Source organism: Pinus tabuliformis, chromosome Q, assembly GCF_031772625.1.
Source record: "Pinus tabuliformis cultivar Carrire ecotype Pingquan chromosome Q, CPIR1, whole genome shotgun sequence".
Lineage (NCBI taxonomy): Eukaryota > Viridiplantae > Streptophyta > Pinopsida > Pinales > Pinaceae > Pinus > Pinus tabuliformis.
In genome coordinates, this window is record NC_142296.1 from 576,188,377 (window position 1) to 576,260,465 (window position 72,089).

The window sequence follows — 72,089 nt, forward strand, 5'->3', positions numbered from 1 at the left end:
TGTTGTTTCCATTGCACAAGAATGTATGCATTCGATTCATACCAAGCACTTAAATGCTACCATTATGAAGGTGGATCTTCAGAAGGCTTATGACTGTTTAGATTGGGGATACCTTAGACTGGTTCTGCATAAGATTGGTTTGCAGCCCAGAAGCGTGGCTTGGATTATGGCTTGTGTCACGAATATAAATTATGTGGTGATTATCAATGGATATCCTACACGTTTCTTCAGGGCTGGTCGGGGATTGAGACAGGGTTGCTCACTATCTCCTCTCTTATTTATCTTGGCTATGGATGGTCTGAGCTTGCAAATAAAAAAAGTGGTGATGGATGATCAGTTCCAGGCACTGGTAATAGGGAACAACATCAAGATATCACATGGTTTTTTCATCGATGATGTGCTCATCATGGGTATGTTGAATCGCCTCGCATGGCTGACTCTTTTTCACATTTTTAAATTTTTTGCTAAAGCTACTGGTTTATATATGAATTTGCAAAAATCTATTGTATATCATGATATGAGCAATATGGAGGTCATTGATTATATAAAAAACCTATTTGGAATTGAGGTGGAACTGATGCAATCTGGCATGAAGTACCTTGGATATCACATTAAACCAAGTTTCTACAGAAATATTGACTGGCAGTGGTTGGTAGACCGGTTCTACAAAAGAATTTCTGGGTGGGAATATCAGTGCTTGTCCCTGGGTGGATGCACTATCCTCACACAGGCCGTACTTACCCAGCTGGGGGTATATTGGGCTCACCTATTTCATATTCCACAAGCTACCATTAATAACATTAATCGTATTATTGCAAATTTCATTTGGGCGGGATGCAATGGATAACATAAATATCACTTGGAAAAAATGTCTCACATTTCTTGCCCAAAAAGAATGGGGGACTGGGGTATTATGAACCTTCGACTTTTTGGTTGTTCGCTGCTGATTAAATCCTTATGGCGGGGTATATTTGGATCTGGCATATGGAGTAGGGTGATTAGACATAAATACTTAAAGGACCACGATTTTATTTTCTGGTGCCAAAAGCATTGCATTGGCATCCTGCATGGTTCGGCTATATGGCATACCTTTCAAAAGGTTGGTATTTTTTTTTTACAATATCTGGCATGGACTATGGGGTCGGGCCACAAAATTCTCATTGGGGTGGATCATATTCTGGGAGCTGGCAGGGAGTTCAGCATATCTGAGATACTCACCGGGTGTTTTTATGGGAAAGGCATATACTTATGGAATCAATTAATTTGTACATGGTGGGATTGATCCCCTATTTGGAAAATTGCACAAGAACTAGGGCTGGTTGGACAATTGGAGATGGAATGGAACTAAATTTGTGTTGGATTGAAAGCATTGGGCATATATCCGGAGGCACAAAGTGATAGTTTGGTATGGTCGGGGAAAATGAAAGCCGGAAATATTATGGTTGCTGATATATATCTCTCTCTTAACGTAGGGGAGCCCGGTGTGGAAAATCCAATATTATACACCTTCTCGAAGACCAACATTCCTATTAAAATCATTTTCTTCTCCTGGTTAGTATACAACAACAAAGCGTAATTGGCATGGACCCAACTTATGTGCAATTTCCAAAAAGGAGGGGGAAAGCAATTTTCATTTGTTCCTCAAATGTCACCACATGATCCAAGTATGGGATAAATTGGCATTACACTTTGGTTTTCCTAATAATCAATTTCATAATATTGCAAATTGTATGGAGTGGTGGAGCAAACAGAAGCCCTCATGGAGGATTATCCCCCCCATATTTTTTTGGGCTATATGGAAATGGCGGAATAATCATATATTTGAGAATTCTGCTAAGGATTTCACTCTGGTATATGAGAATACCATATCACTATAAATAATGATTCCTGTACATGAGAACAAGTACAAAGAACAACACCAGAGGAGGAAAAGTCCACAAATGGTGTACCCGATTGGATTTTTCGATGGTGCGGCTCAAAAGAATGTTTGTGGATGTGGTTTCTGGATAGCCATGTCCAATGATTTACAATACAGAATCCACTGGAATGCCAGAATGGGCATGAATAATAAGGCAGAAGCTATGGCATTATGGGGCATTTTATGGTTCACCTTTTTCCTCAATATCCCCGATATTCATATATATGGGGATTCAAATATTATCATGGATCATGTAAATGGGAATGCACATATCAATCAATCAACACAACTTGGATGGCTAAGGAGAATTGATAATCTTTGGACGCATCTTGGGAACCCTCCTATCATACACACAGGTAAAGAATACAACCAGATTGTGGATGACCTCTCAAAGAAAGGGCTTCAAGGAAAGTTTGGAGAAATGCACATGGATATAATACTGGAGGGATACGTACTAAATGCTAAGGAGTTCCCTTGCCCTGGATAATCTGCGCATTTACATTCTGATCCTTTTATTATAATTTTGGCTCATATTTTTTGTATGTAACAAGTATAAAAAATGGCAACCTGCTGGCAAATTGGTTCATTCAATGATACATAAAGTAACAGGGATGATCTTGTTTGTTTCGAAGGTCAATATGATAGATGTATTTGTCTAGTACTCTCTCCTATCTCTGCTACTTGATGTATGCAGATCTTTTATGTTTATATACTGTCTATATGTATATTTGGTTATCTGGTTATCTTGATGGGGTTCGCATGAACACACAACCCAGATGGTTTTCTATGTTGATATGGGTTCATGAAGCTGATATAATGTACATGATCCATCTGATTATAAAAATATAGGCTTTTTTTCGTACTGAAGAAAAAAAAAAAAAAGAAAAAAAAAAAAGATGAATTATTATAGGAATGAAAAATCCAGCATTGTGCCTTGCTTATGAAAAACTAAGGCGAGTAATTTACTGATAGGTTGCTTTTTCTGTGCAAAAACATGTACACAACCTTTCATCGGCACGCTTCCATACCTTCTTCAGGTTTGACCTTCTGAACGGTGCCCCCCATTCAGCGAGATTAGCATTCGTCTAGTCATTGTATTTCGTTTACGTCGAGAAACATCAAATAAATTGTTTACTCGTTTAGAGAATTTATAGTTCTAATATGGTAAATATGTTGTAATGTAATGTTTTCATTTTGATTTAATAAAAATTATATAAAATTAAACAATTTATTTCCTTAGGGAATTTCTAGTTTTAGTATCGTAAATATGTTCTAATATAGTGTTTTGATTTTGATTTAATAAAAATAATATAAAATTAAAAACAAAAAAATTAAAAGTAAAAAACATAATTTATAAATATAAATATTTTGATGTGTTGTTTAACTTTTTTATTAGGTTAAAATAAAATTAAAATTAAATTAAATTAAAAGAATAAAAAATTTGAAAAAAAAACATTAAATTTAATAATTAAAATTAAATATAATTTTGAACTAAACTAATAGTAAAAAGAGATCCGATTGGTAGATTTAGAGTTAAATTAAATCTACACTATAATTTTAAACCAATATTATAAATGTTGTATGATAATTTATATGTGGTTCTTAAAAATAAAACAATAGTTGCATTTGAGTGCATGTTTATCCAACTGTCAATTGAGGAGGAAGGAAATATTCAAAAATAATATTTGATGTGGATGGTTTTGTTGAATAGCTTTTTGTACAGATAACTAAATGGGAAATAGAAGAAAATGTTAAAGAATAATTAAGTTGGAAATAGAAAACTTATTAATATTAACTAGCAATTGCACTGAAAGGTGCCATGGAATGTTGAAAGCTGAAGAAGCCAAGAATAAAAACATAGGGGAAAAAATTGAAGTGTCGTGCGTGTTGACTGCATGCTACCGAGCCCCTAGAGGTGGTAAATCCATGCTAACTATGAGATATTAAGAGGCCATACTAAACTTTAAATTAATAATCCTCCTTATTATGATTTCAACCACTTCTAAACAATTCATGTCTTATTTACCCAAAATCAAGAAATGACATAAGTGAGAAGATGACTTATGAACTTACACATGGTCTTGTGACATTGATCGGAAACTTGTAAAGTAGTTCACATAATCTAACCATAATTTCTTGCATTTCCTTCTAATCTTGGTATTGTAGAAATTGTTCAATTCAACAAAAAATGTAAATTTATACACCAATTGAATAATGTAAACAACAATAATTTCCTTTATTACAATGCCATGATTCAAAGGTCTAAGAGAATTTTCCAATGACTCTATGACTAAAACAATAAGAGCATGAACACAATAAAAATTAGTGTTCTTACGGGATTCAATCAAATTGTCATCAATGCACGAGATAAAAATTGAACCCAAACCCTTTTGAGTTTCAAGGATTGGCCCAAGATAACCAACAAAGAGATGAGATTGAAAATGTCAACCTTATATAAAAGTTTTCAATTTTGCACGTTACTATTAGCTTTCACACTTCAATTTGATTGATTCTAAAAGAGATAACTGATGAAACTTTAAAAGTATTTTATTGGTAGAAAAATGCAAAAGAAATGATATTTTAACCTAACCACAATGAGATTAAGGGCAACAGTTAATGGTGTCCCTTTCCATGACTAATAAAAAAGGGATAATACATTTCATGTATTCAACTTTCAATGCCAAAGACCTGATAAAAAAGATTAAAAATATATGTATTCATGTTATCTGTATTTCACGCTAAACCAAATAAAACAAAAGAGGAATTAAAGGGTAAAAGACAATATTTTGTTTCAAAAATAGATTTCAAGGCATAATTTGATGAAGGTTTGAAAAACTAATTCTCAACACCAAATATTACAACCATAGCATGGGATTAAATCTTGTGATTGATTTCTATATTCCCAAACAACAAATTAAAAGCACTCATTTTCATTAGACTAGACTTGCACACTAGAAGCATACAAAAATAATTGTAGATTGTGAGCTCATCAAATTGGATTACCATATTTTGAGGCATATGTGCCTTAATTTCACTTGAGGAAAAGAGCACAACAATATTAAAATAACTACATGAATGTTTTCAACTCACGAGATTAGGTGGAAAAAAGCACAACATGCATAGTAGAATCCCTACCATGGAATTTTCTTAATCCTTGTGGATTTGAGTGGCAAGAATTGTTGATGACTATGAAGATTGGAACAAGGGGATCAAAAACAGTGGAGGCATTTCTTTTCCACAAGAAAAGAGATGGGAATCTAGGTGGGATGACGAAAAAAACATTTCAAGTATTCAATTCTGCAGGGACGAATTTGAGAAACCTTGTTATCACTTAGATTTTTCAATTACCAATATGGAATTTTTTATCACTTAAACATTGCACATGGCAAAAAAAGTGCTCTAGTAAATGGATTATCCTGGTTTGTCATTTCAATTATTTGAGGGGTATTGAAAACTATAGCGATGGGGAGGAAGAGGTTCAGTGCAGATTATCAGCTTATTTTCCAGCTTCTGAAGGGGATTCTATTTATTGGTTTCATTTATGTTCTCATCATTCTCATAGTTTTATGTGGCTTAATGGTAGTAGACATGTTTTCATGTTTCTTTGCCTTCATGCCTTTTTCACGCGCCTTGTTGCAGATTGCACAGGCCTGCAAGCCTCTTTTACTTGCTTGTTACCTTCCACATTCCCCACTCCTCCTTTCAGCGTTCCTTTGCACCTCTTGGTGCAATTGCTAATTTGAAAACTAAATGTACCCATAACGTAACACAATCTCTTGGGAAAATCTTCATTGATCTCTGTCATCCATGCCTCTTACAAAAGCAATGAAATCCACAAGAATCCAATCATGAAGTATTCACAAGGTTAAAATGCCTTCATCACAGGTCTTTTTTAATCTCCAATTTGCTTAAACAATCTGGGTTGAAGGAATAGAAGAATTGGGAAGAGACCATCTTGAAAAATAAATCACCAAAAATGATAACTTGTATATACAAATCGATATTGATCTCCATTTAAATTTTAAAAAAATGTTAAAATCCATTTAGTGCATTTAAAACTAAGGTGAGGTGGTATGTTTTGATATTTATCACTAATTTGCTCTATTCTTTAGATTTTTTTACATAGCTGGAGGACAAGTTAATTTGAATGGAAAAATGATTTTCAAGTATATACATTGACTTTTTAATCTTGGGCATAAATAAAAAAGATAAGATGCAATGTTCCATGTAAAATTATTGTTATTTACAAGAAGTGCATACGACACTTGTTCTTTGATCATTTGGTCACCTATCAAAGGAGGTGGAATGGAACTACAAAATTTCCCACTTAAATCATGAAGCACTATCAAGCTTTCAGATACAAGAAACCGAAGTGAACTACTCCACACGCACCACAATACAAGAGAGAAGAATATATGGTGGGAGGAGCTAATTCAGATTGTGAAACATTTGATAACCCTTCTTTAAATTGGCTGTCTGGGAATGGAAGCTGCTCAAGGCAGTCAACATTCACAACATTGTAAAATTCCCTGTTAGTTTATTTTTATGACTTTTTTTCTCACTTTTACAATATAAACTTAATTTTTATTTTATTTTAGTTTATTGGGGTTATGTCACATTACACATCTGGCTGTAGGGAGAACCTCACTTTTCTCAGAGCAACAAAATTGTCACTCATACCCAAAAATAGGCTTTAGAAAAGAACATTCATGTAGATTTTATTTAAAAATATCGGCCCCATATTTTTATAACTTCCACAGGTGGTTACTCTCAAATCAATCTTAGGTGACAATGGTAAGCACAATGAAACATGTTGTCTACAGACTCCCCAGTTCACCAGCCTGAGTAATCACTTAGCTGCAAAGTTGCTTCTTCAACCAAGGATCATATAATCAAGAGAAGGAAGAATGACACAAAAACAATAATCAATTTTCATCCAGCACAACTCTAAACAATGGGAGACAGAATCTTAGCTAGTTATTTTGGGATTTTGGACTTGAAAATCTTTGTTGTGAAGCCTATTTAAACAAGTTATGATGTCAATGGTCAACCTGGTTTGTATAGTAGACATACCTAGTATGACAAAAGTTAAAGGTTAGCTACATAATGTTTTGGATGACATATAATGCTTTGTCTAAGTAGGCTCATTTTAAATGGTTGACTCGTGTTCGCATAACTATGACCATATATTCTCACATAAAAATCCATATGAGTGCATGCATTGAACTTCTTTGGTGATGAGCTATGCACTATCTTTTAGATAACTTGCTTCATTATTAGATAGCTTATGTTCTCTTTTTATTTGTACTTGTTCATTTATGTCCTACTAATAGCAAGATTCAGGGAGCAGACATTACAAGATCCAACCAAGTGGTGTCCTACCATTTACACATGAATTATCCTGGTTCATAACCAGGTTAGTAATTTGACAATTTGCGTCAAAGAAATAACACTATCAACTTTCATGGATAAGCCTCTATGATAAGTAAGGTCATTTTAATGTATTTAAACAATCATAATTTTAATGAACCGATGGAAGTCTAGACAAGAATGGAGCTACAAACCATTTCTTGGAGTCCAGTTGCTCATGAATCAAGTTGTACTATTATGGCCAAGTATCACTTATTTATTCTCCAAACCTTCATCATGTCTTCAACATATTTGTGCAAAATTACACCTAAGTTGTTTTTTGGAGTGGCCTCTACATTTTTTTAATCCTATGCATTAAATTTCTTTCTATAACAGTGATAACAACAAATTCGTCTCTAATATTTTTCAATATTTACTCCAATAAAATTTCAATCTTTACTTCAATAAAAGAAGCTATATCATTATATTGCAACAGTCCACATGAAAGAAAAGCCACAGAAAACCCATATCCTTTATTAGTGAATGCGACCCATTTTTCAAAAACCAACCATTAGCCGAAATACATTCTGCAGATTATAGAAGATAGACTACTTCAACAAGAAGTTCTAGAAAGAAGAATATTTTCTAATATGTAGAGATGTCTCCTAGAATAAAAAAACAAGACAAATAAGGTCTTCATCTCAAATTATTTACCTCTTTTGTTCTCCATTTCCATTTTCTTTATTTTCGAAGGTATAGTAAAACAAAAAGGGAAAAAGATGTCTTACCAAGCATCCTCAAGGTGTTGTAAACCAGGTGGGAGCTCAGGTGAGTGGCAATAAAAAATACATTAGCATCATAAAAGCAAGTGGCTCCCTCAAAAAATCTTTCAGTGTGCAATATAATTACACGTTGGGTGAGTATGGAGAACATTTTGTCATTGAGAAGCTTTACCCTATAAAAAGAACTAATCTCACAGTTCTGTAGGAAGAAGCTCATTTGGAAGTAAATATGCACATTGATCCATTTTTAGTAACCAAAAAGAAATTAAGAATCGCGTAAGATCTATGAGCTGCTTTCAATTTACTTTTGGGAACAATCCTAATCCAAATACCTCTTGTTTTTGGGAACAATCCTAATCCAAATACCTCTTGTTTTTGGCTCATGTCTTAAACTCATTGTGAACCCATATGTGGAATTGAGTAAACCGTTTAACAAAAATTATTTGTCACTATACAAAAAGATTTAGAGGGAAAATGTGAGGCATATTGTAGTCAAATCATAAATCACAAGAGATTTCTTCAAAGAGATTTGGGATCAATCTCCCCACAAACATACTACCATCCTACCATGTTAGAGCAACCAATTGTGTATTATACTATGATTCCTCATTGTTAAATGAGCTTTGGACTAGTTAATTAATATTTAGAAGAAATGATTTTCGATTACATAAAATTCCAGAGGAAGAACGCCAAGCGAGTTGGATGGAGGAGGACGAAATTTAAGGTCGTTGATTTGTCGGAGTGAACAACGTTTACACATAAAGTGCATGGAGTGAGAATGCCTTCGGCGTAAATAGAGGTTGTTGGTTATATATTAAAATTTAATTTTGAAATATTTTGTTGTTGGATAGAGTTAAAATCTTATTAAAAAGAATAACAGACATAACCAGAAATAGAAAAAATACATTAAAAAAATAAATTAGAAAAAATACATTAAAAAAAATAAATTATGTAAATTTGTGTTTTTTTTTTTTTTTCCGAAGAAAAAAGCCGAACTTTTCTATTAGTCAAAAATAAAAAAGCTACAAACGAATGAGTGAACATTCAGCAAAGATTGCTTGTGCCATAGAGATATTCAAATCTCCTCTGTGGTGTCTTTAAAACCATGACTTTTAACAAGAGACTAAAAAGTTCTCCTGACCGCGGCCTGTACAGCCATATCAAAAAATAATAGTCCAAACTGTCTCAAAGTATCTGGGCCTCCTTTTTATCAGGAAAACAGCCCAATGCATAATATCAAAAAACAAAAACAACTGTCTCTCCTGCTTTAGGAGCATTTTCAAGCATGTTCAGAACAGAAAAAGAGATATATTATGAGTATGGTGGAAGATCCGACACACGGATCTGATCCTGAAACTGCTCTGTTATCCTCCACGAACCCAGAATCTACTGTAAACCTGCTTTAGAATACCTGTCTGCCTCTTCATTTTTATCCCTGTAAATATGATCAATGGAGAAAACATTAAAATGAAGCTTTAGATTTTGGATTTCTTCTAACAGAGGCATCAACATATAATTTCTGCATCTAAATTTCCCATTGACCCAGTTTACAACATTTGCAGAGTCTCCAAAAATCTGAACTGTGAGGACATTTCTATGAATGAGCCAGCAAAGGAGAAGTTTTAGGGCTGATAATTCAGCGAAATTGTTAGTGCCCATCCCAAGACCAACTGAGGCTTTTAATGAATGTGAGGGACTTAGATGGATTATAATTCCGGCTCCAGTGGAGTTGTTTTGAGCTGCCCCATCAAAGAAGGCCCAGGGGATGCCTTCTCTGATGACGAATTCCTTTCGCTGATTTGAAGTTGAAGGACTCTCCGGTTCAGGAATGCTAGCTAATATGGCTGAGGCTTGAATTGCAATGACATTCGCTGGGGTGACTTTTTCTTTAAAAATGCATCCATTCCGGGCAATCCAAATACCCCAACAGACAATAGGAGGAAGGTTCCTCAGGTTTTTCTCAGGATAGTGGGACCACCAGAATTCCCACGCAGCAGATAGATCTTCCCCTTCCCATCTCGCGGTAATGTTCAAAAGTTTTTTTGTTTCCTCCCAGACTTGTCTAGTGAAAGTACAACTCAAAAATAGGTGAGGAATGGATTCAGATTCAACCAGACATAATGGGCATCTACTCGGCCCCTGCTTAAAGCGAGCTTGTAAAATTTCCCAAGTAGGGATCTTGTTTTTTAAGGCGCACCAGAGAAAGATTCTGGCCTTTTTGGGGCATTTCAGCTTAAACAGAGGCTTCGCCCACCAAACCGGGGGGTCCCATCCCTTTCTTTTCATCAGTAAGTTATAGCCGGCCTTTGGGGAGTAAAGACCAATCTCTACATGTGCCCAAACCAGTGAATCTGGAATGTCCTTTATCCTGACATTTGAACGATTTAGTTCCTGGATGAAACCCCACCACTCAGCTCTCCAAATGGGATCGATGTCCAAGTCCTCTTCTGATCTCCAAGCCTGTCCCCAGATGGACGATAACTCCATGTTTGCTATCTGATTTAAATTTTTGATTCCTTTTGCGTCAAGATGTGCAATCAGACCAGGAGATAATGCAAACAGGTCATTGCACCCTACCCATGGATCCTTGCAAATCTGCAGATTTTCTCCGTTCCCCACTTGCCATGCTAAGCCTTGTTCTATAATTTTAAACGCCTCAGTGGTTGCCTTCCAAATGACCGAGCAATTTCTTCCTTTTTTGTTTGGACTTCTGATCCAGTCTTCAAGCGGTACTGGATCAATGTATTTCCTTTTGACTACTCTAGTCCAAAGGTTCTCTGCCTTAACAATTCGCCAGCCTGATTTTGCCGCCAAAGATTGACTAAAATCCACGAGCTGCTTTACTCCCCACCCTCCCCACTCCTTTGGTCTAGCAAACTTATCCCAAGCTACCTAGGGAATCACAGAGTCTTCCTTAGAACCAGACCACAGAAATCTGCTACAAATCTGCTTGATTTTATGAATAATCCCTTTGGGGATCCATGTCAGTGCTGCCCAGAAGACCGGAATGGCTTGGAGAACTGAATTTACCAGAGTCAATCTACCGGCTCTTGATAACCACTTGAAGCTCCAGTGCGATATCCTTTGTTCAATTTTTGCCACTAACCAATGCCAATCCTGTTTTCGGTATGAAGACGGCTTTAACCAAAACCCAAGGTACTTGAAAGGCCGATCCATATGGCAGGTTTCAAAAGGCAAGTAGGATGTTATTGCAGTCTCCTCTTGCCTGTTGAAGCCTTCCATGATAAAATGAGACTTTCTGCGATTGATTTGAAGTCCTGTAGCTTTCAGAAACAAGTCAATGATGTCTTTAAGAACTTTTATTTCATTTATATTCCCATTTATGAATAACAATATATCATCAACAAATAGGAGATGAGTTATGAAAAGGTTAACAACAACCTCCAAACCTGTGAGTAAACCTGATCGCTTGGCTTTTAGTATCAGTCTACTGAGGCCTTCAGCAGCCAGGAGGAAGAGCAAGGGAGAAAGAGGGCATCCTTGTCTCAGTCCTCTCTGGCTTTTGAAAAAATGGGAGGCAGCCCCATTTATCAATACAGAAAAACTTACATTTGTAATGCACCCCATTATCCAATTTATAAACTCCACCTTGAATCCAAGGTGTGTCAATAATAACCTGAGATACGACCAGCTAATCCTTTCATAGGCTTTGGAAAGATCAATTTTTAACACTGCCCCTTTTTTCTTTGCTTGTCTGATGCTGTGGATGGTTTCCTGGACCACCCCTATTGCTTCATGAATTTGCCGACCATCCAGGAAACCAAATTGCTCATTTGAAATACACCCAGATAAAATAGGTTTCAGACGAACCGCAATGATTTTTGCAATTATCTTGTAAATGGTATTGCAAAGGGAGATGGGTCTGAAGTCTTCAAAAGAATCCGGATTCTCTTTTTTTGGAATGAGGGCAATCAAAGTAGAGTTAAAAGGGCCATAGATTTCTCCTTTCTTTCTAGATTCCTCCACCACCTCAGTAAGCTCATCACCAATAAGATAAAAAAAGTGAGTAAATAGCTCTATAGTCCAGCCATCCGGGCCCGGGATTTTATCTTTTGGCATTGCTTTTATAATACGCTCTACTTCCTCCTTATCCACTTCCCTATAGAGATTTTCAGCTTCCTCCCCTTCCACGAACCTAGGAAAAGCTTGGGCTGTTCTGATAATTTCGGCTAAAGAGATCCCCCCAAGATCAGAAAAGAGAGATTGAAAGTGGCTCTTACCCAAGGAGGAAACGGCTTCAAAAGAAGACACCTCCCTTCCTTCAGGATCTTTCATCTTCCATATAGTATTTGCATTTTTCCGGCCCTTTGCATAATTATGAAAAAATTTTGTATTTTCATCCCCAGCTTTCAACCAAATGGCCCTACTTTTCAGCCTCCACTCCTCTTCTTTGTCCAACAAAATCTTTGCTCTACTCTTTTCTAAAGCCAAAATTTTTTCTTTTGACTCCTGGGTTACATAAGCATCCGCTTCAGGATCTTCCAGCAAACTTAGAGCCTCCTCAATTTTAACCAACTCCTCATTTTGTTTTCTTCTTCTTGCTGAAGCCCATTCGATGGTTGCTCTCTTAAGCCTTTTTAAATTCTCCATAAAATGGCCTCCTTTATTATCCGGAGAATTTGGTCCCAGATGTCTCCAGGTATTCCTGAAAAGCTGTTGATAAGACTCCTCCTGAAGCCAAGAGGCATTGAATTTGAAAGGTGAGGCCGGCTTGGCAGGGGGCTTTGAGAATTCAAGGAATATGGGAAAATGATCCGAGTTTCCCCCTTCCCCCACCCATTGCCTGAACAGAGGAATATATGAAGCCAGCGGTTCATTAATGAGAAAACGATCCAATCTCTTTGCAATTCTCCCCTCTCCCGTTCTTCTGTTCCTCCAAGTCGGTTTAGCCTTTATAATATTTACATCAATCAATTTAAAAGTCTGAAGAGCTTTTGAGAAAAAATCTGTCAACGGGTCTTCCCTCGCAGAGGGCCCCCAAGCTTCTGCAATCCCCATGGAGAAATTTAAATCACCCCCTATTATCAGGTTTTTATTTGTTAACAGTTCTTTAGAGAAAAAGTCATTCCAAAAAGAGACCCTACCCTGACAGGGTCCATACACATTTATAAACAACAAAGGCTGATCAAAATCAGTAGAGAGAATCTCCATACCAAGAGCATGGGGCGATCCCCAGCAATTTTGAACCTTAAATCTTCCTTCCTTGAAACCAATGGCAAGACCTCCAGAGTGACCAGCAGCATCTAGTGCAATGAAAACCCAACCCGGAAAGAGGGATCGCAAAATGGTTTCAACTTCAGCACTTTTGCCCAGGGTTTCCTGGAGGAAAACTAAATCCGGGTTGTGACGAGTGATAAGATCTTTCAGAGCTAGTTTTTTGGGTTTACTAGCTAAACCCCTGCAATTCCAAGAAAGACAGATCATTTGATAACTGTCTCAGGGGTTTTTGCTGCTCTAAGTGCCCCAGGAATCGACATTTGTTTCCCGTCAGCCACATCAAATTTTGCCTTAACTTGGGCTTTTGAAAAAAGAGATTTCTGTCCTCTGCCTTTCTTAGAGGTTCCCTTAGACGTCTCAGGACTAAGACCACCCACCGTCTCCAGGATGTCATGGGTGAAAGAGGGTCTCTTCTTGTGAGATCTGAGGTTATAATGTCGGACAGCAGACGAACTACCCAACCCCTGACACTTCTTAGGAAGATCCTCACAGTTCAGAGTTAGAGAAGGAATAGCTTTTGATAGTGATTCAATGTTTTGTAGAGGATCATCAAGATTTGGAACCATAGGTACATCTGACGCTATATCACCGTTATAAGATTCAGAATTTACAGAGATAAATAATGGAGAAGACTGCATACCGGATGGGGCTTCCTCAGATGGGGCGACCAGAGCTGCCTAGGGCATTTCCAGGTGAGGCTAGACTTCTGCATCACGAGCCGGGATCTCCTCCTTCCGCGGCACGCCTTCTTCCGACAGGTGAAGAGGGTCTTCTTTCTGATGATCTACCTCCGTGCTGTTTGCCTTCATCTGAACCTCGGATTTCCCCAGCATTCCCTCCCATTCCTCTTCCTTGTACTGTGCCTTCCTTCTTCTTTTCCCCAGCGGGCAATCCCTCGCTAAATGCCCGTACTCATGACAGCAGTGGCATCTGAAGGGGAAAAGTTCATAATCTAAGATCTGCTCGTAAACATAGTCCTTATACTGCAGTGTAAACGATTCAGCAAGCCCTTCCGTCGGATTAAGCCTTACAAGGATCCTCGCCACCGCTCTTTCAAAAGTATGCAGGAAAGATCTATCAACATCCAGATACGTGCCCAAATGGTTCCCAATTGACTTAAAGACTGAGTCCACCCATAAGAACGGAGGGAGATTTGGTGCCCTGACCCATACAGGGATTTCGTCAACCTTCTCCTTTGAAGCATCGAACAGAGGAGACCATCTTTTAAAAAGGACAGGCCTATTTCCGAATGCCCAGTTTCTCCCCTCGACCCATTCCATAGCTTCCTTAGAATCGAATTTAACCATAAACCAACCCTTTACCAACGTGGCAGTCTTGAATGACTTTGCCGGGGTCTCCAACCACTGACTCTCTGCCCACTGCTTTAAAATTTTTCCAGAAACATACCTCCCTCTTGCTCTGCCCACAAGAGTACATTCTGCCACATCCAGAGCATCCTCGACCTGAACGTCCATACCTAGAACCAAGTTTGAGACCCGCTTCTTTTTCCACGATTTGGCCTTCTTTCTTTTTTCCCCTACCTTCTCTGGTGCCGGCTCCGATTCTCTACCGCCTGAGGCAGGGTTCGAACCTCCTTCATCCCTTTGATGGAAATTTCCATCATCCACGATTTTTTGAAACTCATTGCCTGATGGGGTTTCAATCAAACCCTCCACAGGACTGCCCGCTTCTCTTGATGCCGAAGAGCCGCCTACCTTCGCCTTCCCAGGAACTGAAGGGTATTCGGAAGCCCCCGAATTCGAAAGCTTGCAAAAACCCGCAAGATCCCCCTCCCCCTTGGAAAAAATCTGCAAAGATTCTTTTGTAAAGAGAGATCTGTTAACATCCGGCTGGCTGTTCCTATCTCCCGAACCTTTCCCAACACACTGAACACCCCCCACCATCCTCCATACCCCTTTATTTTGGGAAAAATTGATGATGTCCTCAAGGCCGCCCGACGAAACAAAATTTTTTGAAGGGGAAAAGGACTTACTGTTTGGCGAAGAACTAAACTTGCCTTTCAGCGAGCCCGGTCTTGCATGAGGGTTTATCTCCTCCGAAACCCTGCCTCCTTTTCCGAAACCGCTAGCGAGCTCCAAACTTTCTTCCAATAACCCTTTTGCCGGATTTGAACGCCACGGACCTCCTCCCGGGAATAATGCAGACGAATGGCTGACTGAATGCCCTAAGATCTCATTGATATTTTTCTCCGTGACCTCCTTTCCCCAGACAGTAAGAATGTCTTCCGGGGCTGGGTCAAGATCAACCGATTCGCTTTGTTTTACCATGGTTAAAACTCTCCGTAAAAATCTGAGACCGCCTTACAACCGTAAACCGAAGAGAAACTGCAGAAACCACTTCTGTTTTGACCGTTTCAAGAAAAACCGCAAGGGAAATACCGCCAGAGGGGTTTCACCACAGAGAAAATCGCATAAGAGTAATACCGAAACAGCCGTAACCACAAAACCCCGTTCTCCGGAATCAAAACTCTTGCAGTCCTAATCCCCAGCTGTCGCCCTCTCCAGTTGTCCGCCCAAACCGTCCTCGGTGTATACGCCAGCTACGCCAAACCCCGTACCGACAGAGCCTTCCCTGCGCCACCTGCATCACCTAGGCCTATGGCCTAGGGTTCCCGGATCAAACCCTTTGTAAATTTGTGTTATGTTCAGTAAACTGTTTAATTAAAGCACAAACTAATGTAAAAACAAAACAAACTCATTACACCTATTTTTTAAAAACTAATATAATATAATATGATATAAGATATATATTTATATTTATCACTTTTTTAACATAAATGTATTATAAAATGATTATTGTTTTTTAGTATTTAAAATAATAACTTTGTTTAATTTAAAATTGAGTAAAAATAATTTTAAATTAATAGACTTGTAAATATAAAAAAATGAATATTTCATAATATTACTGTAAATTAATTTAAAAATAGAAATAAATTTGATTTAAAAAATATTTTTTATCAAATTCAGATGTATACCTTTTGTAAAAATATATAATAAATTCTAAGATATAGAATTGTTAAACTTTTTTGGGATAGTAAATTATAATATACTTAAAAGTTGGATGTATCATTTGATGTGAAACTGATAAAAATTTATATATAGTGTGGGATAGTGAAAATAGAGAATCTATCACTTCAAGATAGTTTTGACAATTATAAAAAAATATTTAAAATCATTCCCAATCATAAATAAGGGTAGAGTAAGTTAAATATGTTATTAATGTTTATGATGATAAAATAAATTAAATAAGTAAAATCTTTTTTATGCAAGTTTATGTTATCATTCAAGTATATAAAAGCTTTTTTACATGATCAAATTTGTATCAATAAGTATAAATTGCTCTATGATTTGTGATATTATTATAATTTTGGATTTTTTTAATTGTAATTAATCATAATTAATTGTGTCTCATCGAAATTAACTATAGATAACTATATCCAACATTATTTTATAATTTAAATTATCATAATAAAAAATAATTCATCAAAATTAATGGTATTAGATTCTAAGTTTTCAAAACCTATGGTACTTTCTCATAATATTTTTTCATAATGAAACACTTTGTATATTTAGATTTAAGATGAATCTAGGCATGTTTATAATATTTTAATCATACAATATATTTAGATACAATTATTAATAATGATATTGATTTCCTTCTTGTAAAATCAGGTTAAATAAAATGAATAAAAATATCATATTTTATACATATATATATATATATATATATATATATATATATATATATATATATATATATATCGATTTACATCTACATATTATGATAGGCTTTCCTATTTACATTTTGAAAACCTTAAAATACAAGAGAACTTTTCAGTGACAATTTTGATTTTAAGTGCATAAACAAAGATTCCCCAAGAAATTTTAGGACTTCTAATGGACCGATCCTTCATTCCCGAAAAGACTCCACCCATCATAACTTTGTCTTAGAAATCCAAAGTTAAAACAAATATTTTGGGATTCCAAATGTTAAAGCAAAGGAAATCGTGAAGAGAAATATTAAAAATAACCTGAACAAAGGGCATGCTAAGGGATATCACAGTAACAAAACATGGGATTATTGAGGAGCTAGCTACCCAATTATTTCGTTTTGGGATTTTCTGTAACTTCTGATAACTAATTGATCAAAGCATGATTTAATGGGAAGAAAATCCATTGAATTTCCAGTGGAGAAGGATTTACAAGTGGTGAACACCCCATCGATGACCATATTTTGGCTGTTGATGTAGTGGGCATTATCGCTGCATAGAAACAGGGCATAATTTGCAACATTAAAGGCTTCTAGAGTGACAACCTTCAGCTCCATTGTCTTCACCAACATATATTTCATGGATCATTTGTCAAAAGAGGAGAAACTTTTCTTCATGGAGTCATGTTGACGATGTTGGAAATATGTCAACCAGGGGAGTCTCCTTGATTTGAAGTCCCAATTAGACCTCACACCATTTGTAATATGATCCTCATCCAATTTATTAGCCCAGTTTCCATGTATTGTTATAGATTTTCGTTGGCTCTGACTGTCAGCAACAGAGAGGAATGCAAATGTGCCTTAAAAAAGCGAGTGTACCTGATGAGTGTTTAGTTGTAAGTGTGTCAAGGTGCTTCTACTGCAGAGGGAGAAAATAAAGTGACCCTCTGAGAGAGAGGTAATAGTACCACCCTAGTAGAGACACATGCAACCAAGAAGGATTCGTCTGACACCCAGCATAATAGTTCATAAAGATGTGACGGTCAGTACAACTAATCAATAAGAAAAATATGTCTAATATCCAATGGAATAGTCCACAAGGATGTGACATCAATAACAACTGTTATAGCACATTCACAATATGATAAGTACCGAAATAGCCGAAATAGGTCAACTACTTTAAAACAAATGAAAGAAAACATGAATTACAAACATCCATAAAATAGTCTTAAAAATATTCATAATCCATGCATGAAGAACGTGTGGGCCATGAGGCTTCTGATATTAAGTGAAATTTCCAAGATACATGTATACAATGAACACAACTAGCTCCAATAGTGGAGCATTGGAGCCACTACTTGCTCCCAAAAAGAACTAGCTTGTCTCTCTAATGCCTTGCAAGACGAGCCAAGATGAAAAATCATTTTCTCATACAATGAAGGTGTATATATAACCAATGGAGTGATGCTTCACCTTCTTGTGACTCTTTGACTACCCTCATGAATGTTTGAATTCCTATGACTTTTCAACTTTTCAAGACTCTTCATATTTTGTACATGTCCTTTGGACTTCCACTTTACAATCCATTTTCAAATAAGAAATTACATAATCCACAAGAATGATGTGGCATATGATGACTCATGACATGACATGCATGGAAATGCTGACAAGGAGTTCTTGATGATATGGAAATGTCGAGCCATTCTTATTGCTCCTTTGTCTTGAACAATATATGTGCAATGCTTAATATTCATGAGAGATATCCTATGGTCTTTATATCCACCCTCCAAAGGGTTGTGAAACAAATGGAGCCTTCATGTGGTCCTGATCTTTGATATTCTGTTGTAATCTAGTGTTCCTTCATCTTCTCGCCTCATGATCATCTTATCTATTCATCTCCATATGTGTCTTTAACATTTCCTTCTTCTCCATCTCCTTATTCATCATCTTTCCATAGCATGATAGAGTTCTTGCATCTGTAATCCACTCCTGACAAGACGACATTAGTTTGATAAACTCCTAGTATAAGATGTTGCATGATGATCCATTGACTGAGTCAGAACTGGGTGGTAGGTTGAGGGAGAGGCTCAATGATTGCGTAATTATGCAACTCAAGCAGTCAAGGGTCAGGCTTGAGCATTGATATTATGCAATGTGCAGTTTAGGCTTGGACTGAGCAAAAATATTGCGTAGTTAGGGAGCTCAGGAAGTGAGACTAAGGGTTTGAACACTGATTTTTACCATTGTGCAGTTATGGAAGATAGAGGAGCCTAGGTGATTACATAATTGTGTAGTTCAAGATCTTAGGGATAAGACTTGAGTCTTGATATTGCATACTATTCAGTTCAAGCTGGACTGCGGAGGAAAATTGTGTCGTTTTGAGGCTAAGTGAGTTAGGCTGCGGGGTTTTGCATTGTTTCTATCAACTATGAAGCTATGGGAAGCAGATAAATCCTATTTATCGTGTAGTTGCATAGTTCAAGAGATCAAGGTTTGGGCTTGAGCTTAGAGATTGCACAGTGCACAGTTGGGGACAGGTTGGAAGGTTGAATAGTGCAATTTTGGAGGCCAAGGCATGGGCTTGAGCACTAAAAATACATAATGTGTAGTTGTGGATTGAAGTAATGAAACATTGCGCAATGCCAAGAGGTAGGGTTGGAGCTTGAGCGGTGGGTTTCACAATGAACAGTTCAGGATGGAAGGATGTGGCTAAGTTTCTGGGAATTTTATGAAATTTGGCCTAGTGTGGTATTGGTGAAACTCATGTGAATAGTGATAGGACTTGACTGTGATCACACACTTAGAGTGCTTGATGAAACAACATAGATCATACATAACATATTAACAACATACTTACCTCAGTGCGACAACCTTTATGATAACTTACAACAAGTGCGACACTAAAGATACACTTTGTGATGACTGTGATGGTAGTTGTGCGATAGTGCTTAAAACTTTTGAAATGAGTGCGACAAAGGTTTACATGGTAAGATAGAATCATTTACACAAGGAGAACCTCTTGAAATCACCAAAACAATCTTATGTACATTGTGCGATGCTTAACATGCAAAAAGATGACAAGTGCTAAAGTGTAAAAGATAGTTGCGATATGTGAAAGAAAGTGCAAGCAACACATTCTAGAGTGAAAGAAAGAAAAAGCTATAGAAGAAAACATGAAAATGACAATTGCGAAAACAAAAGGTGTGTGAAAGCGATAGATTGCAAAACTCACATAAATAGAAGTACAAATGCAGCTAGAAGTGAGAAACTATCGATGTCAGTACACACTAACTATCATCATGGATTGGACATCACATATGCATATTATTTATGAACAATTCTATGCTTTTTCAAGCTTGCATAAAAGAATCTAATCATGAATTTTTTGTGGACTAATCATGTGTGAGTAAGTACCCTCAAAACATCCAATCCAAGAAGGGTGCTCAAAAGCATCAACTAACAAAGAAGTGACATGGAATGATCGATCCCAAGATCCATAGTAGGCCCCAAAAGTCGCATGTAGGTAGAATTTTGGATGGTTTTTTCGTAGCGACAACACTTGGGGACACACTAGTAGAACTCCAGATTTTACGCCTTGGTCAATTCTTTGATACATGGTCTAGTTCTTTAGGAAGTAATGATTCATCATCGATATTACCATGTCTTCCCCACTTATCCTGTGCATAAACATAGTCCCCTTCATTCCTTTACTTGGTTAAACGCAAACATAAGATCAAAGATCACAAAATGTTTCAAATCAAGAGTATATCTTTTCATCTCTAGGGTTTCTCTACAACTAGTAGGCCTGAACAATACCCTGATAGAGTCATTACAACAACATAAACATTTCTCTGCTAGCAGCGAGCCTCGACAGAACCTCAACAGAGTTCCTTGCTTCACCACTCTGCTTAGGAAGCCTTTCTCTTCTTTCACCTTTATTTATATATTTAAATAGGATTGTGCATAGGCACTTATTCATTTTATGAGCGGAAGAGGGATCCCAACTTAATGATAGCAGAAGAGGTTGTCCCTTTAGAGAAGCATATATAATACCTGTGATGTTAGTTTTCTCATTTATATTTTCCCCTTCTCCTTCTCTACTTGATTGGATCAACCTGAAAAGATCAAAAAATAAAAACTCGAGTGTAGGGATGAGGTTTCCAGAATAGACATGGAGATCATGGTTTGACACAAGGCATTCCTAATGCGAGGATCATATTTTTCACCAGAACATCATTGACCAAAAGGTGTAACCAAGACAAGGAATAAGGACATAGAGCTAAACAAATGTTGCAGTGTCACAACGTCCTTTTCTATTTTTCCACATTGTCTTTCGAGCCCAAATAGGACACCCTTCATGCAAATTCTTATTGATAGAACAAAAGGAAAAGATACGACAAAAAAATAAATCAAAAACAAAGCACAAGACACTAGAATTAAACTATTCCTACTCCTAACCTAAACAGCTAGAAGGCCAGGGTCACATATAATGAAATTTCCAATGTAACAATCACAGTTGTTCTTGATATACATCCACAAAGATACGAGAAATTAAAACAGATATAACATGGTGTCCAACATAAAATAGAAGAACTTGTGTAACACCCCCTCCTCCTAGTTCTACCCAACCAACTGACCAGCTAGGGTAAACATACAACGAGAGAGGTCACTATAAGGGATTCAACCTCCTTGGTGACTTTAAGGAAATAGAATCGATAGAACATATCAAACAAATCCATCCACATCGACAACAACACCCTCAAAAGACATGTCAGTAACTCAGACATCCTATCCCTGGGTCCCAATGATCGTTTAAGTCTTTTAACCCCTGGTCACTCTCATGTTATAGGCATGATAGCTTCTAGAACCCAAATTCGCTCTCACATGCCTATGTGCCAACATCCCTAGACTCTTTTCAGTAGACCCGTTCCAACATCCCCAAGATTTGAGTCACTTTTCTAGCCCAGAGTCTTGACCTCTGCCCATAGCTTGTTACAACTTCCAGAATCCATCAAATACATGATGAAAAGATAAACAAATCAAAATTCAACCTCGAGACTAGGCTTGAGCATCCCTAACCAGGAATGACATTCTGTCAAAAACTTGGCATCAATACAACCTACAGCTCTAGGATACAAGGCAGAGCATGAATGAATGAAAGAACTTAATAAACATAACTAGAAGGATCGCCACCTTCTCCATTGAACTCTTATAGCATCAATTAGGTCTTACATCCATCCATTTAATAATTACAAGTAAATACATGAAATAACCATGACATGAACCAGTCATATAACCATGTTTACCAACATAAACCCATATAGATATCATAGATATGACATCCACTAAATCCACATATAAATAAGTGCAAAAGTAAAATAACTTCGATTTTATTAATCATAGGCAAATCTGACTAGGTTTGGGACTTTCACGTACCACCCGACCATAGACATGGTTGAACCAAATCTTTCTTTCATCCAGTCTCCCTTGTGCCATATTTCAAGCATGAATGTGGGATCTCATAGAAAAACCAATCCAAGAACATCCAAGGGAATCCAAAGGTTAAACCACCTCCACCCTCATCAAACCATGATCACACCAAAACCATTTCTTTGATCACAACCAAATCGAACATGGAATGCCATCCGAAATCCATCACTATCCTTGAGGAATTTTCAGTCTCCTTCTCTCTTAGGCTTTACCACAATCCAATCTCAAATCATTAGCCCCTAAACTAAGACTAGTCTCTCAGGATTTACCGTAATCCCAACCCATATCACTAGGCCCTAAACCAAGACTTCTCCCTCAGGCGTTACCATGTATCCCACCAAAACTAGTCAAGGAATTCATAGGCCTTTGGGAATGAACCTTGAAGACCACCTCAGCCCCGAATTTCAAAATCCATCTGACAAACCAAAGCTCAAAATTTGATATAAACATCCCAACATACCATGGCATCAGAAAAAGGTAAGGCTAGGTTGAAAACCACTGTCATAATCCAACAAAACCATGCCACCGACAACAAGAGCACCATACAACAACATTCAAATAAATACATGTCCAAACTAGCTAGGAAATCACACATGCAAAAGGTTACCTGCAAGTATTCCTGTTAAAGCCACATAATCCTTCTCTTCTTCCTTGATCCTTGCTTTCCTTACTTTCCCTTTGTTTGTTTTTCCTTCCTTGATCCAAATCTAGAATGCTTAAAAAAAACTCTAAGTGACCAAGATAGAGAGAGAGAATAATGAAAGAGCTCCAAACTTGAAATGACAAAAGGTTACCAACTGATCCTCAAAAGCCCTTTTATGAATTAGGCCTCTAATTTCTTCATTTTTCATTATTTTCCTTCATTTTCCTCCTCACATGTAGCTTGTGACCTTTCACCTTAATTTTCTCCTAATTTCCTTTATTTTCATAAATAAATGTGCCAAAAATTCCTTTTTTTCCTTTTAATACCTTTGCCTTAGCCATTGCCAATTTTCCTTAGAAAAGCCAGACATCCAGTGATTCCCACTAGGATATCTTTGCCAAACATTCATCTTAGAATAAGTGTCCCTTAACCGTGGTCTTATTTTGCCTTTATTAACTTTTATTACATGGAATTTTCACCAAGGTTTTTACAGAACCCTCCCCCTTGGGGAACACCATCCTCAGTGTTAAACTACACCATGACCTTAGAAAAACTGTTGAAAAGCAAACATACTGCCCATAGAGCTTCATAACTTAGCTCGTTGCAGTATACCAACATCAAACCAAAATGAATTTCCCTCAACTAGAAAACAATGAAGGATATAGGGCTCGCATTTGATCCGCTATCTCCCATGTAGCTTCTTCAAGCCCAAAGTGCTTCCATTGTACTTTAACATGCTATATGGCTCTGTTCCTGAGCATGAGATGCTTTCACTGCAATATGCATTGAGGCTCTGACTAGAACTCTCCTTCTTGCTCCACCTGAAATATAGACCAATAAATAACCTGATCAACATCCTTTATATACTTCTTAGGCAATGAAATATGGAAAAAATCATGGACTTTCACTGTTGGAGGAAGTGAAAGTCAATATGCTATTGGTCCAGTCCTCTCAAGGATCTCAAAAGGCTCACAATACCATGGTGCCAACTTGGCACATGAACCAATCTGCAAAGATATTTTCTAGTGCTTGATGTGCAAATACACATGTTCCCCAACCTGGAACTCCTTGAATACTCTATGCTGATCCACATAAATCTTCTTTCTATCTTGTGCTACCTTTAGATTCTTCTCCATAACCTCGATTTCCTGCTCCATGTCTGCCAACATATCTGGTCCAATAAGTACCATGTTCACTAGATTACTCTAGCTAATGGAAGTGTTACAACTCCATCTATACAATGCCTCAAAAGGACTCATCCTCAATGACTCCCAGTAAACATTGTTGTATGCGAACTCAACCAATGGAAGATACTCCTCCCATTTCTTTTACTGGTGCATCACGTACATCCTCAACATATCCTCCAAAATCAAGTTGACCCTCTCTGTCTGTCCATCTGTCTGTTGATCATAAGTTATGTTGAAGGCCAAATCTTCACCCAAGCCTACGAACAACTCCTTCCGAAACTTGGAAGTGAACTTTTCATCCTGACCAACACAATCTTCTTTGGAACACCATGAAACCTCACAATCTCTCTGATGAACACTTGTGCTACCTCACTGGCTGAATATGTAGTCTTCACTAGAATGAAGTGAGCTACCTTGCTCAATCTGTCAACCATGACCATAACAAAATCATGTTGCCTTACTGTCCTGAGAAGACCTATAATGAAATCCTTGGAAATGACCTCCCATTTCCATTCCGAAATTGCTATCAACTGTAGTAAACCACCTGGATGTTTACATTATGCTTTGACCTGATAGAAATCTAAACATCTAGCCACTAACTTTGCCACTTCCTTCTTCAGATTCGGCCAATAGTAGAACTTCTTTACCACTGTCAATGTCTTCTGATATCCTGGATGGCCCGAGTATGGCTTCATGTGGAACTCCCTCAACATAAGCTTCTTAAGCTCCCTGCAATTCGACACATATACCTACACTTGCTAATTTTAGCATACAACTGATACTCTCCTAGAAATCTCAACACTGCTGCTAAATTCTCAACATGTTCTTCGTCATTCTTAGAATGTACCAATATGTCACAATGAATATAATAACAAACTTGTCCAGATAAGGATGCAACATACTATTCATGAAACACATAAATGTAGCTAGAGAACTAGTCAAACTGAATGGAACAAGAACCAACTCATAATGCTCATACCTCATCCTGAACGCAATATTGAAGATATCCTCTTCCTTGATGCGTACCTGATGGTATCCCGATCTCAAGTCGATCTTAGAGAACACTGCTACTCCATTCAAACTAATCAAGAAAAAAATCAATCCTTGGAAAAGGGTACTTGTTCTTGATCCTTACCTTTTTCAACTACCTATAATCAATGCATAATCTAAGAGTACCATCTTTCTTCTTTACGAACAACACTGGTGCACTCCAAGGTGATACATTGGTTCTGATGTATCCTTTGTCCAAAATTTCCTTCAACTGCAAGTTCAACTCTACCAACATAGGTGTTCTCATCCTATAAGGTTCTTTTGATGTTGGAGTTGTCCCTAGCACCAACTCAATAGAAAAGTCTACCTCCCTGTGAGGTGGTAACTTTGTAATGTCCTAAGGGAATTACATCCTGAAGCTACTATAAAACTGGTACCTGCTTAACACATTTGCATCCTCAACCTCCTTATGCTTGTCACTAGAAATGTGTAATGTAAACATCACGCAACCTTTTATGCAACTACACTTAGCTTGCATAGCGGTAACCATCCTCACTAATGTAGGCTTCTTCTTTCCCTGCAAAGTCCTATTTTTTCCACTATCATCCACACACTCAATGGCCTTGTCGAAGAAATCCACCTTGGTTCTATGAAGGTATAGCCAATCCATACCCAAAACCATACTATATGATCCCAATGGAAATACGTTCAACTATGTTGTTGTAGGCATACCATTTAACTCAAATGTGCAAGCTCTTACCTAATGGTGAACTCTCTTCTTTGTACCTGTGGACAACTGTACCAACTAAGATTCTGCATGCACTTCTTTTCTCAAACCACACTTAGCCACCAAGTAAGGATTAATATAACTATAGTTAGATCTAGGATCAATAAAAATAGAAACAACTTGATCACAAAGATTTATGTCCATCTCAATGATTGATGCTTGATGATCCACATGCCTGTTGTCCATAGTTGCATAGATCCAAGGAGTTATATGACCAACATCACCAATTTTATGTGCCTTCTGAGCACTATATATCTAGGGTCTACCACCACTTTGATATCACGGACAATCCCTCTTACGATGATCCTTACCACATATCCAACACTACAATGGTTCCCTACCACCACCTCTAGCGCGCTACTCTCCACACCATTTCTTTGCTATATTGAATCTCTTGTAAGGAAATACATTTATTTCTCACTTGCATCTTGAGGTCTTCCTCACTTTGGTGGCCATTTTCCTTTAGCTTTCTTATTTTCTTTCAAGTCATGCTTAGGCTCAACTTTTCACTTTGACTATTCATAACAATGTTTCAACTTTCAGATGACCTCCTCCAACGATATAGGCTCATCGACCTCAATTCGGTCTCTATATGTTATTGGCAGTCCACTAATGAATCTCTGAACCTTGGCCTTCTCCTCCTTGATGTAAGGCACATATCTCAACAGCTCCATGAACCTGCTAATATACTCATCATCTATCATGGAACCCAACCGCTCATAAAACTCCTTAGCTTTCATGTTTTCTGAATACTCATGCAATTGGAAGAATTCCCTCATACCAAGCAACCACGCCTCTGCATCCTATGAATTCTTCATATATCCATCAAAGGTAGGTGGATTTTCCTTATTAAACTCATCTGGAAAGTATCCCCTATCACTCCTCCTATAAGGATGATAATTATGACAATCATGATATCTGTCTGAACTAAAACTAGAATAGAACTTGTGTCCATCACCCCTCCTATCTGGAGTGTCCAACAACCTTCCATCTTTGATCATGTCATCTTTGTCTGACCTATGTCTACTAGGCGACCTACTACCATATGCCCCATTAGTTGTTTCCTCATGTCCATGGTTGATTCGAAGTGGCCCTTTTCACTGCAATTCTGACAAACTCTGAAGAAGTATCACATTTGCCTCTGCTTGTTTCTCTTGTGCTTGCATGATTTTATTGTTGTTTGCTTTGCAACTCCTTATTTCTTCCTTCAGGCTTCTCAATGTGTCTTCCAAATCAGAAGAGTTCCCCACACAACGTTGCCCATATGATTCACAGGGAGATTCTATGTAGTCTACCACCTTTCTAGCCATTTGATCTCTTTCCTACAAGTCATACTATGTCAGCTCAACCAAATCACAATAAACCAATGTACCTTAGCATAATTCGGGGAGGATACCTTGTCTGCAAGATCATCAAATCAGCATGATACATGTATAACATAAACATAATAGCATATAGAAATATACCGAATAAGTGCATCAATGCATAAACCTTATTCTAGCTAGGGTCCTTTCATCAATACAAGGCCATATCAACAATGCATGCTATGACCTCATGCATGACAACAACCATTACTCCAATGTGCACATTTCCACATGCAACTATCAACATGCATAAGAAATTCCTAATCAACTACACATACGTATGAACGCATGTAGTCAAGAATAAGCGATCAATTCTTGTAACCAACCTACAAGACTAATACATGTAATTAAACAACCCGAAATGCAACCCAACATACAAGGATGTAATCAAGCTACATATAATCATGTACCTAGTCATATATTCCTAACGATGCATTCCACCAATCAACATCAAGTTCCTCATGATAACCTTACTACAACCATGATCAACATGATGAAATGAAATAAGCACATGGAATGAAATTGTAAGAGACACACATGCAACTGACATGCATGCATGACCAAGCACCTTAACTCAAGGAGAGCGCACCCACACTCTGATACCAATCTATAACACCCCCTCTTTCCAGGTCTACCCAAGCAACCAACCAGGCGATGTAAACATCCCACGATAGAGGTCACTATAAGGGATTCAACCTTCTTGGTAACCTTAAGGAAATGAAATCAACGGAACAGATCAAGCAAACCCATCCACATCAGCAACAACACCCTCAGGAGGCATGTTAGCCAATCAAACATCCTGTCCCTAATTCCCTTGATGTTTTAAGTATTTTAACCCCTAGTTATTCTCATGCTATAGGAATGAAAACATCTAGAACCCAAATTCGCTCTCACATGTCTATGTGCTAGCATCCTTGGACTCTCTTCAATAGACCTGTGCCAATGTCCCCGAGCTTTGAGAAACTTTTCTAGACCAGAATCCCGACCTCTACCACATGGTCGAATACCTTCAACATCGGAGTGAACAATGTTTACACATAAAGAGCATGGAGTGAGAATGCCTTCGACGTAAATAGAGGTTGTTGGTTATATATTAAAATTTAATTTTGAAATATTTTGTTGTTGGATAGAGTTAAAATCTTATTAAAAAGAACAACAGACATAACAAGAAATAGAAAAAATACATTAAAAAAATTAAATTATGTAAATTTGTGTTATGCTCAGTGAACTATTTAATTAAAGCACAAACTAATGTAAAAACAAAACAAACTAATTACACCTATTTTTTAAAAACTAATATAATATGATATATATTTATATTTATATTTATATTTATATTTATCACTTTTTTTAAATGTAAATGTATTATAAAATGATGAGTTTTTTTATTATTTAAAATAATAACTTTGTTTAATTTAATCCAAAGCTTGAAACACCTCCACCCTCATCAAACCAAGATCACACCAGAATCGTTTCTTTGATCACAACCGAAGCGAACTTGGAATGCCATCCGGAATTCATCACTATCCTTGAGGAATTTTCAGTCTCCTTCTCTCTCATGCTTTACCACAATCCAATCTCGAATCATTAGACCCTAAACTAAGACTGGTCTCTCAGGATTTACCGTAATCCCAACCCATATCACTAGGACCTAAACTAAGACTTCTCCCTCAGGTGCTACCATGTATCCCACCAAAACTGGTCAAGGAATTCCTAGGCCTTTGGGAATGAACCTTGAAGACCACCTCATCCCCGAATTTTGAAATCCATTTGACAAACAAAAGCTCAAAAATTGATATAAACATCCCAACATACCATGGCATCGGAAAAGGGTAAGGCTAGGTTGAAAACCACTGTCATAATCCAACAAAACCATGTCACCGACAACAAGAGAACCATACACCAACATTCAAATACATACATGCCAAACTAGCTAGGAAATCACACATGCAAAAGGTTACCTGCAAGTATTCCTGCTAAAGCCACCTAATCCTTCTCTTCTTCCTTGATCCTTACTTTCCTTACTTTCCCTTTGTTTGTTTTTCCTTCCTTGATCCAAATCTAGAGTGCTTAAAAAAAACTCTAAGTGACCAAGATAGAGAGAGAGAATAATGAAAGAGCTCCAAACTTGAAATGACAAAAGGTTACCAACTTATCCTCAGAAGCCTTTTTATGAATTAGGCCTCTAATTTCTTCATTTTTCATTATTTTCCTTAATTTTCCTCCTCACATGCAACTTGTGACCTTTCATCTTAATTTTCTCCTAATTTCCTTTCTTTTCATAAATAAATGTGCCAAAAATTCCTTTTTTTCCTTTTAATACCTTTTCCTTAGCCATTGCCAATTTTCCTTAGAAAAACCATACATCCAGTGATTCCCACTAGGATATCTTTGCCAAACATTCATCTTAGAATAAGTGTCCCTTAACCGTGGTCTTATTTTGCCTTTATTAACTTTTATTACATGGAATTTTCACCAAGGTTTTTACAGAGCCCTCCCCCTTGGGGAACACCATCCTCAGTGTTAAACTACACCATGACCTTAGAAAAACTGTTGAAAAGCAAACATACTGCCCATAGAGCTTCATAACTTAGCTCGTTGCAGTATACCAACATCAAACCAAAATGAATTTCCCTCAACTAGAAAACAATGAAGGATATAGGGCTCGCATTTGATCTGCTATCTCCCATGTAGCTTCTTCAAGCCCAAAGTGCTTCCATTGTACTTTAACATGCTATATGGCTCTGTTCCTGAGCATGAGATGCTTTCACTGCAATATGCATTGAGGCTCTGACTAGAACTCGCCTTCTCGCTCCACCTGAAATATAGACCAATCAATAACCTGATCAACATCCTTTATATACTTCTTAGGCAATGAAATATGGAAAAAATCATGGACTTTCATTGTTGGAGGAAGTGAAAGTCAATACGTTGTTGGTCTAGTCCTCTCAAGGATCTCAAAAGGTTCACAATACCATGGTGCCAACTTGGCACATGAACCAATCCGCAAAGATATTTTCTAGGGCTTGATGTGCAAATACACATGCTCCCCAACCTAGAACTCCTTGAATACTCTGTGCTGATCCACATAACTCTTCTTTCTATCTTGTGCTACCTTTATATTCTTCTCCATAACCTCGATTTCCTGCTCCATGTCTACCAACATATCCAGTCCAATAAGTACCATGTTCACTAGATTACTCTAGCGAATGGGAGTGTTACAACTCCATTTATACAATGTCTCAAAAGGACTCATCCTCAATGACTCCCAGTAAGCATTGTTGTATGCGAACTCAACCAATGGAAGATACTCCTCCCATTTCTTTTGCTGGTGCATCATGTATATCCTCAACATATCCTCCAAAATCCTGTTGACCCTCTCTTTTTGTCGATCTGTCTGTTGATCATAAGCTATGTTGAAGGCCAACTCTTCACCCAAGCCTACAAACAACTCCTTCCAAAACTTGGAAGTGAACTTTTCATCCCGTCTGACACAATCTTCTTTGGAACACCATGAAACCTCACAATCTCTCTGATGAACACCTGTGCTACCTCACTGGCTGAATATGTAGTCTTCACTAGAATGAAGTGAGCTACCTTGCTCAATCTGTTGACCACGACCATAACAGAATCATGTTGCCTTACTGTCTTGAGAATACCTATAATGAAATCCATGAAAATGACCTCCCATTTCCATTCCGAAATTTCTATCGACTGTAGTAAACCACCTGGATGTTTACATTACGCTTTGACCTCATAGAAATCTAAACATCTAGCCACTAACTTTGCCACTTCCTTCTTCAGATTCGGCCAATAGTAGAACTTCTTTACCACTGTCAACGTCTTCTGATATCCTGGATGGCCTGAGTATGGCTTCATGTGAAACTCCCTCAAGATAAGCTTCTTGGGCTCCCTGCAATTCGACACATAGATCCTGTCTCTAAACTCACCAAACCATCCACAGTGAGATGATAGTCTGCATCCCGATCACTTGTACCTATACCTGGACCTATACCTTCACTTGTACCTGTACATGTACCTGTGCTTTGTTGTAACCTGTGCATAATATCAATGTATTTGTCATCCTACTATCTTGCCTCCAAGATCCTATCCTATAACTCTCTCGCATAAGAACTCATAGCTTCTATATGATTTACCTATACCTTCCTGCTAAGATCACATGTAAGTGAGTTCTCCTTCACTTTGATGTATATGATCTCAAAGTCGAAATCACTAAGGGTAGCCAATCATCTAGATTTCCTGGCATTTAGATTCACATGGTCAAACAAATATCTCAACCCATTGTGATCGCTCATCAATGTAACCTCCCACCAAGAAGATAGTCCCTCCACATTTTCAATGCATGTTTAATCGCTTCTAGCTCAAGATCATGTGTCAAATAGTTATTCTAATTCTTAGTCAGCTTCTGTGACTCATAGGACACTACATGTCCTTCCTTCATCAAAACTCCTCTAAGTCGGCTCTTGCAATCATCTAGACACACTACAAACTCCTTGTTCGAATCCACAATCTTTAGCATTGGTGCATGTGTCAACAACTTGTTAAGCTGCTCAAAATTAGCCTCACATTCTTCTATCCATTCGAACTTCTTACATTTCCTCTCCAATGATGTGAGAAGATATGCAATGCATGAGAAGTTCCTGATGAACCTTCTGTAGTAACATGCCAATCCCATAAATGATCTCACCACATATACGTTCTTAGGAGCTGCCCACTCCATGATAGCCCTTGTATTTTTTGGATCCATTGCTATGTTGTCCTTGGAGACAACATGCCCCAAGTAATGTACCTTAGTCTAAAAGAAGCTACACTTACTAATTTTAGCATACAACTGATACTCTCCTAGAAATCTCAACACTGCTGCTAAATGCTAAACATGTTCTTCGTCATTATTAGAATGTACCAATATGTCATCAATGAATACAATAACAAACTTGTCTAGATAAGGATGCAACACACTATTCATGAAACACATAAATGTAGCTAGAGAATTAGTCAAACTGAATGGAACAAGAACAAAGTCATAATGCTCATACCTCGTCCTAAACGCAATATTGAAGATATCCTCTTCCTTGATGCGTACCTAATGGTATCCTGATCTCAAGTCGATCTTAGAGAACACTGCTACTCCATTCAAACTAATCAAGAAAAAAATCAATCCTTGGCAAAGGGTACTTGTTCTTGGTCCTTACCTTTTTCAACTACCTATAATCAATGCATAATATAAGAGTACCATCTTTCTTCTTTACGAACAACACTGGTGCACTCCAAGGTGATACATTGGTTCTGATGTATCCTTTGTCAAAAATTTCTTTCAACTGCAACTTCAACTCTACCAACATAGGTGTTCTCATCCTATAAGGTTCTTTTGATGTTGGAGTTGTCCCTGGCACCAACTCAATAGAAAAGTCTACATCCTTGTGAGGTGGTAACTTTGTAATGTCCTAAGGGAATACATCTTGAAGCTGCTGTAAAACTGGGTACCTGCTTAACACATTTGCATCCTCAACCTCCTTATGCTTGTCACTAGAAATGTGTAATGTAAACATCACACAACCTTTTATGCAACTACACTTAGCCTGCATAGCGGTAACCATCCTCACTAATGTAGACTTCTTCTTTCCCTGCAAAGTCCTGTTTTTTCCACTATCATCCACACACTCAATGGCCGTGTCGAAGAAATCCACCTTGGTTCTATGAAGGTATAGCCAATCCATACCCAAAACCATACTATACAATCCCAATGGAAATACGTTCAAATATGTTGTTGTAGGCATACCATTTGTTAGGATATTCCGACACATAGGAAATAGTTAAGTACAACTTGGTCTAGTATAGAGTTAGGTATAGAGTTAGGTAAAGTGTGTTTCTTTACCATTGTACATTTTGTAACTTACAATCCGACGGTCACAATATGTAGGGATCCGACGGTTCATTCTCTCCTCGGTATTACCGACACTTGATCTGTGGCTTGACACACGATTGGTCCATGATTTCTATTTAAAGCGCATGGAGGGTCATTTGTAGGGTAATATGTGCATGAGAGAAGCTTATGTAAATCTTCATTCTTTTATTAATAAATTGCCTGAAGTGGCCGCGTTGGCTTAGGCTGTGGACTGTTTCCCTCTTTGAGGGTTTTAACCACGTCAAAAATATTGGTGTATTGATCTGCGATCTGGTTGTGAGCGGTGTCCTTTGGTGTTCTGTTTGTGGAACTTACCCTGTAAATTCCTACATGGTATCAGAGCTATTTGAGGGCCGCGTCCGTTGGTGATCCAAATCTGAAGCCGGTAGAACTGCATCCGGCTGTTGTTTCCTAGATCTACTATTTCACACTACTTTTCGGCCGAGAGGACTGCTCTGTTGTGTTAGGACATTTGTTCCAGTGAGGAACCCCTTTTGTTTCAGGCGAAAAGGTTTCCGGTAGCCCTAGTTGCGTCATTTTTAAGATCTGGAGGTATACAGTGTTTATTTGCAGTTTACAGTTATTTTCTCTCTGTTTATTTCGGTTTCGGTTTATTTAGCCTTTTTTATTATCGGATCTATACCTTTCATTTCTGCGTATGCTCTTTGCCCTGCGACTCTGTGCGATCTGGGCAAATTAGAAACAAAAAGGAAGGATTTTTCTCATGCGTATGCTCTTTTCCCTGCGCCTTAGTGTGATCTCAAAAAATCAGAAACATTGAGAAAAATATTTAGTTTCCGGCTAAAGCTAACTTTGAGCCGCAAGGTTCATTTTTTAAATATTTAGTTTTTCGGCTAAAGCTAACTTCGAGCCGTAAGGTTCGTTTTCTTTGCATGTTCGTGTTGGGTTTTGTGTTTTTTGTTTTGTAGGGAAAAAGAGCTTTCTCAAAGCAAGCACGCAACCCAAAGCATCCCTCTCTCTCTCTCTCTCTCTCTCTCTCTCTCTCTCTCAATTTTTTTGTATAGCTCAATTGGTTCAAAGCTATTTAATACCAAGTTACCCTTGACAACACCAACTACTTCCAATGGTTGTCCTACATTGAGGATTTACTTAGAATTAAAGGTCTCTACAGAATAGCCTCAGGCCAAGAAAAGAAACCGAAGGATGAAGATAAGGCTGCTAAATGGGAAAATAGGCAAGATCAAGCACGTGGATTGATAGGGATCTCTATTTCTCTAGATCTTAGATTCCATATTGCAGAACTTGATACTGCTGATGAAGCAATGAAACAAATCAATAAAGTTTTTGGGATTAAAAATGAACTTAGAGCCCATCAACTTGAAAATGAGTTGCTCACATTGGACCCTAATAATTTTTCTTGTATTGAAGATTTCTTGTCCAAGTTCAAGACCCTTAGATATCTCTTGGAAGGTGTTAAAGTTAAGAAAGAAGATAGTAACCTTATCTATTCCATTCTTACTAAGTTGGGACCAGCCTACTCTGTGTTTGTTTCCACCTTCCATTCTACAAGAGAAGCCTTCATTTCTCAAGGAACAGATTACAAGTCCCCTTCCTTTGACTCTTTTTGTGATTCTTTAATAAGAGAACAAGAAAAACTCTTACACCTTCGTCTTCTTAATCTTGGAAACTCTTCCAAGAAAGTGTTAGCCGCCCAGCAGCAACCAAATTCAAAGAATCCTAAGAAGTCATATCCTAAAAAGAATGGTCCTAAACCAAACAAGGGTCCTAAGCAATTTCAGCCCCAAAATGAAAAATCATTTCAACAAAATGATAAGACAAATAAAAACAAAGGGAAGAAGACTGATAGACATTGCAATTTTTGTAATCGAGATGGCCACTTAGAATCAAAATGCTTTAAGAAGATGGAAGCCTTGGAAGCAGCAATGAAGAAGCATAACATCTATTTGGGGCAATCTTCAACTTCAACTTCATCTTCAGGAATGGCACTTTCTGCATGTGGTTGTCAAGCATCTCGGTCTAGCTATGCATTAAATGTATCTTCTTCTTCTCATTCTCATGAGTGGCTCATTGATTCTGGAGCTTCTTATCACATGGCCAAAAACAAAGCCATGTTTTCTTCTTTAAATGATTGTAACACCAAAAATATATATGTTGGTGATGATAGATCTCTTAGTGTTGTAGGGACTGGAAGTGTTCATCTAGACAATGGTCAGTTTAATGATGTATTATGTGTTCCAACCTTATCCTGCAACCTTCTATCTGTATATCAGATAACTCATTCAGGTGAAGGTAAAATCGTTGAATTTTCACCTCATGATGTTGTAATCAAGGACTTAAGAGATCCTAAACAGATTTTGGCTATTGGCATTGCTGATGATTCTACAAGGTTGTATAAGTTTCACAACTTTGGGTCATCAAATCTTCCCTCAGTATTTGTTGCTCATAACGATGAAGTGATCAAACTTTGGCATGAGCGATTTGGTCACTTAAACTATCGCTCCCTTCAGCATCTATGTAAAGAAAATATGGTGACAGGTCTTCCTATGGTATCTTGCAGAGATGGTGTTTGTTCCGGATGTGTACTCGGAAAACATCATCGGGACAGTTTTGAAAAACGTGCCTCTTGGCACGCCTCAGCCCCTTTACAGCTTGTGCATAGTGATTTATGTGGTCCACTTCCTGTTGTTTCATTCTCTGGCTGCAAGTATTTCTTAATTTTCATTTATGATTTCTCCAGACATACTTGGGTATACTTCTTAAAACTCAAGAGTGAAGTATTTAACACATTTTTGGCCTTCAAGGACTTTGTTGAAAAACAATCTGGACATCAAATTCTTAAGCTAAGATCTGATAATGGCGGAGAATATGTTAAAAACACATTCATCAACTTTTTCACTGAGAATGGAATTCAAATGCAACATATTGTTCCATATACTCCACAACAAAGTGGTGTAGCTGAAAGGAAGAATCGCACCTTAAAGGAAATGGTTAATTGTATGCTACAATCTAAAGGACTTGGTCTTAGTTTTTGGGCAGAAGCAATTAACTGTGCAAATTACATAATAAATCGCACTCCTACTAAGGCTTTAAAGAATATCACTCCAGAAGAAGCATGGAGCTCAATCAAACCAGATGTAAGTCACTTTCGTGTTTTTGGAAGTGAAGCGTGGGCCCATATTCCAGATGAAAAGCATAAAGCTTTAGAACCTAAGAGTGAAAAATGTACTTTTGTTGGATATTCTGAAGATGTCAAAGGCTACAGACTTATTCCATTTAAGTCCAAAAATGTTATCATTAGAAGAGATGTAAAATTTGATGAAAATATATCGGCCTGCGAGCCTAGTTCGGCGGATGTGCCACCTCTCCCTATCTCTTCTACTTTTGAAAACATTTCTTCTTCAGATGATGAAAGTGAGGATGACAATCCTCCCCCACTATCTCAGGATCTTCCTTCAGCTCCTCAGCTTCCAAAATGGGTTCGTTCTACTCGAGATGCAGCAGGTGATCTTGCCGGTGATCCTACAGATCAGCGACGCACACGTTCTCAGTTCGAGAGAGCCTCTTCTTTACTGGCTCAAGCTCCAGTAAATTATGATCCGGACACCTTTGCAGAAGCTTCAGGCCATCCATATTGGGAAGCAGCTATGAATGAAGAATATCATTCATTATTGGCAAATGATACATGGGATCTTGTTCCTCTACCAAAGGGACGGAAACTTGTTAGATGCAAATGGGTTTACAGAACCAAGTATCGACCAGATGGGAAAGTTGATAAACATAAAGCTCGTCTTGTTGCTAAAGGTTTTTCACAGGTTGAAGGCATTGACTACACTGCAAGCTTCTCCCCTGTTGCCAAAATGAACTCTATCCGCTTTGTTCTTTCCCTTGTTGCCTCGTTCAAATGGGAAGTCCATCAAATGGATGATAAATCTGCCTTCTTGCATAGGGACTTGCATGAAGAAATCTACATGGAACAACCTATTGGCTTTATACAAACAGAATCCAGCCTTGTATGTCAGCTTAAGAAATCCCTTTATGGTCTCAAACAAGCTCCTCAAGCTTGGTATGCCAAAATGGATAACTTTCTTTTAGAATCTGTCTTTTCTAGGTGTCATTCTAACAATACTGTCTACACCAAGAAAGTGGACAAGTCTCTTATCATTCTTGTTCTTTATGTTGATGATCTTATCCTGACTGGTAGTGATCCCAACCTTATCAACCATGTGAATTCTAGCCTTAAAAGGAAGTTTGAAATGATAGACTTAGGACACTTACATTATTTTCTCGGTCTTCAGGTCTTGCAATCCAAGGAAGGTATTTCCCTTTCTCAATCCAAGTATGCATGTGATATTCTACGCCACTTTCACATGGAAGACTGTAAGCCAGCCCCCTCTCCCTTTCAGTCTGGAGTCAAACTTTCAGTCACTTGTACTTCTCCTGAAATTGATGCTACCTTATACCGTCAAATTGTAGGAAAAATTTTGTATCTAACCCATACTCGTCCTGACCTTTGCTTTGTTGTTGGCCTTGTTGCTCGGTTTATGCAAAACCCACGTGAAAGTCATTGGAAAGCAGCTAAAAGAATACTTCGTTATGTTCGAGGTATAGTTCAGTTTGGAATTCATTACAGTGCCGAAGCATCTCCTCTATTGGTTGGTTTCACTGATTCCGATTGGGCTGGTGACCCTGATGATCGGAAGTCTACTGCCGGTTATGTGTTCACTCTTGGTTTAGGACCTATTACATGGGCTTGCAAGAAACAGGGTGCCATTTCTCTTTCGTCAGCAGAAGCAGAGTATCGTGGTGCCGTAGAAGCTAGTAAGGAAGCCTTGTGGCTTCGTCAGATCCTATCAGAGTTTGGCTTTGAGCAGCAGCATCCGACTACACTTTGGTGTGATAATCAAAGTGCCATTCAACTATGTAAAGATCCAGTCCAACATCAGCGCAGCAAACACATTGAACAACACATGCACTTCATCAGAAAGCTCATTCACGACCATGTTCTTGAAGTGCAATATTGTTCAACAGATGATCAAGTTGCAGACATCTTCACAAAGGCTCTCACAGAGGCGAAGGTCACTAAACTTCGATTTATAGTTGGAGTTCAGGAAGTTGTCACTAAGGGGGGATAGGCTCTAGTGCCTCCTTCCTTCTCCTATTGTGTCATATTTGTAAATCCTTCAATCCTATCCCAAGTTGTTATTAAGGGGGGATGTTAGGATATTCCGACACATAGGAAATAGTTAAGTACAACTTGGTATAGTATAGGGTTAGGTATAGACTTAGGTAAAGTGTGTTTCTTTACCGTTGTACATTTTGTAACTTACAATCCGACGGTCACGATATGTAGTGATCCGATGGTTCATTCTCTCCTCGGTATTACCGACACTTGATCCGTGGCTTGACACCCGATTGGTACATGATTTCTATTTAAAGCGCATGGAGGGTCATTTGTAGGGTAATCCGTGCATGAGAGAAGCTTATGTAAATTTTCATTCTTTTATTAATAAATTGCCTGAAGTGGCCGCGTTGGCTCAGGCCATGGACTGTTTCCCTCTTTGAGGGTTTTAACCACGTCAAAAATACTGGTGTATTGATCAGCGATCTGGTTGTGAGCAGTGTCCTTTGGTGTTCTGTCTGAGGAACTTACCCTGTAAATTCCTACACCATTTAACTCAAATGTGCAAGCTATTACCTAATGGTGAACTCTCGTCTTTGTACCTATGGCCAACTATACCAACTAAGATTCTGCATACACTTCTTTTCTCAAACCACACTTATCCACCAACTAAGGATTAATATAACTATAGTTAGATCTAGGATCAATCAAAATAGAAACAACTTGATCACAAAGATTTATGTCCATCTCAATGATTGATGCTTGATGATCCACATGCCTGTTTTCCATAGTTGCATAGATCCGAGGAGTTATATGACCAACATCACCAATTGCATGTGCCTTCTGAGGACTATATATCTAGGGTCTACCACCACTCTGATATTGTGGAAAATCCCTCTTACGATGATCCTTAGCACATATCCAACACTGCAATGGTTCCCTACCACCACCTCTAGCGTGCTACTCTCCATACCCTTTCTTTGCTATATTGAATCTCTTGTAAGGAAATACATTTTATTTCTCACTTGCATCTTGAGGTCTTCCTCACTTTGGTGGCCATTTTCCTTTAGCTTTCTCATTTTCTTTCAAGTCATGCTTAGGCTCAACTTTGCACTTCGACTCTTCATAACAATGCTTCAACTTTTAGATGGCCTCCTCCAATGATATAGGCTCATCGAACTCAATTTGATCTCTATATGTTATTGGCAGTCCACTAATGAATCTCTGAACTTTGGCCTTCTCCTCCTTGATGTAAGGCACATATCTCAACAGATCCAAGAACCTGCTAGTATACTCATCATCTATCATGGAACCCAACTGCTCATCAAACTCCTTGGCTTTCATGTTTTCTGAATACTCATGCAATTGGAAGAATTTCTTCATACCAAGCAGCCATGCCTCTGCATCCTATGATTTCTTCATATATCCATCAAAGGTAGGTGGATTTTCCTTATTAAACTCATCTGGAGAGTATCCCCTATCACTCCTCCTATAAGGATGATAATGATGACAATCATGATATCTGTCTGAACTAAAACTAGAATAGAACTTGTGTCCATCACCCCTCCTATCTGGAGTGTCCAACAACCTTCCATCTTTAATCGTGTCATCTCTGTTTGACCTATGTCTACTAGGAGACCTACTGCCATATGCCCCATTATTTTTTTCCTCATGTCCATGGTTAATATGAAGTGGCCCTTTTCACTGCAATTCTGAAAAACTCTGAAGAAGTATCACATTCACCTCTACTTGTTTCTCTTGTGCTTGCATGATTTTGTCGTTTTTTGCTTTGCAGCTCCTTATTTCTTCCTTCAGGCTTCTCAATGTGTCTTCCAAATCAGAAGAGTTCCCCACACAACACTGCCCATATGATTCACAGGGAGATTATGTGTAGTCTACCACCTTTCTAGCCATTTGATCTCTTTCCTGCAAGTCATACTATGTCAACTCAACCAAATCACAATAAACCAACGTACCTTAGCATAATTCAGGGAGGATACCTTGTCTGCAAGATCATCAAATCAGCATGATACATGTATAACATAAACATAACAACATATAGAAATATACCGAATAAGTGCATCAATGCATAAACCTTATTCTAGCTAGGGTCCTTTCATCAATACAAGGCCATATCAACAATGCATGCTATGACCTCATGCATGACAACAACCATTACTCTAATGTGTACATTTCCACATGCAACTATCAACATGCATAAGAAATTCTTAATCAAATACACATATGTATGAGCACATGTAGTCGAGAATAAGCGATCAATTCTTGTAACCAACCTACAAGACTAATACATGTAACTAAACAACCAGAAATGCAACCCAACATACAAGGATGTAATCAAGCCACATATAATCATGTACCCAGTGATATATTCTTGACGATGCATTCCACCAATCAACATCAAGTTCCTCATGATAACCTTACTACAACCATGATCAACATGATGAAATGAAATAAGCACATGGAATGCAATTGTAAGAGACACACATGCAACTAACATGAATGCATGACCAAGAACCTTCACCCAAGGAGAGCGCAACCACACTCTGATACTAATCTGTAACACCCCCTCCTTCCAGGTCTACTGAAGCAACCGACCAGGCGATGTAAACATCCCACGAGAGAGGTCACTATAATGGATTCAACCTCCTTGGTAACCTTAAGGAAATGAAATCGACAGAACAGATCAAGCAAACCCATCCACATCAGCAACAACACCCTCTGGAGGCATGTCAGCCAATCAAACATCCTTTCCCTGAGTCCCTTGACGTTTTAAGTATTTTAACCCCTAGTTATTCTCATGCTATAGGAATGAAAACATCTACATCCCAAATTCGCTCTCACATGTCTATGTGCTAGCGTCTCTGGACTCTTTTCAATAGACCTGTGCCAGTGTCCCCGAGCTTTGAGCAACTTTTCTAGCCTAGAATCCTGACCTCTACCCAAAACTTGTTACAACCTCTAAAATCCATCAAAGACATGACGACAATATAAAAAAATCAAAATTCAATCTTGCAACTATGCCTGAGCATCCCCAACTGGGACTGACATTTTATCAAACACTTGGCATCGATACAACCTACATGTCCAGGATATAAGACAGAGCATGAATGACTGAAACAACTTATTAAACATAAACAAAAGGATCACCACCTTCTCCATTGAACTGTTATAACATCAATTAGGTCTTGCATCCATCCATGTCATAATTACAAGTAAATATATGAAATAACCATGACATGAACCAGTAATATAACCATGCCTATAGCCAACATAAAACCATATAAATATCATAGATATGAAAAACATTAAATCCACATATAAACAATTGCAAAATTAAAAGAACTAAACTTTTATTAGTCATAGGAAAATCCTTCTAGGTTCAAGACTTCCACATACCACCCTAACATAGACATGGATGAACCAAATATTTCCTTCAGCCAGTCATCCCTGTGCCATATTCCAAGCATAAATGTGGGATCTCATAGAATAACCAATTCAAGAAAAACCAAGGGAATCTAAAGGTTAAACCACCTCCACCCTCATCAAACCGTGATCACACAAAAACTGGTGCTCCGATAAGAACCGAACCAAACTTGGAATTCCATCTATAATCCATCACTATCCTTGAGGAATTTTCTATCTCTTTTCCTATCAGGATTTACCGCAATCTAATCCCAGATCACTAGGCCCTAAACCAAGACCAGTCTCTCAGGCTTTACCACAATCCAAACCTGGATCACTAGGGCCTAAAATGAGACTTCTCCCTCAGGCTTTACCGTGTATCCCACCAAACCCAATCAAGGGATTCCTATGCCTTTTGGAATGAACATTGAGACCACCTTCCCCCCAGATTCTGAAATCCATCCTGTAAACCAAAGCTCAAAAACCGAGATAAACATCCCAACATATCATGGCATCTAGAAAAAGGCAAGGCTAGGCTGAAAACCATTGTCATAAATCGGAAACACCATGCCACCGACAACAAGAGAACCATACACCAACATGCAAATCCATGCATGTCCAAAATAGCTAGGAAATCACACATGCAAAAGGTTACCTGTAGGTATTCTTGATGAAGCTGCCTGATCCTGCTCTTCTTCCTTGATCCTTTCTTTCCTTCATTTCCCTTTTCTTTCTTTTCCTTCCTTGATTGAAAGCTAGAGTGCTTTAAGAAAAATCTAAGTGACCAAGAGAGAGAGAAAAAAAATGAGATAGCTCCAAACTTGAACTAACAAAAGGTTATGAAATGATCCTTAGAAGCCCTTTTATGAATGAGTCCTCTAATTTCTCATTTCTCATTATTTTCCTTCATTTTCATCCTCACATGCAACCTGTGACCTTTCACCTCACTTTTCTCCTAATTTCCTTTATTTTCATAAATAAATTTGCCAGAAATTCCTTTCTTCCTTTTAATGCCTTTGTCTTAGCCTTTTCCAATTTTCCTTAGCCAAAACACACATCCAATGATTCCCACTAGGATATATTTTCCCAACATTCAACTTGGAATAAGTGTCCCTTAACCGTGGTCTTATTTTTCCTTTATTAACTTTTATTACATAGAATTTTCACCACGGTTGTTACAACTTGAATAGCTTGCAAAACAATTGTAAGGTCTTTCCTACGGGTAGAAAGGATGTGTCACAACCACTACTTCTAACAAGTTCACATTTTCACCTTTTCAATGGAAACCATAATGAAACAAACCTCGAAGACTTCTTGTGAATGAACCTTCTTCTATGTCATCCTACTTAGCAAGAATGAGAAAAGGTTGAAACCTGTTATTTGCAATGGAGCTTGCCAAGTAAGATTGCTCCAACCATTTGAGGATTGGATCATGAAATTCAAAGATATCCTCTTGAAAACCTTGAAAAAATTGAAATGATGCATCTTCAATTAAATGTGTGGAATCGGGATGAGAATATTGTGAGGTAAAATAGATCTGATCATATTCAGTAGACTTGCCAAGACAATGAGGACTTGACATAACCATCAGTAATGGCTGAAGTGCCTCAACTGCTAGACAAATATCTGAATGGTAGGATGTTGAACCATGATGATCAAAGGATGTCAAAAAAACCGTCATTGAATATACTGGTGGGAAATTGGTGAAATGGATGACAATTAATATCGTGATCAGATGGACCATTTTTGGCATGATATTCTGGGTTAGGAAATAACAAAGATAGATTAGTTTGAACATCTTCACAAATTATTTGAATAGTAGAATCATCTTCTTCGCATGAAAAATGACACATTGTATTGGCATCGTAACCATCGAAAAAAGTGAAAAGGAATGTGAATACAGAAAACACATGATATCGGTCAAAATATAGTGAACAGAGAAGAATTTGATTCGTACAAAAACTCTTGCATTCATTCACACTCAAGAGGATTTCAAGTGCCATGAAGAACAAGATTCATGATATGATATTCACAAGGAAAACCATCACTTATCATGAAATAAATCTGATAGATATGATTCCTTTGGCCAAAGATGATCTTTGAGGTGATTGACTTCACAGTTTCATGACTCTAAGAGAGATACACATTCCTAGCCTGAGTTTGATGCAAGATATTTACATGAAGATGAACCAACTGAAGAAGATCCTTAATCCAATTGGAAGTGAAATCTCGAAAATTTGAAAAATCATATCCGAAATACCAAACATCTTCCAAAAACAAATTTACATCAAGTGAAACCATGCAAAGAGAAGGGTTATGCGAGAGAAACTAGATCTGACTTAGTTCAGGGAGCTTACTAGAGTCACGAGATCCTAACATAACCCTCAATGGAAGTTGAAATGTCTCGACTTGTTGACAAGTACCAGAACCTTTAAATATTTTAAAATCACATTTCGAAGATTGAACCACATCGTGCATGGTGTGAGGATAGCTACTACTACTTGTTTCAATAAGACCACTGATCCATCGGATGGAAGTCATCTTTTTCGTTGATTTGACCAGTTTTTTCAACTTCAACAAATAGATTACTCAAGTTGAAAGATTCTTCTGATCACAAATCTGAAGATGTACGGATCAAAGAAATTTCATTAGCAAGCTGATTTGAAGAGATATTTTCATGCAAGAGAAGATATGTCGAGGGATGGAAAGAGTACTCAATTATTTGATTTTTTCATTTTCATCATGGATATTCTCACCACCCTGTTTCAATTGAGAAGTTAACTCGTCGGATGAATAACTTGAAGAGCATAGAGTATATTCATCACAAATATATGCATTGCAAATGATAGAGAACAAGGGATAGTGAGATGAAGAGGAAATTTTGATAACATCATTTTCTTTGACCGAATTAGATTCTAGATCTAAATCAAAATCTTCATGAGAAACTGAAATATCAATTGATGTACCTAGTCATTCGTGATCCTAGAAATCAACTGAGTCGTCATCATTAGAATGATTGTTTCCCAAGGCTACGAAATGATGGAAATATTTGATTGCATTTGATTCACCACCGAGATTAGCAGATTGAAAATCATCCAAGATTGGAAGTGCATCATCTTCACATGGGGAATTTGAAAAAGGGAAGAGAGATCAAGAGTCTCTTCACTTTCCTCCTCCTCTACCAGTGTAATGTGATTTCCTTGTATCTTATCGCAATTTGAACCAACAACTCTAAAATTCCAAGAGCATGAAGAGCTGGTTCGTGGAGCATATTTATCAAGCAGATCATGATACACAAACTCATAAAACGTAGATGATAGAGGATGATAGATGTCCCTTGTAGAATTAACACTTTCAATGGAACCATATTCAAGATTGTTGTTGAGAGTGCTAATGTCATCTTTAGGAATGAAATAATTATCCGTCACCCTAGTTTCCATGTGCAATTCCGAGGTTTGTTCTATTAGATTTGAATCATGAAAAACAAAAGGAGGATGAAGAGATGGATTAGGAATTTGATTTGGAGATTTTCCAAATTTGTTATCATTGTGTCGAGGCACCCTCATCGGAACTGGAAAAGGAGGAGGACAACGGAAGAAAGGAGTAGTAAATTCCTCCTCTGAAATTAGAGGTGTCCCATAATTCACAAGAGTTAGGGAAGTAGAAACATCAACGGGTTCAGGTTCACCTTGCAAAGAAATGTGAAAAAATGCTCAAACTTGTGCTTAAAGAAATCCCAATCTATGTCTTCACTGGGAAATCATAACAAAGGTGAAGGAATCGATCAGAGAAATCCTCAACTGATTCATTAGGCTTCATTCCCAGATGATTGATTCTTTTATAAATGCCTTCTTAATCATACCTATCGAAGGCTTGCTAAATCTCCTGGAGGAAATGATGAAAATAATGGTTGGAATTAGATGGTAATGTGTAACATCATCTATTAACATGACCTTAAAGGGTGAGGAAGAAAGCCACACAAGTAAAATATTCATCATTGATTTCATAGTATTCACAAAATTTAATAAAATTAGAAATGTGCTCAGCTATGGATGTTCCATCCTCACCATCAAAATTCAATTGGGAAAAGTGATAAAGAGGCTCACTGGGGATTAAACTTTTAGTAGGTTGATAGGTCATAAAACACCTCGGGAGTATGATTTGAGGACGATCCATTTAAGATAAGAGATTCAAAACATAATCAATGGGAACAACATGTCATTTGTGCTTCCTTCTAGTGCCATTTTGTTGATGGTGTTGGAAATCCTTCAACCAAGGGGGTCTCCCCAATGTGAATTCCCAATTAGACCTCACACCATTTGGAATAGGATCCCAATCTAGAGTATTGGCCTTGTTTCCATGTATTCTTATAGATTTTCCTCGGCTCTAACTATCAGAAAGAGAGAGAAATGAAAATGTGACTTCGAAAAGTGAGTGACTGTGCCTAGTGAGTGTTCAGTTGTAAGTGTGTCAAGGTTCTTCTACTATGGAGTGAGAAAATAAAGTGAGACTCTAAGAGAGAGATAATAGTACCACCCTTGTAGAGACACACACAAATAAGAAGGATCTGTCTAACATCCAACAGAATAGTCCGCAACCAATCAATCAACAAGAAATATTTGTCTAATATCCAGTTGAATAGTCCACAAGGATGTGACAACAATAGCAACCGTTACAACACATTCTCAATATGATAAGTACCAAAATAGCTGAAATAGTTCAACTACTTTAGAAAAAATGAAAGAAAACATGAATTACAAACATCCACATAATATTATTACAAATATTCATAATCGATGCATGAAGAACGTGTTGGACATGAGGCTTCCGATATTAAGTAAAAGTTCCAAGACACATGTATACAATGAACACCACTAGCTCCAGTAGTGGAGTGTTTGAGCCACTAATTGCTTCCCAAAAGAACTAGCTTGTATCTTTAATGCCTTGTGGGAGGAGCCAAGTTGAAAAGTCAGTTACTCACACAATGAGGGTGCATATATAACCAATGGGGTGAAACTTCACCTCCTTGTGACTCTTTGACTACTATCATGACTTCTTGAATTCCTATGACTTTTCAACTTTTGATGACTCTTCATATTACATACATGTCCTTTGGACTTCCACTTTACAATCTATTTTTGAATAAGAAATTACATAATCCACAAGAATGATGTGGCATATGATGACTCATGACATGACATGGTATAACACTACTGAAAAGGACTTCTTGATGACATGGCAAGGTCGAGCCATTCTTGTTGCTTCTTTGTCTTGAACAATACACGTGAAATTCTTCATCTTCATGAGAGATATGCTTTTTTATTCATATCCACCCTCCAAAGGGTTGAATTAGATGGAGTCTTGATGCGTCCTTATCTTTCATCTTCTAGCCTGATGATCATCTTATCTCTTTGCCTCCATATGTGTCTTTATTATGTCTTCCTTCTCCATCTCCTTCTTCATCATCTTGCTATAACATGATAGAGTCCATGCATGTGTGATCCACTCATGATAAGACGACATCAGTCTGATAAACCCCTAGTCTAAGATGTTACATGGTGACCCATTGACTGAGTCAAAACCGAGTGGCAGGATGAGGGAGAGGCTCAGTGACTTTGCGATTGCGTAGCTTAGGAAGTCAAGGGTCAGGATTGAGCCTTGAGATTACAGAATGCACAATTGAGGCTTGGACTGAGCAAAAAGATTGTGCAATTGGGGAGCTCATGGAGCCAGGATTAGAGCTTTAACATTGATTTTTCCCATTGCGTAGTCATGGAAGACAAAGGAACACATGTGGTTTCATAATTACACAGTTCAGGACCTAAGGGACAAGTCTTGAGCATTGATATTGCGCAATACGTAGTTTAGGCTGGATTGTGCACGCAGATTGGACAGTTTTAAGGCTAAGTGTGTCAATCTACAAGGTTTTGCATTGTTTCTATCAACTGCGTGGTTCTGGGAGGTAGAGAAGACTCAATGATTGTGCAGTTGCGTAGTTCAAGAGCTCAAGGTTCGGGCTTGAGCTCAGAGACTATGCAGTGCACATATGGGGACAGACTGGAGGGATGAATTACACAATTTTGGAGGCCAAGGCTCGGGCTTGACCTTTGAAACTTTGAAGTGCATAGTCCTGGAAGGAAAGAACCACACATTACGTAGTGTCAAGAGGTAGGGTTGCAGCTTTAGGGGTGGTTCTATGTAATGCACAATCTAGGAATGCTAGATGAGGCTAAGTTGCTAGGAATTTTCTGAAATTTGGCTAAGTGTGGGATTAGTGAAATTGATGTGAATAATGATAGGACTTGACTGTGATCACACACTTGGAACGCTTGACAAAAGAGCATAGATCATCTTAAACATATTAACAACATACATCACTCAGTGCAATAACCTTTATGACAACTTATGTCAAGTGCGACACTAAAGATATACTTTGCGACGACTGTGATGACACTTGTGCAACAATGCTTTAATATTTTAAAATGAGTGCAATGGAGTTTTACATGGAAAGATCGACTCAGTTACACAAGGAGAACCTCTTGAAACCACCAAAACAAGCTTATGTACATTGTGCGACCCTTATCATGCCAAAAGACAACAAGTGCTAAAGTGTAAACAACACTTGCGATATGTGAACAACAGTGAAATAAACACATGCCAGAGCGAAGATAACATAAAAATGGCACTAATTAGAGTGAAAGTAAGAAAAGTGACAAATGAAAACATGAAATTGGCACTCGCAAAAGGAAAGGTGTGAGAAAATGATAATTTTCAAAACTCATTGACATAGAGGTGCAAACTTAGCTAGAAGTGAGAAATTGACGATTCAATGCGCATTAATTGTCAACATGGATTCGACATCGCACAGGCACAATCTTGATGGACCGTACTATGCATGTTCAAGCTTGTGTAAAAGAATGCATTCATGAACTTGCTATGGATTAAGAATGTAAGAGAAAGTACCCTTGACACTTCCAATCCAAGAAGGGGGTTCAAAAGCATCAACTAACCAAGAAGTGACTATGGAACAACCGATCACAAGATCCGTAGTAGGCTCCAAAATTCATGTGAAGGAAAAAATTTCGAGGATTTTTGTCACAACGACAATACGTCAATATGAACATGGGCGTCGACATGCCCGCTGGAGAAATATAGTTCACCAGGATTCCATGTGGCGCTAGATCGATGGTCGTCAACTTCATAATCCCCAACATAGTGTGCTTCAATGTCGTATAGGAAGGCGTGTTGGGCATCACCATCACTGATGCCATGCTCGACGTCATGATAATGAAGCCTGCCATTTTGGCACATGTCATCTCCCAAGTCATGTGCTTCGTGCATAGATATGCCCCCCCGCACGTTCACCAACATGACCCTTTCAAAATCGTTGAGAGACATGTCAGCCATGGAAGAGAACAGCTCGCCTGAGATCCCGACGTCATTTAACATTATGTTGAGACACTTGTGCATAGTCCACCATGACAAATACATCCACTTCCTTCGACACATTGCAGTGAAAATAGTAGGCATCCAGAGAAAGAGATTTAGCCAAACAATTTCCTAGGTCATCCTAAATGTGTGTAATTACTATTTGTACTCAATTCTCCACGAATAACTTGGCACTCACCTATACGATTTTGCTAGCTCCTCCCGACCTTGCCCTCTAGCCTCAAATATCAAATCCAACAAAAATAAACATCAATAAACATCAGAATTATTCTTAGTTATCAGTAAATTACTATAACCATGAAATTTCAATGAAAAATCACCTCATATTTTGTACGTCCTATGCAAAGCCCAATGCTGGAAATGCAAAAAGGTGTGGAGTGCAAAAAAAACATTCGTAGTGTCTTCATCGTCATGACATATCAATGAGTCTCCACCAATCCACTTTAATTACCTAACCACCTATGAGAAGCTTCAAAGCAATAGAGCTTCTTTACTAGATATTACCTACTTACTGTTATGACAATCTATGAGAAACTTCAAGCACTAGCTTTTGTGTTGAGTAATATAAAAATATTATAGCACATGTATGTGCATGGCAACTTTATTTCAACATTTAAAAAAAAGAAAGGAAAATCCTGAGCAGTGGGTCTTGTTTCTTCCTTTATTCCATTTTAGGTGGACAATATTGCTTTTTTTAACAATTTATTTGGTTTTAAGTGGGCGACAGGATGTGATTGAACTATAATTCACGTTGTGGAAGTATACACCACATTTTTCAAATGGAGTACAACACCATATTTTCAATTAAATAATAGTATAATGTTTTTCGAGCACAAAAATAAAATGAATTTGAACGAACTTAGACCTTGACATTATATTCAACAATTTCGATTATATTTGTACATTTTTTTCTTTGGATTCTATTCAAGAAATGTAATTCATGATATTGTTTAATCTGTAGGTAAGAATGAGAGAGGGTTACTTTTAAAAATATAGATTTAGATAAAGGCGAGTCTAAATTATTTGGTTTATGTTGAAGTCATTTGCTTAAGTTTAAGGTAAACTTAAATCATTTTATTAATATTGAAATTATTTTTTGAAGTTAAAAGTAATAGGAATTATTTACAATATACACAAAAAGATTGCCACGTTTGATTAGATGGCTCGTTTCAAAGGAAACATTCTCCTCCCATAGCTAAATATCAAAACGCTTACCTAAATAATTTAGATATGCTAATCAACTAATAAAAATAGCATACTAAAATAAAATAATATATGTATGCATGACAATTATTATAACAAGGCAGGCTGCGATGCAGCGAGTCCCTGCACTAAGTTGAGCTAGCTCTGCTGAAATTGGAACGCTGAGATAGCCAATAGCCACTATCGCATCAGTGCTTATAGATTTTTTGGGGAATCAACTGTCTTTGTTTGTTTGCAGATGAAATTGGAACGCTGAGATAGCCAATAGCCACTATCGCATCAGTGCTTATAGATTTTTTGTTTGCAGATGAAATTGGAACGCTGAGATAGCCAATAGCCACTATCGCATCAGTGCTTATAGATTTTTTGGGGAATCAACTGTCTTTGTTTGTTTGCAGATGAAATGCTCAAGTGCACCTTGGCCATGTAGCAGATTGGCCATGTAGCAGGCAAAGAGCAGATTGGCCATGTAGCAGGCAAATCGGTGATATAGCTGGAGTAAGGACATATTTTCGCAAAGTCACTGGTCTTTGTAGCCGGAGTGAGGACGTATTTTCACAAAACGCCCGTCTCCATAATATGTTTTCTTTTGAATAGCTGCAAGACATTCTCCATAATATATTAATATGCAATAGATAACACACTCTCCATGATATAAATTTCCAGGAATGAAGGCTGTTCCATAATGAACGCTGCTCACCCATGTAGCTTTTAAACGCTATTTTATGTTATTGACTTCAGAATTATTTTAAAGTAAGCCCGTTTCTAAAATATTATAATGATTATCTAAGTATTCACTTAAATATATTAGTATTCATATTATAATGACCTTCGAATGATTTAGTATTTTCGTCATGTCAGCCCTTATACCTTTTATACATAAACATATGACGTATGAAAGGACCGAAATGTTATGAGGAGAGGCATTTTGTTTTTTTTAATTAAGAAGATACATTTAAAAAGCTGATTATCTTAATAATATAGATTAAAGCTAACGTAGATATGGGAAATAATAACTTATATACGTAGAAAGTAAGAAGATGAATTAAAATCTTTAGTCTTATGCAGGGTGGAGCTACTTGTTAATTCTAAAGGTCATTGACGACAACGATTCACCAAATAAGATTATTAAGAGTACTAAAACATCACATAAACTATATCTCAGAAGCGCTTTTTGAGAAGCGCTTTTGAAAAGTTCACAGAGGGAGACATTCAGGCAGAGCTACAGCGGAATCTCGTTTCTGCATAAGGGGCATTGAACACGGGTATATAACCATTCCACGATTCAATGTTCATGAAAAAAATGACTACAACGCAATTCCCTGCTGGCGGTTAAAACAGTATAATAATAGCCATGCAGACTCCTTGATTACGAAGTCCCTTACATGCGGTTTTTGCATGAATGACAGGTGTCCTCTGCATTGCAGGTGTCAAACAGCGAAGGTATTTTGGGCTGCTTTCATTTCGTTTCGTCCAAATCGAATTAAAACAACACAATAGCTTTATCTCTCATATCAACCATGCGTCTTTCTTTCTGGATCATATCAACCATGAGACCTGATTTCTGAAACTAAGCCTCCATCTTTCAGGCTCGTATCAACCATGCGCCCTGCTTTCTAGCTTCAAGGTACTTCATCGCTTTTTTCCTATGACATCTCATTCCTCTTCTCCCCAACGCATGGGTATTAGTTCTCTGGTAGCCCGGTTCTTCTGGTTATGCTGCGTTTCGACTGTAAAATTCAGAGCATAGACGAAGGCAAAGTCTTCATGAGGAGGCGTCTGAATATTATTGTTCTGGACAATGTCGATAATTTTGATCAATTAGATGCTTTAGGATTATTTATGGAAGTGCAGGTTGCCATATGCTGAGCCCTCTGCAGCCTGACCCATGCAGAGGATGGTTTATCCGGCGGATCTACTGCGTTTCGACTGTAAAATTCAGAGCATAGACGAAGGCAAAGTCTTCATGAAGAGGCGTCTGAATAAAGCGAAGAACATTCTTATTGTTCTGGACAATGTCGATAATTTTGATCAATTAGATGCTTTAATGGTTACCAAAGTTCTTGGGCCAAGTTGCAGAGTGTTAGTCACGACTCGAGATAAGAGAATACTGGAGCTCGCGCAAATTTCTATGATATATGAAGCTACAGGACTCAACTAGGATCAGGCAATAGAGCTCTTTTGCCGCCATGCGTTTCTCAGTGCCCGGCCTAAGCTTGGTTTTGATGATTTGGTCATGAAATTTGTAGAGATCTTAGACGGATTGCCGCTCTCTTTGGAAACATTTGGGAGTCATCTATATGGCAAAGCTGATAGAAAAGTATGGGAAGCTATATTGGGCAAGATTTCTAGAATTCTGCCTTGGAATATCAAAGAAAGGCTGAAAATCACAGTTGAAGCACTTGATGAAGAAGAGAAATCACTGTTCCTAGACGCTGCTTGCTATTTGGCGGGGGAAGGCAAAGATACAGCAAGGCAAAGATACAGCTATACGTATATGGGATGCGTCCGGGTGGAGTGGCTGGTTAGGGTTTGAGACTCTCGAACAAAAATGCTTGATTCAGGTGGATGTCAAGAACCGGATAAGAATGCACGATCATCTGCCCGACATTGGGAAGGACTCAAAGCACTCACAGAAAATTCAGTATGTGAAATCTTTACAACATTCGCCCCTTTTGATTTTTAAGCTGAATTAACTGGTATTACTCCTTTCTTTTAATCATTGCCCTTTCCCAATCAATAACCCTTTGCCAGGGCAAATCAATCACTCTTTTTTAGGAGCAGTCAAGCTGACTCAATTGGTATTACCGCTTCTTTTAATCAATGCCCTTTGCAATCAATGCCCTTTGCCATGGCAAATTAATCGCTTTTTTAAGGAGCAGTCTAATGATCAGAGTGAAAATTTTAGGGATATCAGGAATTTTCATACTTTAAAATGTGTTTTTATAAATGAATTTTAGTACTCTTAAAACTCCTACACTCGTAAGCACTCAAATTCCTCAGATTACAGTGCTCAAACTTAGCATTCCAAAAAAAAAAAAATAAAAAGACGTACAGAATTCTAAACCATGGCTTTACCTATGTGTTTGCAGTGGCATTGAATCAGATTCCTGGGGACGCCATGCCGGAGAACAAAAGCTTGGAAGGTGACGCCATGCCGGAGAACAAAAGCTTGGAAGGTGCGAGAAAAAGCAACTGCCCAGTAGTTTGGCTTTTTTTTTCTTCGCAGAGCACCTACAGTGGCCATTGAACCTGTCCAGCTAAATCATGTAAGTAATTAACTCGAGCTCAAAAATTCAAATTCAAGTTAATAGTATATTCAAATTCAATCAAAAATTCAAATTCAATACTTGATAAAAAAAATAGAGAAATTCATAACATTTTAACAATATATGTGGCTTGTGGGAAGAAGACAGCGGTCAGCGACGGCTTCAGAAGCACAACCAGCACAGCGGTCAGCGACGGCTTCAGAAGCACAACCAGCACAGTGGGAAGCGACGGCTTCAGAAGCACAACCAGCACAGTGGGAAGAAGACAGCGGTCAGCGACGGCTTCAGAAGCACAACCAGCACAGTGGGAAGAAGACAGCGACCGCGATATAATCATTCCTCTTAGTATGGCGAGTTTCCAGTGCTGCTAGTCCTCTAATAAGATTTGGAATAACATTACACCTGGTTACATGCAGAACATAGGAGATGGCACCTGGAACATAAGAAATGGCACCTGGAAGTTGTGGCAGGTGGAAGTTGTGGCAGGCAGGCGTATAGGGGTATAGGCGGTGATATACCATGGAAATACAACCATGGAAATCCAAAATATGGGTGCTAGCATTTAGTGCTGTGGAGTAATGCCAGCATTAGATTAGTATTTTTAGCAGTTTGAAAATATGAAGCGAACACAAAATATATAACATATGCTTTAGCTTCGGATTAGCTTCGGATTACCTTAGGTCCTCGGGAAGAGGCCAAATAACATGATTTATCAATATGTCTTCAAAAAACTTGGTATATAGTTGATGACCGGGCACTAAAAGCAGGTCAATTAATGCTATCTAGCTCGCGAACGATTACTATAGTCCATGCCTAAGGGCAGGGACTAATAAAGAAAATTCATATTTCAAACTATGGCGGAAAGTTTCTTATTATTGAAAATCGTGTGTTAAAAGGCCAATCAGAGTGAGGGTTTTTGTGCATGTGTAGCTACGGTTTAAATCATATGGTGTTCAAAGGAGGAGGGAGCAGGGCCCCCTCCTATCGTAGTGTGCTAAAAAGCAAAGGGAAAGGATTCAAGTAGCGTTTCATGTTTTCAGTTGACGATGCATCAAGTAATAGCCAAGGAGCGGATGGAGGAGGTAATCAAGGCGGGAATGGTAAGAGAAGAGAAGAGGACAAAATTACTACAACGAATCAGGAAGATAAGCAGAAAAATTTAAAAGGGACCACTGGGAATTGATCATGTAAGCCCAAAACAATGGTAATCCCAACAACATTAATCACAGGTCATAAGACTTAGTCCTCTAGGGATCGCTTGCAATTGTATGCTATTATCTATAATTCTATGGGCCTATGGCCCGCCAAAAGAGTATTATGCAACTAGATCAAACACCACTAGAAATCGCATTGGGAGATTGAGCTGCATTTGGGGTATAAAGGGTTTTTTACTGTGGTATTTGCGAATATGGAGGATAGAGACTAAATCGTTGATGGTGGCCCATACTTATTTGCATCAAAAGGTCTGTGGTGAAGTAAAATTATTAGTGGAGACACAAACAATTCCTCTAGCCCAATAGAGGGTCTAGCCACTAACAAGACATTGTATGGAAGATTTCCTTAGGTTAGAACCAATTAAAAGGGCCCACCTCCTAGTACTCTTATCCCGTTTCCTGATGACCTTGCTTGCTTGCTCCACCTATTTCCTGTTTCGTTCTTCGAACACCTAAAACAAGTAAAAAACAGCAAACAACAACCATGATAATAAACAAATTGTAATTCAACCTACTTAACAAGTCAAGAAACATTAAGCCATAAACATGTGAGATGACACATTATGTAGGAAATCAGTCGATAGTTGCATATATATTAAATCAAGAAGAGATTACAAACATTGTCTTGACCTTGTTGTTCTCCTCCAACAAACCCAAGTTCCCAAACATGCTCGTTAGCACTCCATGATGGCCTCAACAATGATAGTTTTAAGGCTCTTCGCTTTAGGCTTCAGAGAAAACCAAATTCACACTTCTCCCTCACAAAACTAGAGAGCTACAACTATGAATAGCTTGTTGTTTACTCCAAACTTAATTAGCACTAGCACACCAACATTAACCCTCGCTTGTGCTTGGGAAAATGGGAGGTTTAGATAGAATGAAGGAATGGGAGATGGTTCCTCTTCTCATGGGAGAAGGTCTTATCTCTTGAGGTAGTTACATCCTTATAGGGGAAAAGAGCCCAAACTAACATCTTCGACTCCATTCGACTCAACCATTTACCAGAATTCTATTATGAAGCTTCTAGAGCTTGAAGCTTTGGCTCCTTATTTAAAGAAATTTCCAAAACATGATCGGTGTGACTGAAACAAAGGTCCATTGCTCCGATCGGTGCTAGGTACAGTGTTAATACCTGCATATCGGCGCAAGGAGGACAAGGGTCATTAGTGTTAGTCTTCTAAACTGGGAAAAACAGAAGATTTGCGGGAAATGATGCAAAAGGGAATTGTTCTTCTCATAAAGAGGGACACAATGGGAGTTTCTTCATCAAGGGAAAGCATGTAGGGTTCACTGTAGAGGTCCTCCTGAATCAAGGAATGGGGAGTATAGGGACAGTGACAAAATGTTGTGTAACAGATGCCCCCTAAAGCATGAAGGCCGAACTAGAGTGAGAGATGAAATGCTTTATGAGCCAGTGCAGGGAATCAGAGTCTACCATCGGAAAACCTGCAAGCAAGTACAAACACATATACATAACTGAAAACTCTGTTAAATGATACATGAATTGTGGCATGGATGTAGCCATCCAAAGAATGATCATGTAAATGGATCTGGGCATGGGCGTAACCATCTAATAAAGAGGATCATATCGAAACTAAGGTATGGTTGTAGCCATTCAATAAGGAGAAGGACCACATATGATAACTCATGGTGTGGTCGCAACCATCCATCTGTGAGAGACATGTATATCAACATAATCATGTCACACCACCTTGCAACCTGGACTTTTGTGATATGAGCCCAGGGTCTTGTGCTCCAACACAACCCGATCAAAGTACAAATTCTAACATTTGAATGGGTGTGTTAACATCGAACATGATAGAAAATTTCTTGATTACCAACTAGTGATGTAAACTATTAACAAGTGCAATAGAAACCACTAATAGTTACAATGGTCCTCAAGGTACTATGAGCACAATTCACAGAATCTGAATAGAGGTACTGAATTTGAACACCCATGAAATCTCCTAATCAAAGGCCAATGATGTGAACTTGTCGTCGAGTGTGAAGAACTCGCCATTAGGGCATGCAAGCTCTAAGGTACTGGAAGGGGGTCTCTCGGTCAACTTCCTGGATAATGAACTGAAATCGACAAGGAGCAACCGTGTCGAAGGAGGGCCATAATGTATCCCACATCATCGACATGAGATAAAGGGATGCAAAATGATTTTGGATGATACAAAGAATCAGGGGTAAGTGTAACTACAGAAGGACAAATCTTGAACATGTCAGCAATATGACTGGAAGTTTGGTAGCTTTTCGACCCATAGGATCGGTGGTCATGATAACGTGGTAGAGATCAAATGGAAAGGAAAAAATGAACGGCCCAACCCAGGAAGGTCAACAATAAAATGGAGGGTATCCCAACTCGATAGGTAGCAGAAAGTGTCATGTACAAGAGTGATTTGCTGACACAACTGATTAGATTTTCAAAATTTTCCCCGCCATTTCTGGCAGGCACCCCAATTATTTCTTAATCGTAAGCTTCAAGGGGATAACATATGCTTTCACTGTAAGTTCATCCTTTGAATGAATCCGACTTAGTAAGTTTAATGAGCCCTAGGAAGGAGAAGCGCATGTTCGTCATGACGACGAATCCAATGTTGTTTAATGTTTTAACGAGCCTGACAAAGGGGTAACTCAGTGTCTTTTTCATGTTTAGAGAGTTTGAAAAAGACACTGAAAATAAAACTCCACATGGTCCCTTTTCGTACATTTGTGTCTCTCGAGCCCGAAAAGGTAGAAAACAATACTTGAGAGAACCACTTGACCATTTCAGTCAATGAGTACTTTTTTTGTAAATAGTGCATCCCAACCCGAAAAATGGGTAAACGTATACTGGGCACACAACATTTCGCATCCGTTAACGAGCTCAAAATGATAAGGGCTCGACTAGCTTTTCGTGTTTAAAGGGTCAGAAAAGAGCTTGAAAGAGGAACCCCCATTTTATTCTCTTTTACGAGTGAAAAGGGAAAAATACTCGGCAATCTTTTCATTTCAGTTTTACGAGTTGAGAAAAGATTTGAAACGTGACTCGGCATCATCGTCGAACATCCATCACCTATTACTGCGCAAAAAGGGCAAAGTGCATTATCTAGTTCTTGAGGAAAAATAGGTCAAAATACTTTTAAAAACCCTAAAATTTCATGAAAAATTGAATAAAAGGAGGGAAAAGTAAATATTTTTTTACCATTTACTATTTTACCTTGATGTGAAAAACTTTTCACTCACTTTTTCCCTAACTGTTCTGGAGTAGATTGCGGGAGATACAGGAGGTCATTCGCCAAGCTGCTAATTGCAAGTAAGAGCCAAGTCCCTAAGCTCCATTTCTATACTATTTATTCATGTTTTCATCCATTTTTTGGATGTCTGAGGGAGTTTTTGGGAAAAAAAAAATTGCCCCCGGTCGATGCAAGCTTCGGGCACAGAATCACGATGGCCGAGGGTAATTAAAATGCCCTATCGTGTCGTCGATACAACTATTTTTAAAATAGGCATGCCGGCACCGTGAACATGGGAAAACCATTTTTATTTCAAAACCACCATTGGAATCCAAATTTTAATGGCCAAAAATGATTATTGACTTGAATACATGGTTTTTGCAGTAAAGAATTGTAAAAAATGGTAGACTCGAAAGAACGTGAGCACGAAGATGTGGATGCTCAAGCACAGAATGATCCAAATTTCTTGAACACTTTGAGGAACTGTGGGCTCCTCAAATTATTTCTCACACTAGGTATGTGGGCTCAACCCGAGCTACTTTGATACCTAATTAGTCTCTGGGACATAAATCGGGAAATATTCATCATTGGTGACCAGGAGCTGGAGTTAGAAACTTCAAACATATATTTCATCACAGGACTGTCCCGGAGAGGGGAACTAGTGAACCTATATGGTCACGACCAATTGGGGTAAGAATATCCATGCTACTTGCTGAACATTGTCCTGAAGCCATCAAATCCAAGAGCGACAAGATTGAGATTGCCACTGTGTGAGATCTGACACTGAGAGTGCTATTGTTGACTATCAACAGAGTGGCGGGGTCCCAAGCAGTGCATGAGACTAACAAGTCAAAATTTCTATATGCCATCAGCTCTACAGCACCGACGATCTTCAATTGGGCGGAAGGCATGAAGATCAATATAAAACGCTAGCTGACAAAAGCTAAGGTGGGGAATCTGAAGAATTTTTTCTTCGAATATGTACTAGTGACATTTTTCTTGGAACGGGTGTCATTGTTCTAGTACCAGCTGACTGAGGTAGATCCGTCGATGCCACGAGACCCATGGATGGCCCGTTCAAGTTGTTTGAAGCCTAGGATCACTAGGGCCAGCATATGTCTTACAGGCCTGCCTTAATTTCATGGCTACGAAGACAACTGATCATCATGGAGGATTTTCCATACAATGGCACTAACTTCCGTGGAGATCTGGACATGTTGCTACCAGATGGGGAGGATTTCAATGATGAAGGTAAAAAAATAATGTTTAATTTTGTGATTTTTTTATTGTTTTTTATATATATGTGTTTATAACATTTTGTTTTATCAATGCAGATGTTGAACCAGAGCATCCTGCCAAGATGTCCCCAATAGCCAGGTGCATTGCCCGCCAGTTTGATGTCACTCCTTACCAGGAGGGGAGTGGCAAAGAGGAGGAGATCATGAGGAAACTGAAGGGGTTGAATCGTGGTATCCCAGACTATGCCTAGGTGCGAGATATCCCATGCTAGTACCAGAGGCATACGATGGGAGTTTCAGACCGGATCCACCGATTGTTGACTCATGTTGCATGAGTAATTTCATGCTACCATGATCACCATGCTGATTAGTTCCTAGGTCCAGTGTTTTACATTTTTAAGGCCGATGTGCCACAGATATATAAGGACTACGAGTCGCTTATGTTATGAACACACATATTATTTTTGGAGTTTTGATGTATCAAACATTATCAATATATATCTATATCTATATCTATATCTATATAGACATTTACGAAACATGTGAAAAGCCAAAAAAAATCATTTGTACCATAGTAAGCAAGAAAATACAACATATATATATATATATATATATATATATATATATATATATATATATGTTGTATTTTCTTGCTTACTATGGTACAAATGATTTTTTTTGGCTTTTCACATGTTTCGTAAATGTCTATCCAACACATAATTAGCTAATGTATCTGTCAATGTATTCATGCGTCTAGGAATATGATGATATGTAATGTAATCAAAATTGTCTTTCTAGTAGATGAATACGTAGATACATTCTCAATATTTGAGGGTTTCTAACGGAATACTGCCCATTGAGTTGAAGGACAACAAGCTATGAATCCAGGTTGACAACCAACTCCCAAATGTCAAGAGAAATGGCTTTTGACAACAATTCGATGACTGCGTTGTATTCATCAATGTTATTAGTTGAGTGACCTAAACAAATACCTTGAAGATCAATCAACTCACCATGGGGGTTATAAATAGCCCATGCCACGGAGGATAGATTCCAAGTACTATGGCAAGCACCATCAACGAAACCGATGTGAGGATTCACAGACATCTAAAAAGCAAGGAAAACATAGTAAACAAAAAAGCTTCTTGAAAACTAACACACTAAACCACACTGCTAAAAAATGAATGACTGTTAGGCCCCTATACTACTAGTATAACCCCTTATTGTTATTAGTACAACCCCCTTATTATATTTTTGTACCCATGTAGTCCCCATATTGTTACTGTTGTGCCCCATAGAAGCCCACTCTTGTTATTATTGTGCCCTTACATTATTATTGTTATGTCGGCTCTGATTATATTATGACCCCTTAGAATCCTATATATAGAAAGGAGGCCTTGAAATTTGAATCATACAAGAATTGTTCACTTGTGTAATGTAATGGAGGTTGCCCCCTCAAAGAGGCTAAATTCTAAGGTATTGATCTATCTTTTCTATCTTTTTATGAGCTGGTTTCATAACATTTGGTATTAGAGCTCTGGATTCTAGGGTTTCGCTGCTCCAAATAGGTCATCATGGAATTTTTGCTATACCTTTTTTTCTACGATGTTTCTGAAGTGAATAGGAAAACCCATTTGAGATGAAATTTCTCTAAATCTAGAGTCCAAATTTCAGGGCTTTTTGCGCAATATTTACGAAGATATGATCCGAGGAAGTTGATCTTTTTGCAGAGTCCTAAATTACATTCCAAATAGGTGACCTTGGGAAAATCATCATAACCTTTGTTTTGAGCATCATATTGAAATTTCGTAAGAAATTACAAAAAGAGGATGGACTGTAGTTTCCTGTATGTATTTTTCAGATCCTAAGGCTAACATAGTGACACGTGAAACTTCATATAAGTTCGCTCTTCTGAAAAGGTATATAATTAGGTCATCTTGGGAGATTGTGCATAACTCTTTCTTGGAGAATCTAAAATTGACCAGACTGGTGGCATTGGAAAGAGGACGCAGAGGGCTACTGCATGTCGCAATTTCAAAACTGGAAGAACCGAAATTACAAAGTTATAGTCGTTTCAAGATCGAGCTCCTAAAATCAAGAAAAGGCGATATGAGGAAGTTTGATGACAAGGATCAGGTAAATTGGATACTTCAGATGGAGAAATATTTTGATCTACATGGTGTGCCACTATTACAAAAGGTATGTATTGCATCTTCATATTTAGAAACGGATCATTTTTTATGGCATAAAGGGTTTTGTTATCGGAAACCACTTGTTACATGGTCAATTTTCACGGAGGAAATGATAGCCTATTATGAGGATACAAAGAGAAACTCCTTCTTTAGCCAATTGATAAATCTCAAACAAAAGGGTTCAATGGAAGAGCACATTGAGGACTTTCAAAAATTGAATAGAAGGGTAAATTATATTCTAGAGAAGCAAAGGATTGATGTCTTCATAGGGACTTTAAAGGATAACATTCAACATGAGGTTCATTTTTGGGAACCTGATTCATTGGAGGAGGTATTCGAGTTGGCAAGAAAAATTGAAAGCGAAATTATGGAAACAAGGAATCCCACCACTCATGACTATAATTATGCAAGTTTTTCTTCTCCTAGCCTTCCACAACCTCCAAGGCTTACACCACAACAATGGGAAGAAAAAAGAGAAAAAGGGCTTTGTTAAAATTGTGATAGAAAATGCACTAAAGGTCATAAGTGTGCTGAGAAGAAATTATTTTACATTGAGTATGAAGAGGAGGAAGAAAAGTATCAAGAAATATCAAAAAAAGAGAATATACACTAGGCCCCAACCCAAGAGAAAGAATAAATGAATCTGACCATATCTTGTAAAGCATTGGCAAGAATTACCACTCAAACTCTCATGATAGTAGGACATATCAAGAAGAAAAAGGTTCAGGAAGTGAAAGATCACATCGAGAAAGAAGAAATGAATCCAACCATATCTTGTAATGCATTGGCCGAAATTACTACTCCTCAAGCTATCAATATATAAGGACATATGAAGAATAAAAATGTTCAAGAAGTGAAAGATCACATCGACCATCAAGAAATGAATCCGACCATATCTTGTAAAGCATTGGAGGAAATTACCACTCCTCAAACTCTCAAGATAGAAGGAAATATCAGGAAGAAAAAGGTTCAAGCAGTGAAATATCACATTGAGCATCAACAACAAGTTCTCCAACTTTTAAAGGATAACACCACTTTGGTGCAGAATCGAATGAAACAACAGGTAGATTAACATCACAGTGAATTTTTTTTTGAAGTAGGCGATTGGGTATTTTTACGGCTACATCTCAAGCAAGCTATTTATGAGAAGGAAATGTTGGCAATACTACATGCACTTAATAAATGGCGACCTTACCCAATGGGAAGACACTTCAAGGTAAAAATGGATCATGATAGTCTTAAATATGTTTTAAAACAAATATTATATTTAGAAGAATATAAAAAATGGGTCACAAATATGTTGGGTTATGACTTTGACATCATCTATAGAAAAGGGAAGAAATTTTTTGTTGCAGATGCACTCTCAAGAAAGGATGAGGACGTGGAAGCATTGATTTGTGCTATTTCTATTATCCAATTAGATTGGATAAACGAAGCAAGGGATGAATGGAAGAAGGATGAAGAAGTATGGCCACTCATTCAAAAGTTGCAGAAGATCCCAATTCAAACAATATTTCCAAAAATTGAAGAGGAAGGAAAAATCATATTGGAACCTGGAGCAGTCACAGAAACAAGAACCTGACAGCTACGAAATCAATCAATTTCAGATTATCTCATCAAGTGGAAGAACTTACCTGCTGAAGATTCCACATGGGAGGACAAGAATTTTATACAGAAGCATCAATAACTACTCAAGCATTGAGGACAACACTTTTTGAAGGAGAGGGGCATGTTAGGCCCTATACTACTAGTGTAACCCCTTATTGTTATTAGTACAACCCCGTTATTATATTGTTGTACCCATGTAGTCCCCATATTGTTACTAGAGTGCCCCATAGAAGCCGAATTTGTTATTATTGTTCCCTTACATTATTATTGTTATGTCAGCTCTGATTATATTATGACCCCTTAGACTCCTATATATAGAAAGGAGGTCTTGTCATTTGAATCATCCAAGAATTGTTCATTTGTGTAATGTAAAGGAGGTTTCCCCCTTGAAGAGGCTAAATTCTAAGGTGTTGATCTATATTTCCTATCTTTTTGTGAGCTAGTTTCATAACAATGACACAATAATGTAGACAAGTAACCATGCAATATGACCTAAGCATAGTAATTTTTGAGAGAGAGTCCATGCTAGGACTTGGGTAATCAATCAACACAGAGGAACACCATAGTTTTACCATTGACATGACAAGTAAGCATCAACTCGGCCAAAGAATAGATTAGAACTCATATAAGGTGTTGCCCCCATGCCCCTTAGGCAAGGGAGGGTTACAAGTCATATGGAAATCCCATTGCAATAATGGGAAACTGGTAAAAATGCCGGGAGGGAGAAAATCCTGAATCCATGAAAGGATAAAGGTGCCCTCATTTGAAAGAGCTTGACAATATCAAGATCAACTGACATGTCAATAGATAGTGTTGAAGAGAACTTCTCGAGACAAGACATGATTGTCGGGAGAGGAAAGAACAAGGAACGATGATGAGGATCGTTCCAAGGTGGTTCCTTGAGAGACATGACTTCCATGATACTCTCATCAGCAAGAAAAGTCTCAGCTAAGGAATCAGGAGATTCCGAGGCACCAAGCCATGCAGATTAAGAATACATATCGAGAGAAGTCCTCGAAACAGGAGAATCAGAGGATACAAAACTTGAGGTCGAAACAATCTCCACGTAATTGATTTCGATAGGACTAAGTGGCATAACCTCGTGCCAGGTACCAACAAGATCTGGTGAAGGTATGACCCAAGGATCATATTTGACCGAGATCATGTTGACAGAGGCAGCATAGGAGGTGGGAGCAGAAAATTTCCCATCAAGGAAAAATCTTTAAAAAGACCTACCGCCACACCCTCATAAGGAGCACTAGTGTGCTTGACATACAGAACATTGCCATCTGAGGAGGAAGAGGCAAAGAAGGATAGCTGGTTGACAATGAGAATCTTCCCTTGATGAGGAAACTGAATCACGCGGAATAAGGAGGAGGCTACAGCATGCATGGCATGGGTCCATCTCCGTCCGCGTAGAAGATTATAATTGATATTAGCGTCAAAAATATCTACCTCGACGTGTACTGTCTTTCCCTCTAAAGTAATGGAATTGTTGTGTAAGACACCGAAGGGTCCCGAATTGCACCCTCGAAAGCTTCCAAAGTGTTCAGGGATTGGTTCAAAGTAGAAGAACCAATTGCCTTCCAACAAGCGACTAACATGATGCAGGCAGAAGCACCTTCATGAATGACAGTCCTATGAATGATTTTCTCATTGATGATGACATGAATGAGAAAGTAAATCTGATGAGGCAGGCATGGAACGTGGTTCTCTAGATCAAAATATATCAAATTGGAATCGGTGGGATTAATACCCCTAATAGCTGACAGCAAGGATTTCCACTGAGACGGACAGCTTTAGAGTACCTCGAGAGCAGACATAGTTGATGGCGCCTGAGCCAAATCCTCAACAATATTGTAGTGATAAGTGGCTCAAGCATTGGGATTGTACAAGGATTTCCTTAGCACACCATGAGAGGGTGGTTGAATAGCGGAATTAGGGTTAGGGCGCTCAATGTGAAGAGGTAAAGAACTCGGGGCAGAAGAAGAAGGGGTGGCCTCTTTCTCTTTCTCAACTATCGGAGTATGAGTTTGGTAATCTTTTGATCTAATAGCCACATTAATATGCATACTCATCATGAACACTTGAGATACTGAGGAGGAAGATGATTGAGGTTGGTCTACCATTTGAGTCTACTGAGATGGAAATGGCTCTTTCAGGACATTTGGGTTCCCTTTGAGCAAACGACTAACTACAGATCATCGGGGACAATCCTTAGTATAGTGATCCTCCTTGAAAATGAGGCATGGATACTTAGGCTTCCATTGTGAAGAGTCACCGGTAGACGACTTAGGAGGACTCTGTTTTGGGGCATCAACTTTACCCTTTCCTTTGCCTTTATTCTTACCTTTTGAGGATTTGTCCACTAAAGTAGACTAGATAGCATGGACCTCTGAGGTTTTACCAGGGCCAGGTGGATTCTACGAGGAACTATTGGAAGCATTGTTTGAGATTGACTTCTATTTGGAAGAAGATTTGGTAGGGGTCTCAGACACTGAACCAATTACTCCATCAATAGGAGGTGTAGCCTGTGACTTTGATGCCGTGGGATCAGAGGATGGCCGCGGAGCATCGGGTAATAGCTCATACAAAGTGCCAGACTAAGAATAAATAAGACCTAAGTACTGGGCATGAGAAATATCTTGTTCTTCGGTAACACATCCACCCATAGCTATATCACGAGCAATTGGAGTAACAAATGACTTGGTAAACCATTCAGTGAGAAGTTGATTAATAATCTCGAATTTGATTAGGTGACGTCTATGTCTCCATTCATAGATGTGATCGGAGATGTGTGTCACAATATATTTCTTAAGTGATGTGAGCAAATAGGTTCCAATTTCATAGCAAACTGACAACTGGAAATGTGTGAGGAAAGCCATGGATAAAGAGGTGAAGTCATGGTAAGTACTTAGAGGAAGCTTGATGTACCTCTTGGCTGCAACATCTGTGAGGGTTCGTTGGAAAAGACGAAGACGAATAGAATCATCAATATAGGAATTCAAAGAGCACCAGAGATGATACTTCATCACATAGGCTTGAGGATTTTCTTTTTCTCTTCCATTGAACTGAGGACAATTGCTCAGGATATTGGACGGAACTAGAGGCTAGTATGGCGAATGAAGAATTGGATCATTCATGAGTCGAGACACATCTGGCAACTCTAGCATGGACAAGAATGGTAATTGAGTATTAAAAGGCATTGGACGTTGATAAGCGGGTCCAATCGGAGGAGCCCATCCCTACTGGTAAGGATTTTGGCCCCATAGTGGAGGGTTTTGGCCAAATGGCATTTGATTTTGCCCCCACTGTAGTTTACCTTGGCTGTAGGGAGGATTTTGACCTTGAATACCTTGGAACTGTTCGGTCATAGGTTGTTGATAAGAAACACAAAGGTTAAGAGACTGTTGAGCCTGTTGACCTTGGACATATGGATATTTTACCTGTTGTCCATGAACATATGGGTTTTGAACCTGTTGCCCCTGAACAAGAGGATTTTGGACCTGTTTTCCTTGGACATAAGGATTGTACACTTGCTGCCCTTGGATATAGGGATTCTGGACCTGCTACCCTTGGACAAAAGGAGTTTGGGCTTGTTTCCCTAGGGCATTAGCATTTTGGGCCTGTTGCTGAAGGACTTGACCCTGGCCTTTTCCTTGCAATAGTTGACCCCGTTGATATGTATATAAGGGTTTCTGTTGCCCTGGTTGGCTCTACTACTGTAAGGGTTGACCTTGAGGCTGTAAAGGTTGTCCTTGCGGCTACATAGGTTGGCCTTGCGAGGACATAGGCTGGGAGGTGTGTGGAGCATATTGCATCTGTTGCTGCATGGTTTGCTACAACTGTTGGAAGGGTTGCCCTTGTGGTTGTTGCAGTTGTCCTTTCTACGGTATCATCTACCCTTGCTGTTGCGTGAATGGTCCTTGTCGCAACAAAGGTTTCCCCTATTGTTGGAGAGGCTTTCCTTGCTGTTGCAAGGGTACTTGAAGAGTTCTTGGGAAATTTCTGAACTGAATCTAGCCATAGCCACCCTAAAAAGTGGATGTGCTAGGTTAAACGTACTACCCAAACTGAAGGACGTATGGTGGATTGACCATTCCTTGAGAACCATATGGAACGTAAGGAGTTTGGTACTGAACCTAAGCCTCATAAGGCTGCTGATACTAGAAATTGCTTGACCTAGATAGACCAACGGGATTTTGAACCTGTTGGTACTAGACATTGCCTAATCTAGTAGGACCAGTAGGGTTTTTGATAATGCCAGAAGAAGGTTGGTTCATGCCAAACATGTGAGCCTGTGATCTACTCACATTGGTGGTGCCTAACACCATAGAAACACTTAGATTCTGCCCCCCAGGTGGTGGCACGTCTTGTCCACTTACTGGATCGAAGAACTGAGAGTAACATTCTTTGAGACTATCGGTTGAACTGGACAGGTGACTGGGATGGACGATACAAGAGGGTTTGGAATGGTGGGTTGCACTGGGACTAAGGTAACGACCTATTGGGAGGTCGGGTTCACAATGAATGGACCTGTAGTAGGCATGGTGCCATACACCCAAACAAGGTTATGATAGAGTGATGAGGTGCTAGGTGCACCTGAGACCAATTGTGCCAAAGTCACATAATTAGGCGGTAAATCCCGATACACACTGATGGGAATGCTCCCTATATAGGGGAAACCTTCAGGAGGAAATTGATGTTCTTCCTCCTCGACAGTGTGTGGAGTAGAAACTTTCGACTCATCTGAAGAGGTAACTAGAGCATCGCCTTCGGGTTCCATAGCTGGGAACAAACGATGACAAACAACCGAATATGTATGAGGGGATAATTCCAAAGGAACACTTGGCTGATCATATGAACTATACGGACGCTGTGGTAATATCACAGAAGGGTCGAACAAAGGATTCAGAGGATATATAACTAGTCCAAGCTGACTGTTAATAGTTGGCGAGTTTGGATGGGATTGTCCGAAGATTCCGGACCAATATTAGTAGGTGACCCAGTATCTGAAGTAGGTAGAGGATGAGATGTCAAAGGTTGAATGCTTAGAATGATTCTGAGTTCGACACCTTGTTCCTCGAGTGACTCTGGTAATTTGGGAAAAGGCTCCTCAGACAATCTTTCAGGCGGTGGAGAGGAAGAGGAATTAAGTGAACCAGATGGTTCAGCCACGATGACATTGTCTCAGTTAACAGGAAAATAGAGATAAACTTTGGGGCTTTAAAATGTTCTTTAGGGAAAACTCATGATTTGGTCTAGAAAATACTAACAAGATGATATAAGATTGTGGGCAATCAATTTTTTAAGACACATAAATAAACTGGTGCTCTTTCATGTTTTAAGAGTCGAGAGAGAAGCAAATATGACTCTATCACTTTCGATTGGAAACGAGCTTGAAATGACAAGAACTCGAATAATCTTTTAAATTTAATGAGTCAAAAATATCAAATGACTGCTCTAGATGATCTAGGTAAAAAGGATTACCAGGCAACAGTGAACTGCAGAATATTTCCCGGTGAACCGAGAATTAAGGGTAGGCAATCTCCCTGAATGTTGTGTTTGGTGTATCATGTTTGCAAGGCAATAGACTCGAGTTCCTATGGATAAAGGATTTCATCCTTGAGGGGTCTCCCGTTATATACTCGATGGTACGAGGAGCACAAACCCGTACTAGCGCTATCTAATGTCAAAGCTAATGACAACAGCTAGGTTTAAAGATGCTGGAACACGTCTCTAGCCTAGACCTTCTGGATTTTATCTTTAGGTTTAAAATGCACCTTATGTTAATTGAGTTCATTTTAAAGATTATCTTTAATGATGTCTCAATTTTCATGCCTTAGTGATGTGACTCGAAGGACGCTAAATGGAGCTAAATGAGACAAGACCCTTTTAATTCGATGAATTGTCTACACTAGAGAGGGTAGAAAACACAATCAAATGCAAACAACCAAGCAACCGAAAGCAAAATGATTTTTCACTACTTCACTTTTCGAGAAAATAAACTAATGAAAAATACATTCCAATTCCTAATTTCCTAACAAGTACACTCTAACAGTCCTTTCAAAAGCAAAGAGAATTCTTTTCTTTTCAAATGCCAATGCAATCCTAGCCTTCAATGATGCTAACTACTGCAACATATTGATGCAACAAACTAGAATTTTGTACTTCTCATGAAATGACAAAATGAATTTCATAAAACACTTCAGTGAAAAAGTTTTCGAGACAATCAATTCTCAAGAAAATGAAAAACACGAAAAGAGAATCTCTTTCAAACTAATGACACAACGAATTTAACAAAAACAAGACAATCAATGTGATTTATGCCAGAAAAGAGACGTTTAAACAAGCAAATAAAACTCTTCAAACTTGTGTAATGGAGGTCAAAGCCATAGAAAGACCATAAACGAAATGCGAGTAAATGCACCAACATCTTGACTCATTGAGTTCACAATCAGCTGAATGGATGACAATCTAGATGTCCTAGTGCCGCTAACCATCCAATGACCCAAGAAATCAAGCGAAAAGATGGCAAATCAACAAGAAAATAAATCAAATGAAAAATATCTTTCTAGTCAGGGAGAAGACAGTCTAAACAGATTACAGGGTAGAAATAATGATAGAAAAACACACTGGCCAAGATCTAGGGTGAACCCTAATCTTCACTTACAGGCATCGGCGCAACTGCCTAACTGACAACAAGTGCCAGAAGGGGGTCAGCACGACTGTTTCTCAGCATATTGCATTGATTGACGCAACTCTTAGCGAATTAAGCATGTTGAATGAGGATGTAAAGAAAAAAATAAAAAAAATAAAAAGTTGGGACCATACTCACTACTATGAATTTCAAACCCAGAGCAGTAATCAAAGGAAAAAAAACAAAACTAAAAGAGAATGGTGAAACTCAAAAAGTTCACACAAAACCATGAAATTCCAAGCAAACAAACAGAAGGATTGGTTCCCCAGTGGAGTCGCCAATTTGTGGTGAAGTAAAATTATGAGTGTAGACACAAACAATTCCTCTAGCCTGATAGTGGGTCTAACCACTAACAAGACATTCTATGGAATATTTCCTTAGGTTAGAGCCAATTAAGAGGGCCTACCTCTTAGTATGCTTATCCCGTTTGCTGATGCCCATGCTTTCTCGCTCCAACTATTTCCCATTTCCTTCTTCGAACACCTAAAACAAGTAAACAACATCAAACAAAAACTGTGATAATAAACAAATTGTAATTCAACTTACTTAACAAGTCAAGAAAAATTAAGCCATAAACATGTGATATGACACATTATGTATGAATCTATTGATAGTTGCATATATATTAAATCAAGAAGAGATTACAACCATTGTCTTGACATTGTTGTTCTCCTCCAACAAAACTAGGTTCCCACAACTTTCGTTAGCATTCCATGATGGCCTCAACTATGATAGTTTTAAGGCTCTTCCCTTTAGGCTTCACACTAAACCAAATTCACACTTCTCCCTCACACAAATAGAGAGCTACAACTATGAATAGCTTGTTGTTTACTCCAAACTTAATTAGCACTATCACACCAACATTAACCCTAGCTTGTGCTTCGGAAAAAGGGAGGTTTATATAGCATGAATGGATGGGAGTTGGTTCCTCTTCTCATGGGAGAAGGTCTTATCTCTTGAGGTAGTTCCATCCTTATAGGGGAAAATAGCCCAAATTGACATCCTTAACTCCATCTGGCTCAACCATTTACCAGACTTCCATTACAAAGCTTCTAGAGCTGGTGTGACTGAAACAAAGCTCAGTCACTCTGGTTGGTGCTAGGGACAATGTTAATCCATGTATATCGGCGTGCGAAGGACAAGGGTCATTAGCGCCAGTCTTGTAAACTAGGAAAAACAGAAGATCTGTGGGAAATGATGCAAAAGGGAATTGTTTTGCTCATGAAGAGGGACACAATGGGAGTTTCTTCATGAAGGGAAGGGATATAGGGTTCACTGTATAGGTCCTCTAGGATCAAGGAATGGGGAGTACAAGGATAGTGACAAAATTTTGTGTAACAAGATCTATACATGCGCCCGTGCATGGAAATATTCACTCCAAAAAGTGATACTTTTACTAGAGTTCCAATTTGGGTCAGGTTTTACTCATTACCCCTTGACTAATGGTTACCTACAACCCTAAATCTCATAGGATACACACTGCAAAAGTTTATTAAGATATCAGATGTAATGTTACGTTGAAGATATACATCATATGAAAAGATCTTTGTGGAAATGGATTTTTCAGGTGCACTTCCTGAACCAGTCAAACTGGAATTCAAGGATAAAATATGGTTACAATCAATAGATTAAAAGTAGATCCCCTTCAGGTGCATATGCTGTCATGAACATGGACATCAGACCTGGGATTTCCCTTTGAATAAAACTGAGGAATGGGGGAAAGAACAAGAACAAAACGATGTTGAAGGTTTTGTGAGACCAAACACAAGGGGACACGTGAACCAAAGACAAAGAAAATAAATCAAGGAGGTAGAATTGTTTTGAGGAATAGTTTTGGAGTCTTATTAGAATAAAATCTAGAGACTTGCATAAATGAAGAAGATAAAATTGAGGAGTAGGCAGAAGGTAAAGAGGAATAAATGCTACAACTGTTAGAAGATTTTCTGAAACTTGGACATACCAGATTTGTCTAAATACTTTGAAGGAGATGTTGAGGTGATCCCGAGTGAAGTAGGTATAGAGGACCCAAATGTACATGAAATAGTGGAAAGGGAATGGATTTGGATTT

The 72,089-nt window shown here is 38.3% G+C and overlaps 1 protein-coding gene and 1 pseudogene across 1 annotated transcript; both read right to left on the reverse strand.

The window, feature by feature from the left end:
• Nucleotides 1-9,435: 9,435 nt before the first annotated feature.
• Nucleotides 9,436-13,068, reverse strand: LOC149220755 (uncharacterized). Its single transcript, XM_089387193.1, has 3 exons — nucleotides 11,460-13,068; nucleotides 11,080-11,327; nucleotides 9,436-10,941 (listed from the first exon to the last, which is right to left on the reverse strand). Exons 1-3 carry the CDS (start codon nucleotides 13,066-13,068, stop codon nucleotides 9,436-9,438), a joined length of 3,363 nt encoding a protein of 1,120 aa, XP_089243319.1.
• Nucleotides 13,069-17,400: 4,332 nt separating this feature from the next.
• LOC149220756 (short chain aldehyde dehydrogenase 1-like) lies at nucleotides 17,401-49,376 on the reverse strand (annotated as a pseudogene).
• Between the last annotated feature and the right edge of the window lie 22,713 nt (nucleotides 49,377-72,089).

Bases quoted from the DNA above. Each gene is read 5' to 3' on its own strand.
- LOC149220755 (XM_089387193.1), bottom strand. From the start codon at position 13,068: ATGGGGATTGCAGAAGCTTGGGGGCCCTCTGCGAGGGAAGACCCGTTG. The intron at 11,328-11,459 runs GTTTGGAGGTTG...TGAAAGCTACAG, and splicing joins GCGATCAGGTTTACTCACAG to GACTTCAAATCAATCGCAGA. The intron at 10,942-11,079 runs GTAAATTCAGTT...GTGATTCCCTAG, and splicing joins GAGCCGGTAGATTGACTCTG to GTAGCTTGGGATAAGTTTGC.